The 72,089-nt window shown below is 36.1% G+C and overlaps 1 long non-coding RNA gene and 1 pseudogene across 2 annotated transcripts; one reads left to right on the top strand and one right to left on the bottom strand.

Annotated features, from left to right (window-relative positions):
- Positions 1-12,643: 12,643 nt before the first annotated feature.
- Positions 12,644-34,630, bottom strand: LOC144364901 (uncharacterized). 2 transcript variants are annotated; one of them, XR_013423014.1, is made up of 3 exons: positions 33,899-34,630; positions 32,642-32,809; positions 12,644-12,783 (listed from the first exon to the last, which is right to left on the bottom strand). It is a non-coding gene; the product is annotated as an uncharacterized LOC144364901 (long non-coding RNA). The 2 variants fall into 2 exon arrangements; XR_013423012.1 differs by lacking the exon at positions 12,644-12,783 and adding an exon at positions 24,244-25,625.
- A 357-nt stretch (positions 34,631-34,987) lies between these two features.
- On the top strand, positions 34,988-35,495 carry LOC144364900 (coiled-coil-helix-coiled-coil-helix domain-containing protein 2 pseudogene; annotated as a pseudogene).
- Positions 35,496-72,089: the final 36,594 nt, after the last annotated feature.

Here is a 72,089-nt window from a genome sequence, read left to right as displayed (position 1 = left end):
GCAGTCAGAGGGTTCCTGCTGGGGAATGGCTGATCACCAGGGCTCATCTGTTGAACCAAGCCCTTAGGCAGCCCTGGAATCCCCTCACACAGGCAGAATCTACACTTCCAGGCCTGGTCCTCACCTCTTCCACTCCCAGAGAGACACCTCAGGATATTTGTATGAAATACAAATTTGAAAAGTCACACCTGAGAAGTAAACATTCCTGCTTCCAAGGGAACCCTGAGGAGGCCTCCCTGTCACCACATTCCCCATGTATAGCCTTCAGCCCAGAAGCAGCCACCACCATTCCTGAGGGTTGGTTAGACACAATCCTGCAACCTTAGGCCTCACAGAGTATCTGAACCACAGTTTGCATTTGAACAAGATCCCCAGTGACTGGGTGCCCAGTGAGACCTGAGGGTATGTCCCTAGAAGCCCAGAATACTGTCCCCAAGACACCTGACCATGAAGAATATGCCTTCTGGATTTACCACCCTCACCTCCTGTAACATGACAAGTCTGTCTGTCCTGGTCATAAATGGTCACTGGAGAAGATATCTTTCTTACTGCTTATATATATATATATATATATATATATATATATATATATATATATATAGAGAGAGAGAGAGAGAGAGAGAGAGAGAGAGAAGTATGAAAAGAATCCAAGCATGCCACAATGGAAAGCAATGATCTAGAAATTAAATCATTAATCAAAATAGAAACAATAAGAAATATAGAAAACAACTTACAAAGTAGAAGTAAAATAAATTTTTCACTTCAAAATATTTATGATTATCAATGCATTATTGCAAAACACAAAACAAAAAAATTACTAACAGAATTGAATCTAAGAAAGAAACTGCCAAGTCAGTTCCAGCAGAGAGCATGGAAAGAAACCAAGCATAATCTGCTCCTAGAGGCCCTATTTGTTTGAAGATGGATAATTCCATTGCCTTTACATCTCATCATTTTGCACAATTTTTAATCAATAAGATACAGATTAAAATCATGAAATTTCTTATAATCCTTTTGGACAAGCTTTTGCTGATGTGAAAATTGTATCCAAATACTTGCCTTTTAAAACAGAAACAAAGATCTAGCCTCTCTCATATTAATATGCATTAAATATTGTTTTATTTAAAATTAATGTTCTCAATATACAACATAAAGTTAAATACTCAAAACTGGTCATCTGCATTGAATAGATATTTTATTCTCAAACAGCCATTACCAATAAAACAAGGTAATATATAAGATTCCACCTGACCCAGCATGACATGGTCCTATGCCTTTGATCACGTGGGGAAAAGCATAGACTGCTAAACTTATGCCACAATGTCCTATTTGGACTCTAGCTTGATGCATGAAATATAGCAATTATAATTGTACATCAGGGACTTCACAAGCTGATTTCTAAGTTTCATTTAAACCTGGTAGAGAAGAGTCCCTCCAAACAAGAGAATAATCATTCTCCTCAAAAGAGTAGAAACATTAAAGAGAAACCCAAGATACTATAATTTCAGTTACTTGGGGGGATATAAAAGCATTCACAGCCTCAGCTCAATAGGTGTTGGCTAAAATGAGGTTAGAATGTATTCTAGATATCTTTCTTACTGCTTTGATTGGTAAACTGACACAAAACTCTGTAAATGCTTTGGTCTTAATAACAACGTTGCTCCGTTTTTGTAACATCAGCTGTGGGAAATTCAGTACTGTCAGATCCTGGACTTCTACAATCCATTACAATATCTTGACTCACTTGGATGAAATTGTTACATACCTGCAAAAATTTCTCATGGTATTCATTTTTGTCTTAGGAGAATAACTGTATCCTTACCATCCACATAGTATTTAATAGGTCACTATCCTGTACAATTTATTCATTAAATGTTTATTCCTCTTGATAAAAACTGTGATGATTCAGTGAATCTTCTCTCTAAGGCAGAATTTGTTGCTTTGACATTCTCCTTAGTGGGTTTCCCTGGATAAGCTCTATGGGCTTACAAAACTACTATGAAATTCGCCTATGCTATCATAAAAAGTATTAGTCATGCCTCCATGGCTGTTAATATGCTTAATGAAAAACAAAAACATTGTCAAGCCATACTTGACAATCATGCTGCAATTGATTGCCTGTTATTGCAACATCATAAAAGATATGAGAGGTTTAATAACATGTGTTTCTTCAATTTAAGTGATAACAGTAATTTTATTTCAAAAGAATTAGATTAACTTAAAGATATCATTAATAAGGTCCAACAAGATGATGAATGTTTAGACTTGTTGGATTGACTAACTTCATGTTTACACAATTTCATCTGGATCAAAATATATTCATAGGTGGATGTTTACTGATGTTCATACTTGCTGTTGTTTATGCCTGCCCATTTTTTTTGCCCCCACCAGCATTAAGGAACTAAGTAATATTATTTATTCAAAGGGCCTTAAAAAAGGAGGGGGGTGCTATAGGTATTCTGACCTTGGAAACAGACAGAAAAGTGTGAGGGTGATGGTAACTGGCAATTAATAACCAAGCAACTCAAGTTCACATGCAGTGTTGATTTGTCACCTCAGTGTAGACTCAAAAAGCTCTAAGAATCATGTTAAAGGGTGGCTTTATGTGCACCAACAACTGATTAAAGATAGGGTTCATTGTCAAAAAGTACAGGTAGTATCTTGTTATACACTGTAGGAAAACTGTGGAGGCAACAATATTGTCCAATGAAACCAAGTTATGGTATCAGAGTTTTTGATATCAGGGGAATCAGCCACTATTATTTCATTTGACTAAGTGTTGAAGGCAGATTTGGGAGTGGGAAAGCTTTTAGAGGAAAAAATAAAATGGTCTCAAGTATTCCCTGGTTAGAGTTTGTTGGCAGGAGAAGCTGGAGGCAGGTTAAGAAATCTTGCTTTCAAAGAGGAGCAGATTTGTTTCCTTTGGTTTGTCCTAAGATGCCAGTGAGCAAAATTTGGGGAGAGGTGCATTAATTTACTTACTCCTATCAGCCTTAGGCTGAATACTGATTAGAGGCTCTTTGGTTTTCTGGACTGATTGTTGCAGAGTTGGAGAATGTTTGGTTTGCTTCTTAGGCTAGATCCTGAAAAGGCAATAGGTCAAGGTTCTATTGTCATAAGTGAGATAGCCATAATTTGTATATTCAAATATTTAATATTGCACTTTTTATTCAGAAGATGTATGATATATATAGAATATATAGAATATTATATCCTGATGCATATATATATATATATGACATATACACACATTTATTTAAGACATATTTTATTTCACTAGTGAGGGGTAGGTAGTGGGGATTGAACCCCTTCCACTAAGGTATATCCCATTCTTTTATTTATTCATTTACATTTATCTTGAAGTAGTATCACTAAATTGCTTAGATTGGCCTTGAACTTGAAATCCTCCTGCCTTAACTTCCCAAGTAGCTAGGATGGCAGTTGTGTCCTCTGGCCACATTTTCTATTTTCTCAGTTTTCCAACTTCATGCAAGAGATTAACATACATATAAACAAAAAGCAAAATATTATAAAATTAAATTGTATGAAATATATAAAAATAATTGCAGGGGAACTTTTTAAGATAAAATTTGAAGTAAGAATATGTGAATGCTGGAAAAGAGTAAATAAGACTTTGCTTAAAATTAAAAAAGAGAAGCAAAGAGTATATAATCTAGTTCAGGGAATGGATGGAGGGAGGAAGAATATTATTTCCTGATGCATAATCAAAGACCTTCAGAGGGTTAAACAAAATAGCTAGCAGGTAGAAGAAAAAGAAGGAAGAGGAGGAGGAGAAGAAATAATCAGTGAAATGTATTAAAAGGTATAGAGAAGTAAAATAATAAAAGGACAAGGAAGCAACAGCTACTCTCTGAATTATCTGGCTAAGGAACTTATGCTTTGATCTTCCTATGATAGAAAGCCAGCCACTGAGGATTTTATACAGAGCAATGACTTAATCTGAAATTTTATTAAGTAAATTGCTTGGGGTAATTTTGGAGGTGGATTTTACTGGGTGAAGTCTAAAATCAGGGAATTGAAAATTTTAAGTTACTATAATAATGCTCAAGTGATACATACATACTTTAAATATGACTGGGGAAGGTAATATACATAAGATCAGAAAGCACAATCAAGAATACATTAAGGAGTAAAAGCAAAAGATTTTTTGATTCATAGTGGAAAGGGAGAGGGAGGAGTGAAGTTATGCCTACTAGTCTGGAAGGACAAACCACTGACATGGATGGCTTATGCAGGATAGTGGGTTAACTAACAATGTTATTAAAACATTCAATATGTGGAGCTGGACTTTCCTGTGAGAAATACAGGAAAATGCTTCCAAAGCACATTTTGAGATAATCTCAAATTAAAAGAAGATGCAAAGGACAATGCTGTTAGTTTGCAGGAAGAAGTTGGCACCATTATAGGTAAAGGGAGCCAGGGAAAGTGGAAAACGGCAGTAGGTGTCCCTGCATATGTTTATGTGAAATTATTTCCTTCCTCCAGAGCACTTACCACAGCTCTACATTTTTAGAAGGTTATTTAGGTGTCTGGTTACTGTACTACTCTTGGCATTCTGATGGAAGAAAATGTAATATCATGTTCACCATTCTAATTTCCGTGCCTAGCATAGCACTAGATATTTAAATAGCTTAATATTTTTTTAAATAAATCAGTGTATAATGAAATGGATGAAAACAATCTTGAAGCAAGTACAAATTTAAAGTATATAAGGAGAAAGAAGGACACCCCTAAATGACCATGAAAGGATGGATGAGATAATGAAGAGAATCATGCAAGTGTAGTTATCAAGGAAGGTAATGGAAGAGGGTTTAAAGAGGTAAGTAATAAACTCTGAAGTTCAAATGGAACAGAAATGCTCAATAAGTGATGATGAAAATCAATTTCTTTGACAACAGGATCTTTGCAGATATTAGTTAGAAGCATTTTCATAAAGTCAAAAAAAGCAACTAGAGAATGCAGTGGGATAGGTTGGAGGGTAAATGAAAGAGAAAATTTCAGACAAAGATTACCAACAACTCTTTTTAAAATTTATTCTACTTAATTATGCATGATAGCAGAATGCTTCTAGATTCATTGTACACAAATGGAGCCAATTTTTCATTTCTCTGGTTGTACACGACAGACTACTCTTTTAAGAATATGAGTGGAGAAATGAGGGAATTATAAGATAGTTGTAGAATAAAATAAGATTAAATATTATTTTTGTGTTTTAATTCAAATTTTGAATCTGGAAAATTTAGACATGATTTTAGGGGAACGTAGAAGTGGAGAGAAAGGAATATTGAAGGTTCAGTATGCTATATCAAAAGGCTTCAGACTGAGTAATTAATAAGCAACATAAATTTATTGCTCACTGTTCTAGAGACTGGAAATTCCAAGATGAAGAACTAGTTCCAAGCTTGTTCCGTTTCAAAGATGGTAACTTTTTTCCTACATCTTCACATAGTAGGAGTGGCAGGAAGAATGTTAAATCTTCTTTCACAAAGACACTGATCCCATTCATGAGGGTGAAGCTATCATGATTAAATCACATTCCAACGACTCCCCCCGCTTACTACCAGCACATTGATTATGAGATTGCAATGTATGAATTTGGGAGGAAACATTTAGATTATAGCAACAAATATTAAGCAATTGGCCAGAATTAGAAAATAAGAAAATGCTTGTTTTTTCCATATATTATACATCTGTAACTGGTTATATATTCTATGATGGCCATAAAAATTGTCATTATCCCTCATGCTCTTGTTAAATAATACTTTTTGTTAAATGATACTTCTCCAGTTGAGAGGTAGGGTTTATATTTTTGCTCTTGTATCTTGGTGAAAAATGTGGCTACATTGTAATTATGTTCTGGAGTTTGGTCATCAAAAGTAACACAGCTTTTAATTTTAATCACATGGTTATAATGGGACACATTCTAGAAATCTAATTATCCCCATATGGTAAGAAAGTGCAGGCATTAAAAAGTTCATAGATAGATATTCTGGCCCACAATTCCAGCTGATCTTAAAACTCTGCCCTTGCTTCAATTTGTGAACCACATGAATAAGTCATCTTGGAATTAGATTCTCTAGTTCCAGTCAAGTTGATTCTACTGTTGCTATATGAATCAAAAGTGAACCGTCACCATAAGCCCTGCCTGCATCATTGATGCAAGAGCTGAATAAATTTTTTAAAGCAAGAATGAGGTATATTGATTTGCTGTGTAGTAATAGTTATGTAGAGGGATATTCTTTTCAATAACTTTATACAAACACAACAAGAAATGTCAAAGGTCTACAAAGGTGAAACCTATCTTCCTTTCAGAAAATAGTTAATTTTTATTTTCTGTCCTACAGTACATTAAATAAAGGTCTGTTTTAAGATGTTGATTTAGCTAACAATATCCCCCTGACAATTATTCTTCTTGAAATATTTTAACAAACATAAACCATTCTTCAGAAATGGCTTAGTGCATGTTAATAGTCAAATTGCACAATTGAAAAATCAATTAATTTGATTTAATGTTACATATACATAAAGAGGCATCTGTTAAGTTGTCTATGAATAATACAAAAGAAGTTTTCTCTGCTGTTTACTTTTCTTGTATAGACAACTTGGCAGATATCCCAAAGAAGCAACAATTAAATCATTCGAGTACTTGATAATGAATAAAAAAGCTCTTAAAATATTTTGTAGCTATGATAACAATGCGCATTTCTGGAAGAATGTCCATCCTTGACACCATCCTTGTTGCTTGAATATAAAGACTATGCACTCAACAATAAGACTTTGTCTATGAAAGTTGCTTGTGACTTCTTAAAATTAAAGCTACTTTCAGTACAATATTTTATGATCTCTTGATTAAAAGTTAAAGAAAAAATATTTGCATAAGGTAATTCAAGCTCAAAATTAATATAATGCTAATGATTTGGTAAAATCACTCTTAATAATAATTTTTTTTGATATGTGAAATTTTTTCTCCGAAAAGTTTTCTCTGTCTAGTGTTCCTTATTATACATAACATATTGAATGAAAACAGGATAAGAATGTGCTTTAATGATTAGTATAATGGCAAAATTTGTCTCTGATATCAGTGTTCATTGTCTTGGCTCAGAAATTAAAATGTATCAAGGATACTTCAAACTTTTGTACTAATAAGAACTAAGAAATATTTGAAAGCCAAAGAAATTAGTGGCTTTATCATGTATATTTAAAGAACCATTGACACTGAAAAGCATTATACAATGGTGTTTTTATGCTTATAGCTATTTGACTTGAGAAAATAACCATAGTCAAACATGAGATAAAAACTCATATAAAGAACAAAGAAAAGAAATGGGAAGAAGGTATGATTAATACTTCACAAGCTCATTGAACATTACATAGAGTTATAAGTGGAGGATGAAAGACAGAAAATAAAGAGACAAAGTTAGTAGGGTTAACAATCTGGCAAAACATCAAAGCATCCAAACTCTTAAGGAAGATATGTCTATTTAGAGTGAAACTATCACTCAGATACTGCTAAGGCCAATATTGTGGGTATTCTGAAATTAGATCCAATTGAACACATAAAATAAATACAGAACTACATGCAAAAATCTGTAGACTTGAGTTGAATGGAAATATGCAAATTGATATAGCAGGCTGTTAGTATATTTAATTAAAAGTATGTAAAATGTTTTTAATATACTCAAAAAAGTTCTTAAATTTACTTTCATCCTAAGATATACATTTTGTATATTATTTTTTATTCTAATTTCCTTTAGCTAATAGTGAATTTGTATAAACTACAAGAGAAAATATCTGTTAAATATATTTGATATCATATACAGGAATATAAAATGTGCCCAAAGTAAGAAAGGCATTTTACTGTATAATGTAAATTAATATAGATTTAAGTAATAATTCCAAGAACAAACTAATTTAATATATCAATAGAATTCAAACAGAAAATGGATAACATCAATACAAATCAACTTATTAATTTAATTAGTGTACAGTAAATAAATGAGAACATCTGCCATATATTTCAAAATTTATCAAAAGCTAACAGAATGTACATAAAGTAGATTTCTTGAACAAATTTCAGATAAAAATGTTTCATTTAAATAGTAAATAATTGTAATGGACTCAAAATAAAACATCATAGTGATTTATTTTACTTAGATTTATTTTATGGTATATTTTTAAAAGCATAGAAGTAAATAGTAAATTATTGTTCATAAGATGAAACAGAATTTCCATGTGATCCAGCAAATATACTGCTGCATATACACCCCAAAAAAATCAAAAGGAAGAATCTATCTTTGTTGGTTCAGGTACTATGAAAACTATGCTAGACTGGGTAGCTTATAAACTGCACATATTTATTTCTCATGTTCTGAATTTTCAGGAGGAATTTAAGAGTAAGTCCCAGGGAGATTTGGTGTCTAGTAAGGGTTTGTTTTCTGGATTATAGGTTGCTGTCTTCTCCTTGTGTCTTTTCATGGTGGAAGGGTGTTCTCTGGTGTAAAGGACAGTAATTTTATTCATAATGGTCCAGCTTTTATGAATTAATCAACTCCCCAAAACACCACCTCCAAACAATATCACATTGGAGATTATTTGTCAGTGTACAAATTTTGGGCAATAACATATTTAGCCCAGAGCAGAATTAAAAAGAATTTTTTTACAACTATGTTCATACCAGCATTATTCTCAATTGCCAAAAGTAGAATAACCCTATGTATCATTGATGGATGAATGGATAAATATGATATATACATACAAAATAATATTATTTAACTTTACAAAAGAAAAATTTGACACATGCTGCAACATGGATGAACCTTAAGGACATTAAGCTAAGGGTAGGAAAGCAGCCCAAAAAAAGAATAATGCTAGAGAAAGATAAGCATCCCTGTCCCACAAGGGGAACCCTGGGGATCTACTGGACAGTAGAGGTACATTGATTCCACACTGCCAAACAAGTCACCATGCAATAAAACAATTGGAACCTCACTAAACCTAAGGTGAGGCAAATGAGATCTTTACCTACTGTAAAGAGAATAAATAGGGGCACAGAGTCAAGATGCAAAGGCAGGAAAAATGGCAGAATGGCAGAGAGGCCAAGCTGCCAAGCTTTATTTATATCAATAGGTTACTTTAGGTCGTTGGCATCATTAGTATGTATTGTTCTTTGTATTACTAGGCAGGTTGCAGACTTAGCAAAGCAGCATTATGCAGCTTATTCCTCGGTTACACTCTACAGTTTCAATATGTAATGTTAGGAGCTTTGTGCATCTCTCAAGGAAGTCCATTTTCTGAAGTTACTGTTAAGTCGGCAGGTCTGGGAGCACCCCGAGCTTTATGAAACATTGTAATTATCTAGCAAACAAGTTCCTTTACTCCCAGGAGCTATGGGCCTGGGATCAAGGTCAAGGCTGATGAGGCTATAGCACAGAGGCCTCTTAAGCAGGGCATTGCCATACCAGCTAGACATTGCACATATATTTAGTTATTTTATTAGTTCCTAGGAGAGATTGCAGGGCATACTTAACAGTGGAAAACAGAGAACTTGTTACCCTACCCTGGGTGTTTGCTCACCAGAGGAACGCTTCCCTGTTCATTTCCATGATCAGAATCCCTACAACCTACCAGAATGTCAACTGTGATCATACCTTGGGATTGGAATAGATAGCACTTGCAACCCACCCTGCAACAATCTCCCAAGAAGGGAAGTTGAAAAGTTTATAATCCAAACTGACAACTGGGTGAGCAAAACAATATAAAGGAAAGACTCAACAGGTCACAACCCATTCTCCCATGGTCAACTCATACTTCCAGAAGAAACAAAAAGAAAATCAGTTGGGCACAGACAGTGAATACAAATGTTCACTGAATATTTTGTCCACCATACTGGAAATTATTTCTTTATTTTCTAACTTTAACCAAGATTTTTTTTTTGCTTTTTTGTTAGTCTGTTTTATTTGAATATGTACTGATTGTTCAAGGGCATGTATACATGTAAATATTTGTTCTCATTTCCAGTTTTTTTTTTTGAAGGTTGCTATGTTTCCATGCTGTTTTTTGAGGGTTAGGGTTTTTGATAAGCATATTTTGATGTGTTTTGTATTGACTATTCCACTAGTCTATTTCCTTTATCTCCCTCTTTCTTTGTTCTAGCTAACAACCAAATTCTCTTCTTTCTTCCACTCTTCCTTTAAATGTTTCTATTTTTTCTCACCCCTCCTTATTACCAAACATTGCACATTACCACTGCATTTTCCCTATTCACCCTTTGAAATTTCACTTTTCTATCTTCCTGTCTCTATTTTTTCTCTTATGAAGAACTATCCTTAACATCTCTTAACACTAATTGACTTATTTAATAATGCCTTGAAGAGCTCACTTTAGCAATCCTTGCAGGACTAGTGGTTTTGGGCTCCTTTTGCTTTTGTTTTCCTGGGAAATTTTGTTATTGTTGTTTTTTGGGGTACTGCTGATTGAACTCAGGAGTACACAGCCACTGAACCACATCCCCACCCCTATTTTGTATTTTATTTAGAGACATTGTCTCACTGTGTTGCTTAGTGCCTCACTTTTGTTGAGGCTGGCTTTGAACCTGAGATCTTCCTGTCTCAGCTTCTGGAAACACTGGGATTACAGGCATGTTGCAAAGTACCTGCTGGGAATATTTTTATGTCTTCCTCATTTGTGAATACTAGTCAATCTTATAAAAAGAAAGAACTTCTATCATTTGCAAAATCTGGATGGATTGAAAAACATTATGTGAAGTGAAATGACCCTAGTAGAAGGAAAAATATCATCTATTCTGACATGTGGACCCTAAAACAATAGAAGACATTGAAGGTTGGAATAGAATGTTGGTGAGCAGAGGATGATCAAAGAGTTTAAGGTTAGCTATTCATTGAACTTAAATTGTTGTTTTTAATCTTTTTCAATGTAGTAACTATAATGGCATAATAAAACTTCTATTGCAGTGCAGTAAATATAGGTATATAACACATAGTATATATATAGTATATAACACATTTCAAAGTTACTTAGCATACATTTCAAGTGTTCTCAGCAAAAACAGTTAAATATTTGAAGTGGTAGATATATTAATATATTGGATTAATTTAATTATTCAATATTCCTAAATCATAACATCACTTTATATAGCACAAATATAGGAATTAAGATTTGTCCCTTTAAAATGAAAATAAAAATAAATTTAAATAGTAAATTAACCTGACATTATCTAGAATTGAAAACAAATTCTTCTTTGTAATGAACTTTTGTTGCTATTGTTTAAAATCAAGAATATCTATATTCACATGTATTTTTACATTTTCAGTGAATAGGGTTAAAGTTTATTTTTATTTTTGCTTGCTTAAGCAAAATTTCTTCTTTGTTTGTTTGTTTTTAGGGTACTAGGCATTGAATCTAGTGGCCCTTGCTACTGACCTGCTTTCCCAACTCCTTTTTATTTAATGTTGAGACAGGAAATGAATCCTCTAAAAAAGTGAGGAAAGGACATCCATGGTTAAGCAACCTGTGGTAACACCCAGGTCAGGGTCCTGAGGTCTGAAGAAGTCTCTTTAAAGATTAGTCAAGCTGAGGGAAACATGAAGGATTTCCTAGTTACTAAAATGGAAGCAAAATTAGCTAGTGTATGCTTGTGTTTTTAAATTATTTTATTTTGGAAAATATCTCATATAATTAAACTTATACATATGCATACACTTTTTCAAAGTAAAATGAATTCTCAATGTTTAGTTTTCAAATTAAAATGACCGTGTTTGGATAGAAAGTTTCCCCCAAAGACTCATGTGTTAAAAGCTTGGTCCCCTATGCATCAATGTTCAAAAGTAAGGCTTTTGAGATGCTGTTGAATCATGAGAGATCTGACCTCATCTCATCAGTGGATTAATTGATTAAACTTCTGAGAAATGATAGAAACTGTAGAGAAGTGGAGCATGGTTGGATAAATTAGCTCTTAGGGGACCATTCTTGGGGTCTATATCTTGTCCCTGGTCCCTTGCCACACTTCCTGCTTCCTGGCTGTCATGAACTGAGAAATTGTCTTACAGCAGTCAGTCTACCTAACTTCTACAACCACTACTCTATAAAATTGAGACTCCAAGAAGCTATGTGATTCTCCCTAGGTTGGCTGGCTATTAAATGGCAGAGCTGGAATTCATAGCCAGATCTTCTGACTGAAACCACTACTTTTGCCATCATACCACAGCTGCTTCATAATTGCTTCTGTTGCTTTCAAGGGAGCAAAAAATCTGCTGAAACAAGCAATCATTTTATATGAGTGCATTTACAGTTCATTGATGCTGTCCTAATTAGGACCTTAATAAGATGGCTCTGGGGAAAAGAAACCTAATGCAGGGAGGTAATCAGGGCCAGATCCTGGACATCATATGAGACGAGATGCTACAAAGTCACCTTTGAGCAGCCTTAGCTAAGACTGAAAGCCCACAGAGGTTGGCAACAGGGGTAGAAAATGGCTACACTACTCATTAGAAAAATGTCGATCAAATGTGACCCCTGGAAGAAAGGCAACTGTGAAAACGTAAGGAAGAACCCATATTGTGTCAGCTTTCCTCACTATAACAAATAACTCTAGACAGTCAGCGTATAAAGAGAAAAGTATACTTTGGCTCACAGTTTTAGAAGTGGTAGTCCATAATCACTTGGTCCTGTTGCTTTGGGCCTGTGGTGAGACAGCACCATGGTGGGACCTCATGGCAAAGCAGAACTGCACAACTAAGTAGGAGCCTGGAAACAAAAGAGAAGAGGAGCTGGGGTCACACTATCCCCTTCAAGGGCACAACTCCAATGGCCTAAAGAACTCCTACAAGTCCCTATCCCTTAAATGTTCCATCATTTCCAATACCTTCACCCAGGGGAGCAAGCCATTCACACATGATCCTTTAGGGGTCATGTAAGATACAAACTACAGCACTTGGGAAATCATTATGCACAGGCAACATACCAACCCATGGTGACCCACTTTTCTATTTGAAAATTTTCAATTGTTTCCCAATTGCTGTAGCATTTAAAAACAACAATTAAAAACTCCTTAACTTGCACTCAAGCTCCTCCATAATCCCCACTGTTACCTATGCAGTTTCAACTCTCTTCTTTAAGAATGGCACAGAAGCTGGGGGAGAGCCATATTATGCTCCAGTAATCTGGACTATCTTCATTCTCAGGGCACACCAAGCTCCAGCTCTTTGAAAATGCTGTTTCCTCTGCATAGATCCCCATCCATAGTCCCAGCACCATATGGCTCAGGTCTGTTATCATCTCTGTTTCCTGTCTGGATTTGATGCTGTTCTCTATACCCCACAGTCCCTTCTACACTCCTACATTGCAGTGTTGATCAGAATGCATTGCATGGTTCATTCTTGCCTCCTACCAGTCTATGCAATGTGTGTATCTTACTTCCCAGAACCAATCATAGCACATGGAACACAGTAGCAGTTCAACAACTATTGTCTGGGTGCATGGAGACATGGTAGAATAAGCAGGATCCTAAAGAAAAGTCATTGATATTATGGTAGACAGAATAATAGGCTCTCCAAAAATGTCAACATTTGATTCCTGGAACTATGTTACATGCTGATCAACCGACCTTAAGACAGGGGGATGATCCTGGATTATCCAGACAAGCCCAATGTAATCACAAGGTACTAGAAGATGGAAGAGGGAGGCCAACACTCAATGTCAGGATAATGAAATGTGAGAACAATTTGTTGAGCCACTATCTGCATCAAATATGGAAGAGGGTCACATGGCCAGGAAACCAGGTAGCCTCTAAGAAGGTGTAAAAGGCAAAAAACGAAAAACAAAAAAAGATTCTCATGAAGAGCTTCCAGAAGGAAATATTGACCTACCAATACCTTGATTTTACCCCAGTGAGATCCATTTCAGACTTCTGACCTCCAAAACTGTAAGATGATATATTTAATAAATAAATATAACTGCAAGATGATGGGTTCATTTTAAGTCACTATTCAGGGTCATTTGTAACACATGCAGTCAAACTAATCTCGGCCCTTTTAAAGGTTCCAAAGGAGACAGCTGCTGTTCATTCGTTCACATTAACTGAACGTCTGTGTGCAAAGAGCTGTGTAAGGACCTGGATAGATTCAGGGCTGCATCAGAACAAATCCTGACCTTGAGGTCTGTCTTTCCAAGGAATTGGAGTGGAGGAGGTAGAGCAGTGTTGTCTATCATTAAAAGAGAGTAGAAAAAGAAGGAAGGAGCTGCATAGAAAGGAAAGAGAACTTGAACTTGTTGCTGGAAGGTCTCTCTTGACCAACAGAGGCATAGAGAAACAGTTAAGGAGGCTACTTGTCTCTCCAGTATAAGGTGACTTTGAAGGCAGTCCATTGTGGACTCTGGATCAGGCTGTCTGAGGAGCCCAGAGCATCTTACATATGGAAAAAAAGCTGTTCTACCAGTGACAAATCTGCAGAAGACAAGGAAATCAGGATTATGGAATTGCTAAAGTCAGAGTCACTCTTATCCAATCCCATTATTCTACAGATGAATTATCAAGCTAAGATAGAGGAATCTCACCCTCATTTCAAAGGCCATGTCCTTGATTCAATCTCTGTGGTGGCAGTCACCACCGGTGTCATACTTAGTGTGTTTGTGGCTGCCTAATCCCATTGGACTGTCCATTTATCAAAGGCAGAGGCTAAATCTGATCCATTCTTTTACTCCCTTTAGCAGTGACAGTAATCAAAACCTGAACATTTGTTGAATGAATGGATGTAAGATCCTAATAGGAAAAATCAGATAGACTTCCCAAATTGAGGAAAGAGAGAGAAATAGCATTTTTCCTTAGTAAATATTTATCACACAAAAGAAAGTTCAGTTTTAACAAGTTGATTCAAAGGCATGCTTTTTGTTTATTTCAAAAACCATATTTTCCTATTCTGCAACATTCCTGGAATCCCAAGTTGTGGTCCTCATCCAGTCCCTTATCAGTTGTGTGACCTTGTAGTGGTATGCTGATTGTTGAGAGCTTGCTTTCTTCATTGGGAAAGTGTGGATAATAGAACCTATCTTATCAGATTGTTTGGAGGATGGCAAATAATATTTGCACAGTCCCCCAATGCCTAGCACACAGTAGATGCCCAATAAATGATAAACCTTTAGAACATCCTCCTAGGTTGGGGTTCTACCCTTTGCGATCAGCTGGGAAGTGCTGACTCCATAAATATAGAGCTGCTCTAACCTGCCAGGTTCCCTCTGGTACATGCTGCAAAAGCAGAAATCTCCATCCACCCTCCTTCTGCTTGAAGCTGCAGCCACCTCTGCTGTCCTGACAAGCAGAAGGAGTGCCCTGATCCACTTAAAGCCTATGCCTGATAAAAGATTCACCCAGCCATTATCTGCAGAGATAACCTAAAGTGCAGGAAACTCCTGTCTCTCGGCAGATGACTCCCTTGCATCAATATGTAATTGAGTCACTAGTGAGGTTGGATTTTGACATAAAATGTTAAACTAAAAAGTCAAACCACTTGTTATCCCAGCAGCCAGAAGGCTGAGGCAGGAAGATCACAAGTTCCAAGCAAGCATTAGCAACTGTGAGGTGCTATGCAACTCAGTGAGATCCTGTTTCTAAATAAAAATACAACATAGGGCTGGGGATATGGCTCAATGGTTGAGTGCCCCTGAGTTCAATCCCTGGTACAAAAACAAAAAAAGAGCTACAACTGTATATAAAGTATGCTTCTAATCTTATAAAAATGTAAATATATCCAGGTACACAGGTTCAAAAGAGAAAAACAGGAAAGAAACAAATATGTGATTATTACCTCACTGTGGTAAAAGTATGCATTTTTTGTGTTCTTATAAATCATTTTTTAATTTTTTGGTTTTTTTTTACTTTAGTTTATTTATTGATTCTTTTATTTATATATTTATTTTATGTGGTGTTGAGAATCAAACCCAGTGCCTTTTATACATGCCAGGCAAGCGCTCTACCACTGAGCCACAAACCCAGCCCTATGCATGGTTTTTACTGGTTGATTTTGTGCTTATGTATTTTGGAAATGTTTAAAATTTGCATTTTGTTAAATTTACAAAGACAAATGTAAGGAGACTTGCTTGTCTGGCTATTCCTCAGAGAGAAGGCACCATGAAAAACAGTTCAGGCGGCTGCTTTGCTTACTTACAGGCCCAACATCAGTCTCTCCTGGGGCTCACTCTGATTTCTTGCTTGGCTTTTTTTCCATCCTGCCAAATTCACTTTGGCTGTCTTTGCTCCAATTCCACATATCTGTTCACTCATAGTCACCCCCTTAGAACAGTCTCAGGGCTCTTGAACAAGAAGCAGCCATTTCTCTTCATTCACTTCCTCTAATCCCCTCTTCCTCAGGGGACCTCCAAGGCCTGAGGCCTGAAATGGGAATTGTCTTCCACCCCCTGCCAACTCCATCCCTGATTCCCCCTCGTCCCACTTTTGTTTGCATATCATTCAACTGGATTCTGCCAAAAGTGAGATAAGAATAATGAAAATTAGGATGGAAAGTGGGAAGAGTAAAAAAAAAAAAAAAGGAGGAGAGGAAACCTGTAACATTCAAAAGAAGCAGGACTAAATTTGCATAACCTTGGTGTATCTAGGCCACTCTTCCAGCAACTCTAAACTCTCTGAAGGCAACACAAAGGAATTCAAGGGGTTCTCTTTTTTTTGGCCCCTGTAGTTGGAGGCAGAAGAGTGCACATCTGAGGGTAAATAGAGTCTTCAAAGAAAAACACTGTATCCTAAGGTCCTCTCTGACAGGACCCAGCCTCAAGGCAGGCAATGATTCCCCTTTCCTGTCCCCAGAGCCGCACCTGTGGTAAGCGTATTTGCCTTGGCCTTTCACATTCTCTGACTCATGGGTTTAATTAAACTTTCTGTCTATGTGTCTTTCTTATTAATAATACCAGCTGTGGCTTTAGAACTGACTTGCACACCACCCATATTAGAGGCCCATTTATAATCTGGAACATCAGGGGCATGATGACCGTGTTAAAGGCCTTACTTATTAAAACAACATTATAAGAGAATCCCTAATTCTGTACAAGGTTTTATTTTTCAGACCTGGGATATTTGTCTCTCTTCTTGTTGCTATTTTAGGGAAAAGAGCTGCCAAATGGAGTTTTTCCGTATTGGACTTAAAAGGGGGCAGGGGCTGAAGCTGATCCTTATTTTAACATCAGTGCCAACAGCTGGCCTGAAATAAGTGTTCACAGTCAGATTTTTTAATTCCAGTAACCAGGAGCCCATTATGAAATGACTCCTACAAATGTCTCTCCCTGAGGCCTCTGGCCAACTACAGTGGAAAGCTTTGAACTTGTCTGGAGCCAAAAAGATCTGAGATGGCATGGAGACAGACAGAGTGCTGGCCAAGAGCTCAGTGGGCTGAGCTGGTCCAAAGCGGGTCTCTCTCCACAGCTGAACTTGCCAGGGTGCTCCAGTCCAGGGCTGGGGCTGCGTTTCAGAACTTTTGCCTGTTGATTGGACCACACTGCATTTAGGGGGAGGTTGGCCAACTGGTCTACTTGCCTGAAGAGGCCCAGTCCAGACAGAGTCGCTCTCCCTTGGCTGTTCTCTTAAGAACCTCCCCTCCTGGACTTTTGGAAGCAACCCTGGATGTTTTTTTGCTTCACCCCAAACTCCTCTGTGAATAAACAGGATGCTTGGAAAAGCTCAAGATGGCCAGGGTTGGCTACGATGGCTATTGACTCTCACTTGGAAAACAGCAGTGGTATGTTCTCTGAAACTGCTTCCAGAGGCTCTGGATATTGCCCAGACATCTCAGATTGCTGGAGCCAATCACTCTTTCTTTGTATCTCTCTCTCTCTCTTTTTCTCTCTCTGAATTTGAACTGGCTACCGAAGTTCATATTGGTAGAGGTAAGACAGACAAGATGCAATTTGCTTTTTTAAAACCATACTACTTTTATTTCTTTTGAAATTAATTTTTATTATGCATTACGATTATAATAATAGTGGGATGGGATTCAGTGTGATGTGCTAATACGTGCACATACCATAATTGAGTCTGTTTTGTTCCTTCCTCCCTTCCCTTTGTCTCCTTCCACTCCTCTTCTGGTCTCTCTTCTATTTTCATGTGGATGTTTCTTATAAGATCTTAAGATCCCTATTCCCAAAGGGATCAGAGAGAAAGGTGAGTTCTGTAAGTGGGAAACTTACTCCCTTTACAGATCTCAAGGCTGCAGGAGGACACCAAAGAAGAATCCCCTGTTCATGACTGAATTTCCACTGGACAATGTGTTCATGTGTTCCCTATTGTTCCTGCTGAAAGATGCAAACAGTGGACTATCCTACTGATGAGTGCAGCAGTGCTCCCCTGGAGCTCCGTTAATCCTACACACAAAGGCCTTAACATCAGAGGAGAAGTAGGATAAGGGAAAGCTCAGGCACAGGGAGACAGCCACCAGAGCTCTCCTGCAGGGAGGGGAATAAAGGTAGTGACTGCCCCAGATAGAGGCCTCCTCCCATGGCTCTTTCACAGCTCGCCTGCCTGGCTAATGCCCAGGCTTAGCTCTGGCTATTTTCACACAAACCCGTTCTTTGCTGCTGCCAGAGCTCCTTGAGGGTGATCTAGGGCCACAGGATCCATCCCTCCCCTTCGGTCACCCTCAGAATCTGCTACTTGTTCTAGGGCTTGCAGGTACTTTTGCTGGCCCTGCTGGTCCCCACACAGCTGCACCTCCAATCACACCCAGTCTTCAGTGTCCTACAGCACCCACGCTGGCTTTGCATGGCCCACTCTGTAGTCCCCAAGCCAGTGCTTCTCAGTCCTCTCTGTCAACCTCCTCTATAGCCCAAGCCATGCTGTGGAACTCAGGAGTAAAACATTCCAGTTCAGAAGAGCAAACAAGACCTGGCAGTGACCACTGCTAGGGCAGCAGCACTATCCAAGGCCAGCCACCCCCCCCTTTCTTGTGCACCTGATGCAGTGTAAACAAAAGAGTCCCCATGATAGTGACAGAGTCCAAATTTAGAAAGCAGAGCATCTGTGCCTACAGTGGCTGCACCTTGGAATCAGTGGCATTTGAGGCAGACAGATTCAAACACACATTGATAACATGGCAATTACTGTGCCTAAGGATGACCAACTGATGAGCTTATGACTGCTTTTCTCTTTGTATTCCTGTCCTGGTTTCTGAAAATAGTGACCTTAATCTTAAAATGCACCTGTGTCCTAATCTTGTGTTCAATTTGACATCAATGGATTCCTTCAAACTGGTAACATCTCTATGTCACTTGCAAAGCTTTAAATCTCAGAAGATTATAAAGCTTTTTTCTGTTCTCCCAAATCTTCACAAAAAGGAATTTTGTACACATACTGGGAAGGCATTTTTATAGGGAAAGACTAGACAAGATGTGCTATAGGCCCATGGCAAGGCCCCACGACTCTGGAGGAGAGATAAGGAGATTATAAGGAATAGTGGGACTGGGGGACAAGGCCCCTGTGTGAACAGGACAGTCTCATCTCCTCCACCCAGGTTTGACTAGAAAATGTATTTGAAGCAGAGCCACCAGCTCAGTTCATGAAGAACTTTTAAAGAACAAAAGAAGATCAACAAGTTATTTTTCAAAGGACAAGTCCTGACCTAGCCAGTATAATCTGTTAGAAAAGGAAAACATTTGAGAATATTGGCATAACTGCTTTCACCAATTAAAGTTAAACTATACATATTTCTTGTCATAAATTTGACCCTTCTGCCTGGGATTTTCGTTGTTGTTTTAGGTATTTGTTTTCTACAGAGGACAATAGCTCTATGGTTATATTGAGCAATTTGGTTTTTTTTTGCTTAAGGATGATAGACTTGCAAATTGCAGTCTTTTGGTGGGGTGGGTGGTAATGGGGATTGAACCCAGAGATCTCTGCATCCTCTGCCCTTCTTATTTTTAGATAGTCTCACTAAATTGCCAAGGATTGCCTCAAACTTGCATTTCTCCTGCCTCAGCCGCCCAAGCTGCTGGGATTACAGGCGTTTACTAATGTACCTGGCTAGCCTTTTAATCCTGAAATAAATTCACTCCTTGAAATTATATTTGTTAAAATGTTTAGAGGAGAAAAAAACTATGATTTTGAAATTATAACATAGTCATGAGTTGATTTTACCCACAAATTCAGGTGATAATTAACTCACTATGGTATTATCCACCTATTTTAGATAATCTCTATAAAAGGACTTTACAGATTTTCTTAAATTTAGGAAATTAGCTAAAGCACATTTTCCATTGTGGAAATGTATTATAAGTACAATAAAGGGACTCTGTAAGAGATTAAATCTGCTAGAATCTCCATTTGTTACAATTCGGCCCTCAGCCCTTCCTCCTTTAGGTCTCACGTGGATCAGAAGTTGTGCACCCTGAGGTTGGGATACGTAAGCCTGATGCAAATGATGCAAAGGATCTGAAGAAGGACAATCAGGCACATGATGGCAGTGACCCAGTCTCTAGGCCCCCTTTGGAAAAGTGACAGAATCCTGGGGTGATAGCTGCTGTAATAAAGAGAATGGCAGATCCAAATTGCTTCCCTGGGGTTCCTGCTTGAAGTTGGGTTGGGAAAGAACAAAAACAGTCACATTGTCACATTGGTTTGGGACAGGTGGAATGAAAAAAGGAGCCACGCCTCTCACTTTGGGGTCAAAAAGAGAGAGCCATATTGTAAAGTGAACGGTGGCTCCCCAAGACCTCCAGGCATAGTGTCCCCCTGCGGCCTATGAGGGAAACATAAGACACAGGCTTCAGAAAAGCCAGAGGTAAAAGAGGATGGAGAGAAAAATGAGCATTGCAACACACTCCAGGGATTACCACTGTCTGGGTCAGAGGGAGGGAATGGGCAGGACCATGGTTCCAGAAATCCAACTCCTAGTAACAAACACAGAAGGACTTCTCTGTGGGGATTTGGTGACCTTTGAAGTTCCAGCATCATCAACAAGTTTAACACCTGTCAACGTTTAGATAGCGCTAACTTATGTAGAGCTCCATCATTCTCAAAAATGAAAGGGGGTGGGGGAGAACAATTAGTGAATCAGTGAATAGGGACGATAGACTTGCAAATTGCAATCTTTTGGTGGTTACCAAGGGAACAGTTTCCTGACTGGGCTAAAGTCCATCACAGAGACAACCTTCACAAGTCCTGACCAATGAGGACTGGAGGTAGCAGGTGACCAGAGGAACAAGTGATGGTCAGACTTTTGAATGAAGGAAGCTATCCCACACCCTCCTCCTCATAGCTGGCCTGCTGGACCAGAGCCTCTGGAAAGTGGGGGCCTCAGGTCTGTCAGACCATCTAACTACATATGTGAGAGAATTACAGATTTCCCCTTAAGAACAAAAGACACCAACGTTGGATTAAGCTGCTATTTCTTAGATTTAAGCTGCAGTTAGTGGGAAGGGATATTTAATGTACAGGAGTCCTTCCTGATCCAAGGGGGATACATTCTAAAACTCTCAAGAGATACCTGGAACCGTATTAGACATTTTATTCCCTATATATTCCTATGGTAAAGGTTCTTCCTTACAATAGAATGCCAATTTAATAATTGTTAAAGGGATTGTCAAATTAGGAAATCACAACTCGGCACGCACACATTTAAAATTGTTTAAAACTAGTGGGTGATGAGAAATGGGAAAAGCATATCTAGACATTTTTCCCTATATATTCCTATACTAAAGTTTAATTTTAAAACTAGGCACATGAGAAATTAGCAATAATAACTCATAACAAAATAGAAGAAGTATAATGATACAATGTAATAAAAGTTATTTGAAACTTATGAATTTTTATTTCCAGAATATTCCATTCAATACTTTTGGATCCCCATTGACCTCAGATAATTGAAACTGTAGAAAGCAAAACCGTGGATGGAGTTTTGCTTTCAACAGTTTATCTAGGTAGGCAATTTTTTGTTTGAGTTTGTTTTAAATTTAAATGTGTTCTATTTTAAAATAATGTCAGACTTACAGAAAAGTTGTGAGTACCCAGTACAAAGAATTCCTGCATACCCTCTACTATGTTCAGCCAGTTTCACTTACCTACATTTGTTTTACCATACCCTGCTTGACCTTTCATCCACATATGTAAAATCTGATCATGTCCTACCCCCCAATCCATTCAGTGATTGTTTCATAAAATTAAGGACATTTTCTTATATAGCCAGTGTACAATGAAATAACATAGATACAGTACTATTATCTCATCAACCAACCCGATTCCAATTTCAGCAATTATCTTACTGCTGTTCCTTATAAATGAAAGAGGAGAGAAATCCCCTCAGGTCCAGAACCACACATCACATTCAGCTGCTGTGTCTCTTTCATCTCCTTTAGTCTGAAAGCCTCTCAATACTTCTTCATCTTTCATGACTTTAACATTTTTGAAACATACAGACTATTTTTTTTGAAGAATGTCTCTTGATTTGGGTTTAATTGAAGTTTCACAAAGATTATAAGTTCAGGCTCTGCATTTTGGGCAGGAATAGCCTAGAAGTGATGCTATGTTCTTGGCACATCATATCAAGAGGTACAAGCTGTCCATTTGTCCAGCTACTGGTGTTTATGTTGACTGCTCAAGTAACATGGCATATGCCAGGTTTCTCACCCATAAAATTACTATCTTTCCACTGCTGTAATGGATAAATATCTTCTGGGAAGTTACTTTAATTATATATTTTTGTGTACATACATTTGTGGTGTATATTTTTCCCATTTCTCATCACCCACTAGTTTTAACATCCATTGGTGAGTCTTGCCTGAAACAATTTTAACTGTGTGCGTGCCAAGTTGTGATTTCCTAATTTCATAATCCCTTTAACAATTATTAAATTGGCATTTTATTGTAAGGAAGAACTTTCCCTACTCCTCATTCATTCTTTTATTTATTTGAAAGAACTCATGTATTCTTATCTTATTCTTTGGCTATTGTGATCAACATTAATTTTAATGTTCAAATTGTCCCAGATTTAGCCAGTGGAACCCCTTTCAACTTGGTTACTGTGGGTTGTAACATATCCTACCATTCTTTGAGAAGTTCCTTTCTTTCAACACAGGAAGATATTAGAGCCAGAACCTTAGAATTAGCTATTTCCCTAAGGAGTCCTAATTCTAAATATTTAGAAATGAAGGACTGAATGTTGAATGCTAGGTATGCTCGGTGTATGTGTGTAAGTGCAGAGAATTGTTCATCTAAAGTAGAGATATATGGCTAGATTTGCTTACTTTGTTTATAATCCATTTTTGGTTTCTATATTTGATTTTTATGTATTTTTATTTTGAACATATGAAACATGATTCTAAATGTCAAATCCACAGGGAAAAAAGTCTACTTATGAGAATGCCACTCCCCCCGCATCTCTTCTATCCTGTTCCCCAGTCCTTGGCACCCTGTTCCCAACCACCACCATCCACTGTAACAATCTCAATAGTTTCTGGTTTATCCTTCTCAGGTTTTATTTTGCAGAAAAGAAAAGACACATGTATATTTTCTCCTTATTTTCTACCTAAAAGATACATACTTATACATGCTAGTTTTCTTTTTTCACTGAGCAAAATATACACTAAATCACTCCATATCAGTTCAGAGAGATGCTCCTGGTCCTTTTTACAGCCACCTAATACCCCACTGTGTGGATTTATTTAGCACTCTCTGAAGTTTGGGTACACAGTTTATCTCCAAACACCCAGTTCTGCAAAGAATTAGATATTGCCAAATATCAACTGAGATTGTGCCATTTTACGTCCTCCCATCAACACGAGACTGCCAGTCTCCACATTCCTCCCATGGAATGTGCTGTTGTGTTTTCTGTTTTGTTTTCTTTTTTTTTTTACTTTTGCCAATTTAAATGAAAAATTATCTCAGTTCACTTTTAATCTTCATTTCTCTGTGAATGAGGTCAAATGTTTTTTTATATATGTAAACCTAGTGTGTCTTTTGCCTGCTTTTCTATTGCGTACATGCTTTTTTTTGAGAGAGAGAGAATTTTTTAATATTTATATTTTAGTTTTCAGTAGACACAACATCTTCATTTCATTTTTATGTGGTGCTAAGGATCAAACCCTGCGCCCTGCACATGCCAGGTGAGCGCACTACTGCTTGAGCCATATCCCCAGCCCACGTACATGCTTTTTAAAACCTTTGCTCTCAATTTTATTTTCCCTTCAGTTTGCCAGGAAGAAACCAGAAGTAATACATTTGCTTAACATTTAATTTATAACACAATAGGATCTTATTCACAATAATTCTTACTTGTCGTTTGTTCACTGTGAAGTTTTGATCAAGCTGCATACTTATGATACACTTCTAAAAGTCTTAGCCAATTTAATTCTGTGCCAGATTACCAGTGTCTTTCCTGCCTAATACCTAAAGGAAACCTCATGATTCCCAGGGACCCCTGACATGGGACTAAGGAAAAAGCAGCCTCTTAGGAAGGTAACCCAGGAGCCCATACTTCCTGGGTAAGCCCACAACACAGCACACACCTGGGTCCCCAAGATCTCACCCAAAATTGGTAGCCCTGGATAACTACAGGGAAGGATTTACCCAATGAACAGACATAAGAATCCTGGTTTAAAGTTTTTGCCTGCAAATCCCTTCTTTGTGCCCCAATAGGTGATGGCTATCTGTTGTAATCCTCATTTTCTCCATAATTTTCGGGGGGCAATAGAAAGAAATAGGTGAGATCTAATCATCAGACATTATGAACAGATTCACAAGGAATTGGATTTTTCTACCATTTTCTGTGAACTAGCCCTTGAAAAGCTATGATTGGGTGAGGTTCTTTCCCTCCTCTCCTCAGCCTCTGCAATCTCTTTTTCATGGGAGAGACTGGTAATTCCAATAAAGCTGCCATGGGATAGGGGGCACACAAATGGAGGAATCTGTTAAAGTGACTGGTCTACTTGTTGTATCTTTCAGAACAGTCCAGAAAGGAGAGGGAGGTCATGCCACCTGGATGGTGATCACACTGCCACTGGCATGAGGAGGACCCAGCCTCTCACGTGGAACAGTCTGGGGAGTCTCTAAGCAGCTGAGTCGGGGAGGAGGTGTGGGACAGGTGGCGATAGTAGCTGTTGGAATGACGGCTAAACAGCGTTGGTGGAAGTCAGAGATAAACTTCCATCTTCCTCCTCCACTTTCCACAGAACAAGCAGATGAGACAGGCTATTTCAAGGAGTTTCCAAGAATGGCATTTGATAGACATCACAATCTTCCAAGGGAAGCTGGGCACAAGGCATCAGTTTCTGCTCCGGTCCTCAGCCATTGTGCCCTGACACGTGCACAGGATTCCATGTCCTGGGTCTTGCACACTGAGATCACAGTAAACACACACACATTTCCTTTCCTTCACCCTCTCCCACATTGCACAGCATTGGGGGTATATGCCATTCCAGTTGTGAGAATTGGTGTCCCAAATTCAGACTCTGCAAGCTCACTGGACATCGGTCTGATCCCAGTTTCTGATGACGTACTGAATTTGCATGGTACACTTCTGCAGCACAAGCATGTAGGCACCAAAAGAGTGCTTCCTGATCTCCAGACACTGTTTGGTGTCCCTGTTTATGATGGCTCTTCCCTGGGTGGGAGGAGGGAGAGTCAAGGTGATAGCAATAGCACAGCATCCCACTGGGCCTACTCTCTGTGTTGTGGTCTGCCAGGGTCCCTGGATCCTTTGCAAGTTCCCCAGCGAGAATGAGAAGCAATGTGTGGAATTCAACCCCCCAGTGCTTTCTGCACCAGCCTGGCAGCCAGCTAAGCCCACAGTACTGAGTTCATAAGCACCATGGGCCTCCCTGGAGACTGAAGCAGCAGGCCAACGCTGACAGGCGTAACACCATGACATCTTGTTTTCAAATTTGTCCGTCTTTTCTGTCTCTCCAGACCTGAGCCCATGGAACCCCTCAGGCTCGCCCTTCCCTTGCCTTCCTCTCCCTCCTCAGCAGGGCTCTGTCAAGGACCTGGGGCAGAAGCCACTTGGGAGGAACTCAATTTACCTTCTCCACCATTCTGGGTGGCAACTTCCTGCCTCCTGTCATGGGGCTTCAACAAAGTTCACTACTGGGAACACCATGGGCATCAGTGCTCAACAGTCAGGATTGATTCCCTCATATACAAACCAGGTCGCCTTGGGCACCTAACCTCCCCAAGTCTCCATTTCCTCATCTGTAAAATAGGTTTTGAGTAAATTTTAAAGTTTAAAATTTGTGTTAATATTAATTGAGCATCTGGTGCTTGATACATGAAAGATGCACGATGAATCTGAGACCATCTTGGCCCTATCCCTTCTCGTAGGGAAAAAGGAAGAAGGGTCCTCCTCCTTGTTCCTATGTTCTCCCTCTGACCCCCACCCCTCGCCCCACCTCTTTCTGAACTCCACATCTCAGCACTTGGCAAACTTGCCATCTGTCCAAGCTGAGCCTGCATCTGCTCCTAACCCTCTCACCCCCATGCCCCTCTCACCCCCACACCCCTCTCACTCCCATGCCCCTCTCCAATCTTTGCTAGAATCACTCCCTAATCTGTGTTAGTTCCTGGGTCAGGGGCTTCTTCCTTTATTCACAACCTTCTGCTACCATCGTCAGAGTTCATGCATTCGATGAGAGGTCCGGTGAGTCACCTGATCTCACTGTCCCTCAGATACACGGTCACCAGGGCTTTTAACAGTAAGGGCTGCAGCTCTAAGATCTCCAAACCTCTGCCTCCCTGCTTCTCACCTCTCACAATCACAAACTGCCCCCAACAACCCCTGGTCTCCCAAACCATCTGATCTATACTCCCTGGGTGTCCCACCCCATCCTCCACCCCCCAGTCTCAGGGCATTCATCCAGTGTCGGCCACGCAGGGTTCCTCTACAGGTTCTGGAACTTCTCCACCACCCGCCACTCCCTGCTTTCAGCCCCTAACCACAGAGGGCTCCTGTACAGAGTCCACCAACCCGGCTCAACAAGGCATCTACAGCAGCCTGGCCTCAGGCTTCGCTTGCCCCTCTGTGTCACTCTTCTAGGCCTCTACAGCACGTTCTGTCCCTGGATCCCCACCCCAACACTTTCAGCAAATGTCAAGAAGATCACACTCCATTTATATCTTCACCTGAAAACCACCAGTGGTCCACAGGATGCTGCCTCATGGATCATCTCAAAGGAGCTGCCTGTCCCTGTCTCGCCAGTCAGTAGCCTGTTTGTGCTCTGAATCAGCCATCCTTTATGCTAGCCAACATTCTTCCAGTCTAACACCCTTATTTTATTTCTCCCTCTCTGCACATTTGTTTTCTACTAGCTTTAAAGATGTCATAATGTTAGAAGAAGGGGAGGACCACAAACCCAAAGCTCTCCTGCTTAACTAATATTTAGTGGTTTTGCCCCTTTAAAAAAATAAAAGTCATCAGACTAGAGTGAGACATGCATACCTATGTTTATAGCAGCACAATTCACAATAGCCAAACTATAGAACCAGTGGAGGTATCTACCAATGGATAAAGAAAATGTGGTATATACACACAATGGAGATTTATTCAGCCATTAAGAAGAATGAAATTCTGTCATTTGCAAGAAAGTGGATAGAACTTGAGAACACCATGTTAAGCTAAATAAATGAAACTCAGAAAGCCAAGGGCCATATATTGTCTCTCATATGTGGAAGCTAGAGAGGAAAAAGGAACAAAAAACATTGGGTGGGGGAGTCTCATGAAAAAGAGAGATCAGGAGTAGAGGAAAGGGACCACAGGGAGGGAAAGGGGAACTTCTAGGGAGTGATACTGGCCAAATTCCATTGTTATATTGTGTGCATGTAGGAATACATAACAACAAGTCCCACCATTTCATACAACCATAATGCACCAATAAAAAACATGAAAAAAAGGAGAATCAAATACCTAAGCAACCAGGAAGTAACACACAGTGGTAAGATTCTCTGCTTCAGTGCTGCACAATTACTATGCTGTGTAATCTTGGGGAAACGGTTTGACTTCTCTGGGCCATAGTTTCTTCATGGTTCAGACAGAGCTAACAGTAACACTTCTCTTATAAAAGACCTTTGTCTTACAAGGACTAAATTAGATAATGTTTAACCCAATGCCTGGCTTATAACATACACTCAATAAGTCTTGGCTATTATACTGTGATGTTTTAAATAAACTCAGTGGCCTATTTTCTATTTTCTCTCAACTTCCATGTGACTTGGGCTCTGACAGCACTCCCTACAGCACCTGGCTTCTTTTAATTGTGTTCATCTGGATCTTATGCACTTTCTCTCTTGTGTTTATTTAGGAACAGTGCGGCCAGAATTTTTAACGGATTTCTGTTTTTGTTTCATTTTCACTTTTACAAAAGGAATATATGCTTATTTTAATGTAAAAATGATATTTTTAAAAATTAGAACCACTCATGATGGTATAACACTGTACTTATGGTTTTTATATATGGTTTTTACTTCTTTTAAATTAATATTATGTATATTTTCTCCTTTCATCATTTTTAAATAACTTTTAGAATATCATTTGAATAGCTATATGATATTCACTTAAGCAACAAGCAAAAATCCCTACCACTACTGGGTATTTCATTTTTCCTAACATTTTGCTTTGAAAATATCAGGATATAGTCTACATTAATCATGGACTTCAGTCTATATTATTTCTTAAGATATTATCCTGAAAACTAATCAGTTCCTTTAAAAGGGTCATAGTTAGTTGTTGGTGTCAGAGCTCTTCCTATTGTGTTAGTCAACTTTCCAACACTATTGATAAAATACCCAAGGTAAACAACTCAACAGAATTTGGGTTCATGGTTTCAGAGACTTCAGTTTGTGATTGCTTGACTCTGTTGTTTCTGGGCCTGGGATGAGGAAGAAGATCACAGCAGGGAGCACATGGTGGAGGAAAGCTGCTCACCTTACAGTGGTCAGAAGGCCAAGAGAGAGGAAAGTCCAGGGATAAGATATAGTCCCCAAGGTCATGCCTCAAGGACCCACTCCTTTCAACTAGGTTCCATATTCTAAATTTCCATAATCTCCCAATAGTCCATCAAAGTATAACTTCATCAATGGCTTAATCCACTAATATAATCAGAGCCCTCATGATCTAATAACTTCCCAAAAGCCCTACCTCTGAACATTGTTGCATTGAAAACCAAGACTTCGACATAAGCCTGGGGGGGTGCCTTTCAGATTCAATTATAACACCTGTGTGCAGGCAAATTGCTATTGGAACCTTTTTGGTTCACTCACCCACCAGCAAGGTGTGAGCACCCACAGGGCTCTCTTTCTTAGTGGTTTTTGGAACCTTTAGGATGGGTGTTCTCCTCCTCCTCACTACCAACTCTAGAAATCCTCTTTGTGTCATGGGCTGTCACTCTGTCTTGACCTTCACCCAAATACCCACTGTTTCAACTGCATCACTACCGCCAATGCTAGGCTCCTCCTATCAAAGTCCATGTGGCTGTAAACACCCCATCTCTGAATTAGGTCCCTTCTCAGTCACTCGATTTGGCTCCCTTGTGCTTCACAGAGAGTGTAACCTCCTCTGGTTGATTTAAAACACAGAATCATGACATTGGGAGAAAATAGAGGGATTATCTAGTCTGATCACCCTCTCAATTCCAGAAAATATTTTTAGTGATTTTTTTTTTCATGCTCAGGATTTATTTTCAAGATTCCCATTCATAAACAATAAATAATACAGAGATTCTGCTTATCCTTTACTTTGGTAACTTTTTAGTAGAATGAATGTGTAAGTTGTGCTACAAAGTAAATAGAGCACAAGAGAGCCCCAACATTCAGCCAAATATTGTTTTTGATTCAGATATAAAATGGATAGGAAGGACTAGATAGGAATTGACTCAAGATGAACCAAAAGTTTGATAATATACCAGGAACCACCTGATCACCTCCCTCTTAACTTTTGAATTTCTTGGAATAATGGTCATAAAAAGGGTCCCAGCCTGGACATCAGAGCATCAGGCAGCCCATCCCTGGATGTGCTACAGAGCAGACCTTACACTCAGCCCAAATTTCCATTCTATCATCGGCCTCAGTCAGCTGAGAAGGCAACCTTCCAAATTTCTCTTAGGAAGACAACTTTTCAAATATTTGGGATGCATAATTATCTCTTTTGGATAAATAGTGAGGCTGATCTGGCTACGACACATCTGTCACCACAGTGACTTAACTGATCTTGCTGGATAAGCAGATGTCCCCTTCCTCCTCTTTTCCATGCCTAGTGCATTCCTCCTAGAGCTGCATGCTCTGTTGAAGAGGACACCCTTCCCCAATAGAGGAGGACTGCTCTTTGGTCAAGGATATATGAGTAGCTGCACTCCCCTGCTAGAACCTCCAAAAGAGCTCTTAGGAATAAATGGTATTTTTAATTCCTAGGATATTTGGGATAAAGTATAGATACTAAGGGAAGAAACAGGTAATATTGGCTAAATATTCTATGTGTTTTTGCTATTTTTAAGTACTGTTATATTTATGGAAAATTAGCATCTTACAAATTAACCTTTTGATAGCAATTTTAAAATGTGTAACAAATTAAATTTCTGATTGCATGTTGAGATTTCACTGACTTTATAAGCACTTTGGAAAACATTTAAGAGATTCAGGTTCACTAAATATAAAGTCAGATAATCAAAGTCCTTAAGAAAGTAAATTTAATGTTTTAAATTAATTTTATCAATTTAATGTATTATGTATTTTATGTAATTTAAATTTATAAAATATACTCTACAACAGTTAAATAAATTTATTAAATTGTTTTAAAAAATGCCCTATTAAAATTATTAAAACTTGCTAGGCTTGAAGTACTAAGATCATTAAAGACATCAAAAATTCACATTTAGCACACTAGGCTCACCAGATACTCTGATGTGCTGTGCTTGGTGACTACTATTGACAGAGAACTCAGCACTGTGTGAGGCAGCTGCTGGGCCATCAAGAAGTCCCCCCTTGGCCATCAAGAAGTCCAGTTTGGGACTATTGGGAGAAGGTAGAATCTTTAAGAGAATGAGTCTAGCAGAAAGTCTTTAGGTGATTGAGGATGTGCCTTCAAGGGGGACTGCAAGACCCCAGTCTCTTCCTCTTTCTCTTTTGCTTCTTGACTTATGATATAAGTGAGGTCTACTCTACCACATGCTCCCACCCTGATGCAATACCTCACTACAGACCCAAATCAACTGGACCAATCAATCATGGACTGGAATCTTCAAAACTGTGACTCAGACTAAACCTCTCTTTATATGTTGGTTACCTCAGGTACTTGATGTAAATGACAGAAAATTGACTAGCATGCTCCTTTTCCTTAGGAAAACAGCATCCTCTTTTCTCCAAGCTCAGCTCTCGTAAGTGCCAATCTTTCACTTGTTCCACAACCACTTATTGAGTGCCTGAAATGTTCCAGATGTTATAACAGATGATAGAGAGAAAACAACAAGCAAAATCCAGACCCTGCCCTCCAGTTCTCAGATGAGTGGTGAAAAGAAACAGGATAGCAGGCAGGTCGAAGAGATAATGAGACAAGGGGAGCCTGAGAGCACAGAAGAACCCAGCCTATTCCTGCAGGGTCATGGAAGCTTCCCAGAGAGAGGCCCTGTCTGAAGCCAGGGATGCACTTTGAGGTTGTTCTGGTGAAGAGGTTGGAGGAGAGGGAATGACAACTGAAATGGGCCTAAGGTAGGGGGAGCATGCCAGTTCCATGTCATTGTAGCTTAGATGGAGGTGACAGAGACTGGGAAGGCATTACCTCTCCTTCTCCCTCTAATTGATATTGCAGGGAGACTGGAACGAAAAACCTCTCTGAAATCATAAGGAAATTTTTGCACATAGGTGCCTATACATTTAAACTGCATAGCTAGCAGAAAATCGTCACAGAGGTTATTGGCCTTAAAAAAATAGGACTTGCCGAAATAGATTGTCCGTGATTTTTAAAATGCAGCACTTGAAGTTTATGCAGTACCAATCACAAACCATAACCTCCTTCCAACAGGACATCACAGACTAATGAAATTGGCCAAAGAACACAAAAATTTTTGAAGCAGCCCCAACATGGGGCAGGTTCACACGTAGACTGTGATCAGCCAAGTCCTTCATGTCATTGACACATGGATTCTGCTAGATTCCCGCTATCCTGTTCTTGGCCATTTAATATTGAAGTGAAAGCCAGGACTTTTGCAGTAGTCCCTGTTGGATTTCACCCTAGTCCTCTATACTTTGACAATCATTAAAAATCATGTGCCAGGCACCATGCCAAATGCTTCACAATCTTCTCTCATTTAATCCTCCCGATAGGCCCACAAAGTAAATACTATTATCTTGGTTTTATAGACGAGGAAACTGAGCATCAGAGATAGTCAGAAACTTGCTAAAGATGACTAAGCCAGGATTTGAGCCCAAACTCTATGAAGCTATGGCAGCTCCAGGACTTCTCCCTCCTCATCCACCCCTGCCTTAGTCAAGAGACTCTGTGGTTCACACCTGATTCCCAGCTTCCAGTCTTTCCCTTACCTGCTGCCACAAAAATTAATCTAAAAATGTTATCAAATCAAGTCAAACCTCTCAAACTATATTAGTAAGTACCTCCCCTTTAAAAGGCATGTGACTCACCTGTTTAAAATCCCAATGTATGTGTAGTCCACTTTGGGCTGCCGTAGAACATGGCTCTAAAGTAGGATTTTCCCCATGGCCAGGATCTGTGAGGCAGCGGTCATCAGAGTTTGCCTCTGCAATCAGATTTCCCATGTAGAATTCCCCAGTTTGGTGGTAATAGATGTTCTGGAAAATAGCAAGGGACCTGCCATGGGCACACTCAGCCGTGTAGAGGCCCAAGGATGGCTCTCGTGCCCTGGATCATGAATTTCCTGGCCACATAAAGTAATTGCACCCTTCCTCCCCTATGACAGTAGATTCCAGGGAGAAGGCCAGGCCTAGGGATGGGCACTTGGCCCACCCTCTTTCCTACAATGTCTCCAAAAGAATCATGGTGTGTGTGGATGAGGGAGCTGATCTTTGAAGAAAGCTTCTCCCAAAGCTTCTCAAGCTGAACTTGAGAAGCTGTCACTATAAATCCCAGTATGAGCCTGTTGTCAAGAAGCCTTTCAAATTTCCCATCTGATAGTGCCTTGCTCAGTGAGCTTGGACAAATAGGTTGTTTTCACGCCTCAGGTTTTTCATCTCCTAAGAGGGAATGATATCTACCAGGAATACCTCAAAACCTTCCTGTAATGGCAACATGCAAAGTAAGATGGCAGATTTGAATATTTTCCATTTAATAAAAAGTCCCCTGGCTGCACCCTGAACTTAGTGCCAGCCCACTTCTATGCCACAGAGGAACTTCCATTCCACCTCTGTTTTCTTTAGCCCTCTGCTTCCTTCTTTGCAAGAGAAGAACAGGTGGCTTAACCCGTCAAATTTCTGGGATGCACAGGAGAAGGGAAGATGGTGGGACAGTGGGAAGAGAGGAAAAAAAAGGATTAGAGACAATTACCAATGAAAATCTCCCCTGGAGAATGACCACAACAGAGCAAAGCCTTCTACATGTCCCTGAAACTGAGCTGTCTTGCTGTGACCTTTAGAATGAACCAGAATGTGCTTACTTAAAGACTAGAGATATAATTCAGTGGTACAATGATTGCCTAGCATGCAGGAGGCCTTGGGTTCCATCCCCAACAACAACAACAACAACAACAACAACAACAAACCCTACTTAAAAGTGTAGGTTTGGGTTTCACCCTTACCTGTGTCCCAGAATACTCTGCTCTTGCGTCCCCATCGTCTAACACCAAGTTTAAATCTGACAGAGGTTACCAGGAGCTGAGCCAAAATAGACTCACCCTGTCAGGCAGGGAAGACGATGGAAGTTACCTGTGGACTGAATTCATGGCAGGGATGCATGATGGGGGTATTGCCTGGCACAGGTCCTTGATCCAGGCAGATACTCTTATCCAATGAGTTTTTCATCTGAAGGGAAAAAAACATGAATGCAGTTTTGGAAAGACAATCCCAAAGCCTCCCCAGGACCTGCATTTTCCTTAAAACACCAAGAAGCCAACAGCCAAAAGAAGCAGAAACCAGGATCCTGGCAGCCACGTGCTGAGCACTGGGAAACAAACCAGAGCTTAGGTGAGGTGCAGCTGTGCTGCCCACGTTTTGGGAACATTGTCCCCTGCAGACCCTCACAGAGAACACCGAAGAACCCATCCTGCTACAGACATGAGTTGGCTAAGGAACCAACAGTGTCAGGCAAGAGCTGCAGTTTTCAAAAGGACTAGAGGCAGCAAAAGGAAAAGAAACAGGGATTGGGGAACAAGAGGAAAGGAAGTCTCTCAAGAGCAGAGCACTGAGGAAGGCATGGGGCAGGAAGGGGACACTAGGCAGGAAAACCCTTGGCCAGGTAAATATATGGTTTGGGTTTCACTGTCTTCCACAAACAAGCATTCAAATTCTAAATCCATTTCACAGCACGTACTCTTCCATAGCCCACAATGTTGAGGGTCGGCTTCAAGAGTGGATAAACATTTTTCAGGTACCAGTCAAAAGTTTTACATTTCAATTTCTTCCGGAGTGCAATTCTGGAAGAAATGTCTCCATAATCAATTCCAGAGTTCTGAGATAAAACACCAAGATTTCTATGCTTTGGTTCATGAGACCTTCCTGACTCCACTAATAAGTATGACCTTGCATGAATGGATTGAGAATTTTCCTGGCAGCCTAGAGGTAACCTTGATATTTTATTTTCCAGGGAATGTAGAAAAGCAACCTTGGGGACCTCTACTGGTTTTCAAAGACATTTGCAAACCCGGCATGGAGCAGGCAGGGTCACCACAGTACATTTCTCATTATAGCAAGCCGAAGCAGACTGCTCCTGTTTGAGATGATATTCACATCAATAAGGTATAAAATATTCCTCACCATGGCAGAAAAGGCTTTTTAAAAGTTCTGACACCGCTGGACGCCGAGCCGTCGGGAACTTACCATGTCGCGTGGAAGCCGGAGCCGCACTTCGCGCATGGCGCCCCCAGCCAGCCGGGCCCCTCAGATGAGGGCTGTGCCCAGGCCAGCACCAGAAGCTGAGCCACCAGCTGCAGCCCCACCATCTACAGTCGGGTCTCCTGCTGTAGCACCCCGGCAGCCAGGTCTGATGGCCCAGATGTCAACCACTGCAGCTGGTGTGGCAGTGGGCTCTGCTGTTGGGCACACACTGGGCCATGCCATCACTGGAGGCTTCAGTGGAGGAGAGCCCGCAAAGCCTGATATCACTTACCAGGAGCCTCAGGGAACCCAGCCAGCACAACAGCAGCAGCTTAGTGACCCTTGCTTTTATGAGATAAAACAATTTTTGGAGTGTGCCCAGAACCAAGCTGATGTTAAGCTCTGTGAGGGTTTCAATGAGGTGTTGAAGCAGTGCAGAATTGCTAATGGATTAGTCTAATCAAGAAGTTCAAATTGAAGAATTGGAAAATCAGCTCTGATGACCAAGTTACTTTAACATAAAAAGGTAACTGATAGTGAAAGTATGAATATAAAACTGCAATGTAAAGCCTCATTTAATAGCTTCAGTTTTTGTGAATGGCAGCAAATAAGTATTCTAACTGTATGGAAGTTCACAGAGTTGGGACTGGCAAATACGTGGCCTCCTGAAGTCAGCTGTTCTGATGTTCTTTGAGTATTAGAATAAAATGATTTTTCTCCTGAAAAAAAAAAAGTTCTGACACCAAGATTTGAAGACTTTCTAAAAATGAATATTAACTAGAGAAAAAGGCAGAAATGCAGAACTCATATGGGGTATCTGCCTTTTTTCCAGAATGTTCCTATGTGGTTCATTTCAAATCACCTTTGCAGAAGTTCATTTGTTTAGGGACAGTTTTCTTTATAGCTTGGCACAGTCACAATAGAGATAAAAGAGCTAAGGATATCCTGGAGGGTACCTATTTTCCCATCATACCTTGGCATACAGGGGCACCAGAAGAAATTTGTATGAACAATGAGCTAACTGCAGACTACTGGCACCTTGAGTTGTTAAAGGAATGATTTTCATGACTTTGAATCCTAAAGAAGGCTCGGGCTTCTCTGCCTATTTTTACATTCTCCAGAAATAGTGCTCCCATAGTTTAACCTGACCCCCGACTCCACCTTGTCTTCAGACTTTTCCTCCTAGATCTGTTCCACAGTTTCCCAACCATCCTGACCCTCTGATTTCTGGAGGTTACTTTAGGATCCACTGTGATGGAAAGAGAGTCTTCCTCTTCTCTCTGTGCCAAACACAGCTAACCATGCTTAAACTCAAAGCCAGCGCTTAGGGACAGAAGACAGCATATCACACCAACCTCAGGTGGCCAGGTCAAAAGATGCAGGCTCAGCCAAGGTTAGTTTTTTTTATTGTTCTTTTATATTTATTTATTTGTTTATTTGTTTGTTTATTGGTCCTGGGAATTGAACCCAAGGGCACTTAACCACTGAACTGCATCCCTATCCATTTTTTTATATTATATTTAGAGACAGGGTCTTACTGAGTTGCATAGGGCCTTGCTAAATTGCTGAGGTTGGCTTTGAACTCACAATCCTCCTGCCTCAACCTCCTGAGCTCCTGGGATTACAGGCCTATCCCACTGTGCCCAGTGTTACTTGTATTCTTATTAATGCCATTATGACTGGAGGGAGATGCAATATCAGTGTAGTTTCAATGTGCATTTCTTTAATAACTGGAGATATGAAACATGTTTTTCTATATTTTTTGTCCAATTATATTTCCTGTTGGAGAAGTGTAAGTTCAGTTCCTTTTGGCCATTTATTGATATATTTTGGGGGGGTGGGTGTAAACTTTTTTGAGCCTCTGTATATTCTGGATTACTACTCTATCTGAAGTGTGCAAGGCAAATATTTTTCCCATTCTGTAGACTTTCTGTTCATGTTCTTCAGTTTTTCCTTTGCCGTGAAGAAGCTTTCTAGTTTGATACCATTCCATTTATTGATTTATGATTTGTGTGTGTATGTGTGTGTGTGTGTGTGTGCGCGCGCACACATGCGCATGCGTGTACACGTGCACTTGCACGCTTTAGGAGTCTTGTTAAGGAAGTCAGTTCCTGAGTTGATATGTTGGAGTGTTGGGCCTTCATTTTCTTCTAGTAGGTGTAGTGTTTCTGGTCTAATTCTAAGGTCTGTAAACCACTGTACAGAGTTATACTAACAAAAACAGCATGGTATTAACACCAAAACAGGCATAAAGATCAATATAGTAGAAGACACAGAAAAAATCCCACATAAATATACTTATCTTATATAGACAAAGGCTCCATAAATATATATTGGAGAAAAGATAGACTCTTCAATAAATGATGCTGGAAAAACTAGAAATCCATATGTAATAGAATGAAATTTCACCCCTATCTCTCACCCTGCACAAAACTCGACTCAAAGTAGATGCAATTAAAATTGAAAAAAAAGAAGAGAGAAAAAAAGAAAGAAAGAAGGAAAGAAAGAAAAAGATTTAGCCAGAGGCTACCAACATAAAAAGTAAATATTATATTTCTATTTGCAGTCCCAAGGAACAAAACTTAGGTGACTAAATATATTAAAGTGTTTAAAGTGTTTTTAACTTTTATATGTAATTATCAACATATTTTATGTGTGTGCCAATATCTCAGGAATATAAGTCATGAAAAAAAATTGCTTTCAACTAAAATATTTTTCACTTAATTCCAGGTTGATCTATCATGTAACTTTCCATAATTATTTGCTTTAGTGATTTAATATAGACATTGTTTACTATATATCAGACATTTGCATAGGTAGTAATTATGCATGGCAGGTAAAATTAATAAATTGTCATGATTATTTACAGAATTGCTTTGTATTTCTATTGATTTACAGTATTCTAATTTTATGTTATTATACTTAACAAGATCTACTCTATTTTTTCCTATATGTCATACCTATGGTAAAGTTTAATTCATAAATTAGGCACAGTAAGAGGTTAACAACATTAGTTAATAATACAATGAGTTTTGCAGTATATACTGTAATAAAATGTCTTATGAATATAACATCTATTTTCTTTTTGTAATATCTAATTCAAATACATTCACCCTCAGCATTTTTTTTTCTTGTAATGATGTGAGATGATTCAATGCTACATGAAGAAATGAACTGAGGTAAATGAAATAGGCACTGTAACAAGCACTTCCTTATTATAACAATCAACCCAAAAGGGTTATTAAGAGAATAACAAGCAGGTGACCTTTACAGCATGGATATGCTGAATAGAGATGGTTCATGTCCAGGGAAGTATGCTGTGATAATTCATTCTGCTACTAAGAACTGCATAAAACTTAAACTTTATAATTTGTTTATTTCTAGAAATTTCTATTTAATATTGTTTTTGGGGTGTGGGCATGGGGATGGATACTGGGGATTGAATTCAGGAGCACATGACCAGTGGGGATGGATACTGGGGATTGAATTCAGGGGCACATGACCACTGACCCACATCCCCAGCCTTATTTTGAATTTTATTTAGAGACAGGGTCTCACTGAGTTGCTTAGTGGCTTGCTTTTGCTGAGGCTGGCTTTGTACTAGAGATCCTCCTGCCTGAGCCTCCTGAGCTGCTGAGATTACAGGACTGTGCCACCATGCCCAGCTCTATTTAATGTTGTGAGACCACGCTAGAATACTGGTAACTAAAATTAAAACCATGGCCAAAAGAGTGAGTATGTCATCGCATATGTACACACATTACAGCTGCCACAAAGGAAGGCAGATTCTAGCTCTTCTCCACTGTTGAACTAGGTGGTAAATAAATGTCTTTAAAAGGAGAACTCTTTACTGGCTTTGTTGATCCACATGATTTCCTCCATTCTCAAGAACATTATTAAAAACTGTTCCTAAAATAGGAAACAGTGCCTGGGATGCAAGATATATAATATGAAAATGATAATGCACTTTTCTTTAGGAATTGAGAAATTTTATTACTTCTACAAATTCAGTATTTACCAGCATGTGTTGCTAATTTACCTTATAATATTCTGCCTATTTGATCAATGTATTTAAAAATGGTTGTCTTGAAAACTCTTGAGTTTGCCCATAATTAATGTGACTCATGAGGTCTGGGCAGAATGATCACAAGTTCAAAGCCTGCCTGAACAACTTAATGAGTTCTTGTATCAAATTTAAAAGAATAAATTTTTAAAAATGATACATAAGAAGAATTGAAGGTGTGGCTCAGTGAAAGAGCACTGGGTTCAATCCTCAGTAAAGAAAAAAAATGCTATCATGAAACTTCACTTCTGGTCATAATGATATAATGAGGAATGAACTCACATTCCACTGTAAGCAATTATAGTTCTGGGATATGAAACAATCTTGATAAGTTGAAAAGCATGTAATGCAACATTGTGAGGCCTGATGAAGAAACAGCAGGAGATTTTCATAGTCTCTTTCACTCTTTTCTCAGACAGAACTTCTAGACCAAAAATGCAGAGAAAGGAAATAAAATGTAGAAAAAATACTCAAATATTTTTACAAAAAGAAATAATTAAGAATAGCACTCATCAACAGATAAAAGAAGAAAAAAATCATTAATCTCAAAGTTAGTTAAAAAAAACTAATAACATTGTGTTACCATTAGCTAATCTAATCATGATGAGAGGAGAGATGTCACAAATAAGCAGTATCAATACAGAGAAAGAAAATTCCATAATAGACCTATCTATTTTTAAAGGGATCAAATATTTCAATAAATTTGAGAAAAATTAAATGAAAAGGATTTTCAAAAGACAAATAACTGTAATAATAGAGGTAGGATTAGTAATCAAAAATCTCTTAACAAAGAACCTTCAAAGTCCAATAGCTACATCAGTTAATTTTATTCAAAATTCGAGGAAGCAATAAAATCAGTCGCAAATTCATACAGAAAAATAAAGGATATAAGAAAACATTTTCTAGTTAATTTTATGAAGCTCACATTGTCATCATAAACCAAATAAAGACACTCTACAAAGAAAAACTATGAAAATAGATGCAAATTGCTAAGCAAGTATTATTACATATAATCTAATAGTATTTTAAAAGGACATTAAGTCAATGTTGATTTTTTTATTGGTTGTTCACAACATTACAAAGCTCTTGACATATCATATTTCATACATTAGATTGAAGTGGGTTATGACCTCCCAATTTTACCCCAAATGCAGATTGCAGAATCACGTCATTTTACATAATGCCCTATTAGTAATTGTTGTATTCTGCTACCTTTCCTATCCCCTACTATCCCCCCTCCCCTTCCCTCACATCTTCTCTCTCTAAGTCAATGTTGATTTGACCCTTGAAAATTTATCAATATATTCTACAATAACCATAGGATAAAGTAAAGTCACATGAGCTTTTCATTAGATTTAGGCATAAGATTTAAAAATAAAATATAACACATTTTTTAATAAAAATATTTTGAAAACTCCCTGGAAATCACGAACAAAAAGGAATGTCCTCAAAAATATCAAGGTCATAAATAAAAATCTTATAATTTACACACCTATTGGCAAAACACAATGTGGTTTCTACCTTAGATCAAAAGCAAGATATCTACTTCCATACCTTTTGTTAGAAGTCTTAGCCATTTTAATTAGGCCATAAAAAGCAACCAAAATATAAAATACAAAAGGAAGGAGGAAGCTGTCTTCATTTGTAAATGACATCAATGTGTATATAGTGTATCCTCAGGAACCTAAAAAATAAAATCCTTATTGTCAAGATCTTGAATTTGGAGTTAATATCCAAAAATTCATTTATTTTCTAATTCAAACCATTATCAAGTTGACATTGAAATTTAAAATTAGCATTTAAAATAGCATCAACATCATTAAATACTGAGGAATACATTAGGAGTATATGCATGTGTGAAATCCTTACAACGAAAACTCAAAACAATTCTGAGAGGAGGTAATGAAGTCTAAAAAATTGCATAGATTTACAGTTTTCATAGGTGAACTAGCCAGGAGAGGCATGATATCAAACTAGGAACAGTTTTATATAAACAAATTTATTTCACTTATATATATTTTCTTAAAATTATAGCAACTTGATTTCAAAACTGTATAAAAAAGTAAACACACACTAAATATGTTTCAGGAAGACAAGGATAGTTTAACATATAAATTATTACAATGAAATTTATATATCAAAAAAATTAGGGAAGAAAAAATTCACATGACAATTTTAATAAAAAGAAGACATTTGAAAAATCTTAATATAAATTTATAATGATAAAATATTCTAAGTAATAATAAAATAACAAATGTTGGTTATTTGGAAATTAAAGTGCTATCATGTGAAAAATAATACTGATTTACATTATAAAACTAAAATTATTGTAATTGGAAAATTTAAATTTAATATGATTTATATACAAATGCCAATTTCAATTCTATTACTCTAAAATAAAATAATTGAAAAGTACTACTTACAATACACTAAAGAATATACATATGTTTAAAAGTACATAAAATGCATTACAATTCATATTACACATATAGAGCACATTTTTTCATATCTCTGGTTGTATATAGAAATATTCACACCAATTTGTGTCTTCATGCATGAACTTTGGATAATACGTTCTGCTGTCATATATAAGAAAAATCAATTTTAAAAAGTTGTAAAACACTAAAAAGTTATATAACAAGCCATTCTCGATATAGCAGTTTACATAACTTTTGAGAGGAAATATAAGCAATATAAATAATGAGAAATTTCATGTATGAATAGGGAAAAATGTATATTGCAAAGATATCAATATTTTTCTTAATACTTTTCTATTGATTTAATAAAATTTATGTAAAAATGCTAACAGTTTTTATGACACTTTTTACATATTTCAAAAATTTTTGTGAAAGAAAAATAATACAGGAAGCCAAGATACTTTTGAAGAAGAGTAAGGCAAGAGAACATGTACTAAGAATATCAATACAATACTTTAAAAACTACAATAATTAACATATTATTAATTATAACATGAAGTAAGTGGAACAGTGTTGAATAATTTTACCTATATAATGCAATATTGAGAAAAAGACTATAAATAGTTTTATGGCCCTTTGCAATATGATGAAGTTACCTTGAAAAATCAATAAGGAAAACAGAATTTTTAATAAATACAGCAGGTACATGATTATTCATATGAAATAAATCTAATTGGATTCCTTTCTTACATCATTAACCATAGTTAAATCCACACGAAATAAGATAAATATCAAAAGTATTACTTTTTAAAGATTTGTACCACATTCAATTGTTCTATTTCTGAGCTTGGGGTAGTGAAGCGTTTCTTAAATAAGACAAAAATTGCCATTCATAAAACAAAATATTGATAAATGGGATCACATTAAAATGTAAAAACCTCTATATCAAAAGTACTTTATAGAATTGAAAATACAAGTTGCAAACTAAAGAGTAATATTTGCAACACACATAACCAATAAAGAAATATAAAAAACTCCTATGGATCAGTATGAAAATGACAAACAACCCAATATAAAAAGTAAAAAATACATAAGAAAGCACTTTAAAAGAAGCAATGCATACAATCAGTGTAGATATGAAGAGATATTCAATCATGTTTATGATCAGATAAATTCAAATTGGAAACAGAATGACATTCAATTTTATACATTTTCAACACAAAATCAGGAAGTATGAGGATTCCACATGCTTGAAAGAATGTGGTTCATCACAAGCTCTTATAAGCTGTTTTTGAGACTTTGCAGATACTGTATATGACAAGCTTATACAAATATTGAAAAATACTATTACATACCCTGTAATTTTTAGCATTCATACCTTACTATTCATGTATTTTGCTTCTGAATAATATGAAATAAACACAATATAAAGTTATTCGAAAATAATATTCAAAATGGTTTAAATATAACACTATTGAGAATAGCAAAAACATCTTTCAATAGGTTTGTGGTCAAACAAATCTATTGAAACAAAAAATATTTTAAAGTACTTAGAGTAAAGTGACTCTACCAATTATAATATAATAGATGAGTCCTATGAATATATTTAGTTTATGTTCAAAACTCTAGAAAAATTAGGGATAACCGGAACATACCTCAACATTGTAAAAGCAATCTATGATAAGCCACAGGCTAGCATCATTCTGAATGGAGAAAAATTGAAGGCATTCCCTCTAAGATCTGGTACAAGACAGGGATGCCCTCTCTCACCACTTCTATTCAACATAGTCCTTGAAACACTGGCCAGAGCAATTAGACAGACGAAAGAAATTAAAGGCATAAAAATAGGAAAAGAAGAACTTAAATTATCACTATTTGCATATGATATGATCCTATACCTAGCATACCCAAAAGGGTCTACAAAGAAGCTATTAGAGCTAATAAATGAATTCAGCAAAGTGGCAGGATATAAGATCAACACGCATAAGTCAAAGGCATTCCTGTATATCAGCGACAAATCCTCTGAAACGGAAATGAGGACAACTACTCCATTCACAATATCCCCCCAAAAAATAAAATACTTGGGAATCAACCTAACAAAAGTGGTGAAAGATTTATATAATGAAAATTACAGAACCCTAAAGAAAGATATAGAAGAAGACCTTAGAAGATGGAGAAATATACCCCGCTCATGGATAGGCAGAACTAACATCATCAAACTGGCGATATTACCAAAAGTTCTCTATAAGTTCAATGCAATACCAATCAAAATCCCAACAGCATTTCTTGTAGAAATAGATAAAAGAATCATGAAATTCATATGGAATAATAAAAGACCCAGAATAGCAAAAACAATGCTAAGCAGGAAGTGTGAATCAGGCGGTATAGCGATACCAGACTTCAAACTATACTACAGAGCAATAGTAACAAAAACAGCATGGTACTGGTACCAAAACAGGCGGGTGGACCAATGGTACAGAATAGAGGACACAGTAACCAATCCACAAAACTACAACTACCTTATATTTGATAAAGGGGCTAAAAGCATGCAATGGAGGAAGGATAGCATCTTCAACAAATGGTGCTGGGAAAACTGGAAATCCATTTGCATCAAAATGAATCTGAATCCCTGTCTCTCGCCATGCACAAAAGTTAACTCAAAATGGATCAAGGAGCTTGATATTAAATCAGAGACATGGCATCTGATAGAAGAAAAAGTTGGCTACGATCTACATACTGTGGGATCGGGCCCCAAATTCCTCAATAGGATACCCATAGCGCAAGAGTTAACAACTAGAATCAACAAATGGGACTTACTCAAACTAAAAAGTTTTTTTCTCAGCAAAAGAAACAATAAGAGAGATAAACAGGGAGCCTACATCCTGGGAACAAATCTTTAACCCACACACTTCAGATAGAGCCCTAATAACCAGAATATACAAAGAACTCAAAAAATTAGACAATAAGATAACAAATAACCCAATCAATAAATGGGCCAAGGACCTGAACAGACACTTCTCAGAGGAGGACATACAATCAATCAATGAGTACATGAAGAAATGCTCACCATCGCTAGCAGTCAGAGAAATGCAAATCAAAACTACCCTAAGATACCATCTCACTCCAGTAAGATTGGCAGCCATTAGGAAGTCAAACAACAATAAGTGCTGGAGAGGATGCAGGGAAAAGGGCACTCTTGTTCATTGCTGGTGGGACTGCAAATTGGTGCAGCCAATTTGGAAAGCAGTATGGAGATTTCTTGGAATGCTGGGAATGGAACCACCATTTGACCCAGCTATTCCCCTTCTCGGTCTATTCCCTAAAGACTTAAAAAGAGCATGCTACAGGGACACTGCTGCATCGATGTTCATAGCAGCACAATTCACGATAGCAAGATTGTGGAACCAACCTAGATGCCCTTCAATAGATGAATGGATAAAAATATGTGGCATCTATACACAATGGAGTATTACTCTGCATTAAGAAACAACAAAATCATAGAATTTGGAGGGAAATGGATGGCATTAGAGCAGATTATGCTAAGTGAAGCTAGTCAATCCTTAAAAAACAAATACCAAATGACCCCTTTGATATAAGGGGAGTAAACAAGGACAGGGTAGGGACAAGGAGCTTGAGAAGAAGATTTACATTAAATAGGGATGAGAGGTGGGAGGGAAAGGGAGTGAGAAGGGAAATCGCATGGAAATGGAAGGCGATCCTCAGGGTTATACAAAATTATATATAAGAGGAAAGGAGGGGTAAGACAAGATAATACAAATGGAAGAAATGATTTACAGTAGAAGGGGTAGAGAGAGAAAAGGGGAGGGGAGAAGAGGGGAGGGGGGATAGTAGAGAATAGGACTGGCAGCAGAATACATCAGACACTAGAAAAGCAATATGTCAATCAATGGAAGGGTAACTGATGTTATACAGCAATCTGTATACGGGGTAAAGTTGGGAGTTCATAACCCGCTTGAATCAAACTGTGAAATATGATGTATTAAGAACTGTGTAATGTTTTGAACGACCAACAACAACAACAAAAAAATCTAAAGAAATTATATAAAGCATGATTCTATTTTTATAAAGAAAAAATGCCTTATATAAAATGATATACTTCATAGGAATCCCTGGAAACAACCAAATTCAACTTTTAATAAAAACAATGAAGAGGGAATTAAGCTGGAGGCAGTCAGAGAGCTACTTGAAGCATTATGCTTGGTCACAGACTGCATTGTTGTTGGCCTTGCTTGCTTAGGCCATGCTGGACAAAGGAGCATTGGCCCCACTCAGTGAAGAAGCTGCTCAGTTACCATTTCCTCTGCCTCAGATTCTCACCTGGCCCTGGTGCTTTTCTGTGCAGTTACTGAGTCACCCTTTGGTGTTCTACCTGGAGGCATGGCTGGTGGATGTGATCTTTAAACCAAACAGAGCAATAATCCTAGAAATGCAGTGCATGACCCAGGCCTTGCTGAGGTTGAACACAGTGGACTGTAGGAACCTAGTCATAAGCACTGTATTTGGGCAGCTCCATGTACAGAACCCAGTTACGTGCATTCTCCTGATCCCTGGTACTGAGAATTTGGTCACAATGACCTAAGAAGATGAAACACCTTGAGGAAATTTTGAAGGCCCGTGCATCATTGCCTGACATTCTCCAGCATCAATTTCTTAAGGTAGCATAATTACAACAGGAGTAGTTAGACCACTGGGGATGGGTATGATTTTGCTACTAAAAGTGAAGAGAAGATATTATTATAAAATCTATTCATTACTTTTTTCTATGCCTTTATGGATAGTAGTATACTTTGCTGCAAATGTATTTATACAACTATTTTAATAAAAAATTTAATCTGGTTTGGGGGGCTGAAATAAAGTATCTGCTCACTTGAAATAAAACAAATTTACAAAAAAAAAAAAAAGAAATTAAGATATTGGCTATCTTGGGTGGGGGAGGTAGGGAATGCAATATTGTAGAATCACATAGTAAGAAATGAATTAGTGTCAGAATTTAAATTTTCATGTGGAATGAATGATATATTGATATTTATATTCTTAAAATAATATATTTACATATTCATATTTTGTGCGAGTGAGGCATGCGATGACCAATGATAATGTCATGAATTAGATGATAAATGATCCAGTGCTCTTCCTCTGATGCCTAAAAATGAAAAACTAAAAAACCAGGGCATATACACAGCTACCCATTCACCACCTACAACTTCTCAACACACACACACACACACGCACTCTCTCTCTCTCTCTCTCTCTCTCTCTCTCTCTCTCTCTCTCACACACACACACACACACACACACACACACAAACACACACACACACACACACAAACACACACACACACACAAATTAGGATAACTTGGAAACCTCTTTTTACACTGCTGTCCTATGCAGCTTTAATTTTTGCCATTCTGTGCCTGATCATACATTTTCTACCACTTATACCAAGCCACTTATATTTTTCCTAGAATTGAGTTCTTCACCTCCATGTCCTTTTTTTTGTGCCTATGCATGAATACCTCTTTCATAATTTAACTCATTGATTTCATTCTTTATAATTCATTTCAGTTTCTATTTATAATAATATTTTCTGTTTCTTCTGTTGCTCACACAAGATATCCAAATTCGTGCTTCCATATTCCACTTATCTGTTAATATGTGGAGGCCCATTTTCTTTACTAGATTATGAGCAATTTAAAATCTGAAAATTCATTTCTTCAATCTATATATTCCAAAACTACACACTGTACCTGCTAGGATATGACTACATTCAATAAATATCGAATTAACTCAGCAGTAAGTATCACAATGAACCTGCTAATTGAAAACTGTTGGACTATGTCCATTCTAACTCCAGCTCATTATAAAGGCTACCATCTCAAATGAACTCAAAGCTGTTCAACAATTTAATAGACTAGAGACTCAGAAATTTAACATAACCAGCATAACCCCACAACCAGTGGAAACAGAAAAAAAAATCTAAGCACTACATAACACTGCAAAATATATGATTCTTTTACATTTTTCATTTAATTTAATTAGTTATATGTTACAGCAGAATGCATTTATGCACTTTGATATATTATACATAGATGGGGTATAATTTTTCATTTTTCTGATTGTACATGTTGTAGAATCACATCAGTCATTCAGTCATATATGTACATAAGGTAATAATGCCTGTTTTATTCTACTGTTCTTCCTATCTCCATGCCCCTCCCCTCCTTTTATGCTCCTCTGCCTAATTTAAAGTAAATCTATTTTTCCTTAGTGCCTGCTCCCCCTTATTGTGAATTAGCATCTACATATTTTTGGTTTTTGGATGTTGACTTGTTTTGCTTAGCATGATATTCTCCATTTACCAACAAATGCCATAATTTCATTCTTCTTTAAAGCTGAGTAATATTCCATATGTGATTGATATAAATATATCACATTTTCTTTATCCATTCATCTATTGAAGGGCACCTAGATTGGCCCATAGCTTAGCTATTGTGAATTGAGCTGCTATAAACCTTGAAGTAGTCACATTACTGTAATATGCTGATGTTAAATCCTTTAGATATGAAAAAAAAGAGGTGGGATAGCTGGATCAAATGATTTTTCCATTTCAAGTTTTCTGAGGAATCTCCATACTGCTTTCCATAGTGGTTGCACCAATTTGCATTCCCTCCAAGTACTTTTTTCCTCACAGCCTCACCAAAGATTCTTAACGCATTTTTCTGGATCTCTCTTTTCTTATGATCATTCCTCGACTACCTATTTACTGTGTTTTCTTCCACTAATTACTAACTTTCTGGTTAAACTATCTATACCATTTGCATGTATGCTCTCTTAGGTTTAGAGGGAAAAAATAGAATTTGCTCCATAAAAATTGAAAAAAATAAATAATATGAGTACATAGTAACTATTATTGAATCCTCGGGACAACTTTCAGACTGATTCATATGACAAAAGAAAATAATAATTGGTTTTTAGATAAAGGTCTAATGTTAAACCACTTTCAGATAATTTCTCTGAAAATTTGAGTAGTCAGTTTATTGTAAGTTCAAATGTATGTGTATTTCCTTCTTTGCTCTCAAAACAATTTAGTATTTCTGAATGCAATTCAAAATTTTAGTCTCATAAGACACAACCAAAACAATAATTGAATTGTAATCATTCATCAAAACATAAACATTTTTCATAGTACCCTTATTTTTCCTTCTTTCCCCTTGTGTTAAATACAAACTCAGAAGTTTTTCAGAAAACCTTCTTTTGTTTTGTCTGTTCTTTTTTCTTCCTATTTTTTTTCTCAATTTTGTCATTTATGAAAATGAACAAGAATCTCTTTCCCCACATAATTTCCTTACAGAGCACTACTACTCTCTTCAATTCTTCATTTTCTCTTGTTGCATTAATATTTTTCTCTTATGTTTCACACCCCTGAAGAATTAAATCTCTTTTAAATCTGTTTTCTGTGTGGAAAATATGATTTTTCAATAAAAAATCTGAAGTTGACTATGATCTAAGTATCCAGGATCTTCTTTTCCTGAAAGTGGGGAAAATGTGGGAGAAGATACTGTGAAGACAGAAGTTCCATTCCATTCATTCAAATCTCAGTATTCTATTTTTCATTCTTTATTCTAATGACAGCTTTCTAAATTACTTACTAATGTACTCCCAACACTATATATCCTCTATTACAGTGATAGAATTCTCACATTTATCTTTACTCATGACCAGAGATAGCTGTGTAATTGCAGATTTTCTTGTGGGTATGTGGATATATAGTAAAGTTCTGGCCAATGAAATAAACAGAGATTTCCTGAGACAGACTAGGAACTCCCTTAAAAGACTAATGATGTCTGCTAATTAACCAAATTTTCTTGCATTATGTCTTCCTTACTTCTATATTACTCGTCAAAATTGGAAAACTAAGTTTCATTATATAAACACAACAATAATTTTCTTTGGCATACCTAGATTACCACATTTAATAACATCAAATTTTATTTTATTAACATCACACAATATAGTGGCAACAGAGTTCACCAAACTCTGTTTTCTGCTGTTCCTTGTTCCAAAGTCAACTAATATTGACACAAAGCATATGGCATGTTACCTTTAATCTCTAAATATGTGAAATAACACTCCACCTATTTAAATTTATTTTTCATGGCATAAAAATCTTTTGAAGGAACCTGATAAATTTTCCTAATTAATATTCTTCATTATATATTCACCTGACTTTCTGTTCTTTAAGCTCTAGGCAATTTCAATATTCATTTGAATCTGAAATTTAGAAACAAGGTGTTTCAAGAAATTTTAATCTCACTCTCAAATTAAAACAATGTCCCCTAGTAATATGATTTTGTAAACGTGCATACACACACACACTCACACACAAATATATATTATGCTTAGATGTGTGTACATAAATATATACATATGTATACACACATGGATTACTTTTGAAGGTGTTTATTACTTAGAAGTATGTGTTTCTTCTTTCTGTATCTCTACTATAGTCAAAAGTGAAAGTAGTCATTTTAATGATTTTAAGATTTTGAGATTCAAACTTCACATATTTTGAATTTTTCCCATGAATTCCATTTCCTTTTTCCTGCAAATAACTTAATACCTATGTGAAGTGGTGTTATACTCTTAATTCATTGATGGCAATGAAATACCAATTTCTCTCTTAGAACTTCAATTAGTATATTGGACACAAATGATAATTTTTCCTTATTTTCTAAATCACAGAATTGTGTTATATTACGTTATTATGTCAATAGCAAATTTCTCCACTTATATTTCTTCTGTTGCTCTGTTCTAAAAATCATCTGTATTGATCTGGTGAAGCAGCATGTTACAAGACTGAAACACTTAAAAAATCATAATATTGTATATTATTTGGAGTATGGTTTTTATTGTAATATACACCAAATTTTACAACTGTTTCACTTTGACCCTGTCCCCTATTATTCCAAAAAGAAAGTTCTTGACAGATGTAGAATTATCATTGCTGGACTGCCAACAAATAGGATTCTTTTTTGGCAGCATTATTCAGAATATTTCCTTAGCTTCAAAAGTTACTTTAAAATCGACTTAAATTTGTGAATATAACTTTATCTACAAAGTAAGTACATACATGTGAAACGCTTTAAGTCAACTATTGCCAATGCATAACATGTTTAAGTCAGGGACTGCCAAATAAAATCCAAACATAAATATAGCCACTTTTGTAAGTGTGTGTGTGATGATCATGAAATTTCTCAGCAGAGCTGAGTTAATAGTTACAGTCCCTGCTCATTCAGTCAACCCCTATCTGTGTGTTGCACTGAAGGTATATTGTCAACATGCAGAAAATCCAGCTGATTTTAAGTGGGACTAAATAATATGGGCTTGACTATCATGGATTGAAAGAACTTCATTTAATTAATTTAAAGTCCTTAAAAACAGAGCTGAAGTTTTCATGGGAAAAAAGTGCAAAACATACAGTTATATACAGCAGCTTTGGCCCAAGATTTCAACCTGATCTTCCTAAAAGCATGCCCTGTGAATCTTCCACAGTCTCACCATCTCATATGTCAAATTATTGTAATAAACCTGTTTAAATATATCCCACACTGGATCTTTCCTGGTTGACCTCTGACTCATCCAGATTTAAGCAGTAGAAGTGATTTCCTAGAACAGAATCTTAAGAATATGTTTTCTAAATTGGCTGTGGGGTTTTGTTGTTTTTTAAATGTGATCAGACTTAAAGGCATTAATAATTCTTCCCAGTGATAAAGAGGCACTACTTGTGTATCTATGTGAAGTTACATCATGATGTGATAATAGAGCTACATATCTTTGGATATTTCTAAGATATATATATATATATATATATATATATATATATATATATATATATATATATATATATATAAGTTGAGATTTGGGTGTCCATATGTTTGCAGGCTTAGAAGATTTTAGTTATATTTAAGACATGTAATTGTATTTTCTGTTTGCTCCTGAGCTGAGAAAGTGTTGAAAAGAAAGACTAACCTCAGATATTGAAATTCCCTGCTCAAGCTTTTAGTGAATGACCATAAAGTATCTATAGCTTTCCAAGAAAATCTCTTATCACCTGTAGCTGCAGGAACAGGTTTTGTGAAAACCAAATCCAGAGTCTAATCTTGCCAATGGTGAATCATAAAGCAAACTGAAACCCCAACTGCATAGCTTGTGATCTGTTAAAGAGAGAGCATTGATTTAGAATGGATGGGATACTGAAAATTGGGATGGGAACCCAACATATGGGGCTTAACATTCCTATATTATGTTGAGTTTTTGCCACTAGAAGCCACCCTTCTGTTTCTGTCTAGGGTGTTAGCCTTCCCTGACTAGAGGTCCCTTGAGAGCCTTGCAAAGTGCTGCTGATTCTCCTAGAAACCTACTCCAGATACAAGTCCTCAGCAGGCCTTAAAGGGGAAATACACAGTGTGACCTGAGAGCAGGTCCCTATCTTTAGGACTGCAGGAGCTTTCTAATTAAGAGAAATATGGAGAATACGTTTGAGACCTCATTTTAAAGGTGTAACATCATGCTGGAAAGATTAAAATTGTATCACTCTTTTTTTTTCTTTCAATTAGTAGTAGCTTTGAAAGAAACACCTCAACTTGATGTGTTTTAGTTTGTGTATTTGTTTGTTGATATTTTAGAGTAATTCTGAAAAATAAAGAGCTGGTGATGTAGCTGAATACAGTTATTAATTTTGAATATAGCAATATTGTGTCATTCCTTTTTTGTTTTTTTCTTAATGCTGAGGTAAGACTTATACTTTCTTATTTAAGCTATACATAATACAATTTATGAGTTTTTTTATATATGTAGGATTTGTGTGTTTTGAAATCTTTCACAAAGACAAAACTGAAAATTTATTTGGTTTTTATTTTTATTTTTCCCCAAAATATACCTTTTTAAGTACAATTCAACTGACATTTTTAAAACTGCACTCAAGCAACTTTAGGAACATATTCTTTTTCAAATATCCAGGTCTATTCCTACCACGACCTTTAAGTTGTGTAGGTATCTAGAAGGAAGTCCAAGAGTACAACTTTAGTTAAACTCACATATATTATTACAGCAAATGATTCAGAGTAAAAAATAAAATAAAAGTACACATTGCACAAGGCAGAAAAGGCAGGTGCCAAGTCCTGACAGAGTCAGTCTATGCACATCACATAAGATGCTGCATTTTATGGATAGGTCACAAACTCCTGAAATTTCAACCATTGATTCTTTAATACTTATCCCTTTTTTCTCCTAAAGATTTTTCATACCTAAGCTCTCTGTATCAATTTTTTGGAGAGTCCCACTCTATACAACTTATATTATACAACTTCATTCTTCTCTAAGTTTTATGTGTCTGGATCTCTCTCTCTCCCTCTCTCTCTCTCCCTCCCTCCCTTTCCCTTTCTCTCTCTCTCCCTTCCTCTCTTCCCCCCTCTCTCTTCCTCCCTTCTTTCCTTCCTTTCATCCTTCTTTCCTTCCTTCCTTTATTTCTACCTTCTTTCCTTGGTATTGATTTAATTTTACAAAATATAAAAAAATCATAATTGCATGTATTAATAGTGAGCAGTGTTATGGTTTTGAATACAATTGTGAAATGATGAAATAAAGCCATCATCTTCATCACCTCAAATTTTATTGTGATAACATTAGAAATTTATTCTTTTTGATATTGAAACTTATCATAACCAATTATTAGCTGCATTCAGCATATTGAATGAAAACATATGAAAAAAAAACAATTTTTCTTCATGAGACTATGAACTTCTTGGCTATCATATTTCCATTCTCTTCAAGTACCACCTCCAAGTTAGCACACTTCTACTCTACTTGTATGACTTCAATTGAATTAAATTCCACGTATAAACAAGAATATGTGGTATATGTCTTTTTGTGTTTGGTTTATTTAAATTATCATAGTAATGTCTGATTTCACCAATGTTATTCCAATGACAAAATATCTTCCTTTTTAAGTTTTACATTTCTTATACTGGATAGTATTCCATTATGTGCATGCATATATATTGAAGAAAATATAGGTCACATATTCTCTACCCATTTATCAAATTCTGCATCTGTATCTATTTTGTATTGTCATGATGCTTAAGTTCACTTTATAGACTCAAACTCACTTTGTTCTTTGATGCATGCCCTCTCCTAGAACTGATAGAATGTAATATGCTACAAATCTCAGGTGCTATGTTAGGTAGTTAATGAGTATTACCATATCTTGAAATTTATATCTCAGCAACTTTGTGCTGATTTCTAAAGTTAAATAGATTTTAATTTACTGGACTCTCATTATAGTTTTCCATGCACCTTGGATATCTTCCTCTAAATTTTAACTAAGTCTTTACTCTCAGCCTTAGGCTTTTGAGTTTTTGTTCTTCACTTAGCCATTATAAAAGTAGTTCTACTGGTGAATGCAATAGTTTCAGTTCTTTTTGGCATGCAAGCATTCTCATGTTAAGAAAAAATAAACATATGACATATTTATTCAAACTAGGTAATGTCCTATATGTCTTTTAAATAGTTATTTTCATTTTGTGAATGAGTATCTTTTATTTCTACAAAATATCTTCTTCTATTTTATCACTTAAAACATGTAAGGCATTATAACTTCAGTTTACTGACATACTAAATCAAGTATTCTATGCATGCCTCTTTCTAAAAAAGAAAAAGAGCAAAGAAAAATAGATCTCAAATGTTTGTCCATATTTTTCCATCACTTCTTTTTTTAAAATTCAAATATATCAAATGAACATGTGCAAAATAGCGATGATTAAAAAGAAAATGCTATTGTGAATGGAGTACTTTTTCTAATTTCTCTTTCAGTGGATTCTTTGCTGATTTATGGTAAAGTGTTTGAATTGTGGGTATTGATTTTATATCCTGATATTTTGCTTAATTCATTTATTAGTTCTAGAAGTTTTCTGGTGAAATTTTTTTGATCTTCTAGATATAGAATCTTGTCATCAGCAAATAGTGATAGTTTGAGTTTTTCTTTGCCTATTTGTATCCCTTTAATCTCTTTTTCTGTCTAATTGCTCTGGCTAGAGTTTCAAAGATGATGTTGAATATAAGTAGAGAAAGAGCACATCTTGTCTTTTTCCAATTTTTTGTGAGAACACTTTCAATTTTTCTCCATTTACAATGATGCTGGCCTTGGGTTTAGTATATATAGTTTTTACAATGTTGAGGTATGTTTCTACTATCCATAGTTTTTCTAATTTTTGAACATGAAGTTGTGTTGTATTTTGTCAAATTCCTTTTCTGCATCTATTGAGATTGTTGATTTTTCTTTGAAAAATTATGGTAGAACAACTAGCCTTTGATTACCTAGTAAAAACATGGGAGACTTATTCCTCTATTCCATTAATATTATTTGAGATTTATTAAATTTTTAGTACCTAAACTGACACTTTCATGAAAGGCAAAATAGTGGCTAAAGTGATGGGTATAAAATCAGGAAATAAGGGACCTCAAATTAGATGAGATAAATTCCTAAAAATGTACAAAGTGATGTATAGCTCAGTTAGTAGACCACTTACTTAGGATGCATGAGACTAGGTTCAATTCACAACACCCCCTCAAAAAATAATACATACATACATGCACACATAAAATGGTATGCCTTGGGGAAAATGATGTGAGAAAAAGACAATAAAATTATGTAATTACTAGGTATACTTCTAGAAACCACAGATCTCAGGCCTGTCTACAGAACGTGGTAACCCTCCTTAGTCATTTAATTGCTGATTCTTGAACTGAGTTCTTGATGGAGGAATTAGAGGTTTTGCCAGAATTTGAAGTGCAATCACAGATAAAATAAAAGACTGTTAAGCAAGTAGTTTATATGTATTTATCTTTTAGGAACAGGGAACCCTTTAAAGAACACTGGAAAATTAGAAAAAAACAAAGTTTAGACACCAAAGTGTGTTCCTGACATTTGTCATTTGTCTTATTCTTTGAAACTGTAGCATGGCTATTAAGTTCTGCAAAGCCACCACATCATTACATGTGAAAAATAGAGCAAAATGGTATTGTGATTGGCCAGAAAAAAAGATCCTAAGAAGTTCACTCAAATCAAGCCTTTACTTTCTGGCTCTCTTGCCAACCAGAGGCCATGGTGAACATGTATAAAGTATTTGAAATTTAACTCATCACGAAAAGTAAGGAGATTTCAGAAGAGAGGTTGGTTATACAGCATGCACTTAAGTCTGGTAGATTAATTTGTTTTGAAAATGTTGGTGAGTGTAAGACCAAACCAAATGCAAACATACACACACAAAAAAAAAAGAATTCAAATATAATGTAATGACCACAACCAAAAAAGAATTGTTGAGTGAGAGTGAAAAACAAATGATCAGAAAAGTGCTACTATAAGGAAAAGAATATTTTCTATTTTCTCTTCTACAATAGATATTTTGCATACAAGAAGAGAAACAATTCTATTCTAAATTGTACCTATAAATGGTCTCCCATCTGGGAAATGTATATTTTACTTAGATTGATGAATTAAAAAAAAATTCTCAGGAAAATGTTGATTACTGTACAGAAATTTCTTGACAACTAACAGGAGTTCCAAATCCTATAATCTATGCTGTACAGTAATAGGATCAGAGTTATAAATCCAGAAATTATAGTGGCTAAATTCAATGTAGACATAAGGAAGACATTGATCATTTTAAGATTATAGTGGATGAGAGCATCAGAAATTAAGCATTTCATCATAAGAGCACTAAGTTGGATTTATGAAATCCACAGCTTGGTCCTTGAAATTTTAAAAGGGTGAGTCTTTCTCAAATCCACTCTTCTAGGAGAATTCTTAATGTGAACATTACCTCAGACCTCTGCTTGTCATGAGAGACTGGAAGGATAGGGCACTTCTTAGTATGTCAAAAGATAGGAAAAAAATTGTACATGAAACACAATACATTGGGTTTGATTTTCCTTCTGAGTTTTTGTTTTTGATTGTTTTTTAAATTTTTGAATCTCTGATTTGCTATTTTATATAGTGTCTATTTCACATGATAATATTTTGGGAGCTAATTTTAATTAATACAATTCAGTGTGTATTACATACCTTCTACTGAAGAACTGTTACCACTTCCTATCTTCTTCCTCTCAACAGGGAAGACAGATTTTTTTTTTTTTGTGGTATGGTCAAATGTCAGATGTAGGGGAAATATTGGCCTATATTACTTGTAAGCCACATACAATGACCAGACAGGCTGGCACTCTCTTGTGAGAGGAAACAGCCATCATTGTTTCCCTCTGGACCCCTTTTCATTTAGCAGTTTGGAAAAAAAATTACATACATATATATGAATATATATGTATATTACAAACAAGGAAAAGTACTGACTCAGAAAATTCTTAATGCATCTCATGTTTCTGTCCAGTCTAATTTAATGTCTTCCACCCAGTTGAAATGAGAAACCTTGAAACCTGTAGTCAGAGACAAGTTCTCCAGGCAGGCCTGCTTTTTTTGTTGCATTAGACAATGTTCTTCATATACCTTACTAGACCTATTCAGGAGTTATATTAAAATTTAAAAACAAAGACCTAAAATTTACTTGATGGGGTTATTCACTTAACATAAGTATTTCCTTAAATTTTCTGGTGCTTATGTAAATACAATATCACTTCCTACTGAAAATCTCTGCACTTCCTACTGAAAATCCATACGTACCCCCCATTTCATACCATTGATATATATAAAATCTTATGAAAGGAAATTTGAACTCAGCTATCAAGAGTTGCATATTATTTGTATCTTTAAATAATACAGAAAGTACTACACAAATTCTGGTAGTTTAGTAAGAATTGAAAGAACCATTTATTTCATTTTCCTAGAATCTGTCTCTGTGTGAATATTTTCTGCTTTGACTGGCTCTGTGAATTTTTGTCTCCTTTCTTCTCAGAAGAACTTTTAAAACTATCTTCTCATAAATGTAAAGTACAGAAAGCCTGATTTTGATAACCATCAAATATACAAGACGAATAAATTATTCTAATCTTAACAATATTTGTTTCTCTTCTACCTCCCTCCATGACCAAGCAAATATTCAGAGATTTGTTCAAGTCATGATTTGGAAATAATTATGGAAGGGAAGGCAAAGCTTAAACTGAATGAAAAAAATATGCTTCAACTTCCTGATTTTTATGACTGATATGTATCTATTACACAAAATTTCATGAAAATACAAGAAACTGACTCAATAATCGGTTAAAATTGCATCCAATGCGCTGTGTATCTTGCTGAGTTATTCCAATATTATTGCACTTGCAGTTTTCCAAACCATTTTTTACCCTGTTGGACTAAAAATATTGCTCTAGTCTGCTTTATTCCTCTGAAGTGACACCTTGAAAATGATGCCTTGTGTGTTATAGAAGATGGACTAAAAGCAGATTCAATAAACTGTCTAATTTATACCACACACAACATCTTCTGGGGACAGTGTGCAATAAGGCAAAAAGGGAAGAGATAAATAGTACTTTTGGCATTTTGGAGAGTGTGCAAGGTTTTGAAGCCTGAGTGACTGTATTTTTTTAGTTGTTTGTACCTCCTTCTTAAAAACTTGTTGGATTTTAAGTCTCCCCTCTCTCCTACAATTTGCACTACATCACTAAGTCATCTGGAAAATATTTACTATCAAATTTTAGTTACCTTTATCTCCAATGTTTTAGAAGTGGAACAATCATTAGATATAATTGGAGTTTGTAAAAGAAAATAAATTTCTTATTTTAACATAAGCATTGTCCTTTTAAAACCATCTTTTTTTTCTAAGAAAATATTATCCTCTTATTAAACCCAACTCTCTTGCTCCAAATATGTACTTAATTCCAAACCAAAAAAAAAAAAAAAAAGCAGACATGAGTGAAGGTCTATTATAACTTTATATGTTAAAATAAGCTCTGTGTCTTTAAGATAATGCCTGTGTAAAACTTATTGGAGAACAACTATACATGACTGATCAATTAAAATGAAAATGTGGTAATCCACTATCTTATCCAAGTTTGTAATTCTCAAAATATATGATAATACATTGTCTCTATTCTTAGGTACTTAAAATATAATTATATTTTATATCACAGTGAAATTTTATTTCAATGCAGAAAATAATTCCAAAATCACTTTTGAAAAGTCACTTTTATAAAAAAGTCACTTTTATAACAAATGGAGTGCTAAATGATTGCTATCTTGATTGCTATATTGCATATTCAAGAATAATTTAAGGAAATAATACAAATAAATACTTTATTTAAAATTTTAATTATTTGTAACTTTGAACAATGATTAATTATTACAATATTCATAGTAAAATAAATAAAAATTAGAATAAAATGTTTTTAAAAACTACTCAAATGCTATTAATTATATGTATTCTTTTCGATATCAGTTGACATACTTAGAAATATAACCACATAAATGATTTTGATTTTTGCTGTAGTTTTACTTTGGATTTAGGTTAAAAAACAGGCTGCTTGTAAGGAATATATTTCCTGATATTTTCATTTGATTGAGGATTTACATTGGATCATAAATTTGACCTTTCTTTTTGGGTGGAAAATGCTTTATGATTCTTATATTCACCTTCTGACACCTAAGCTGTAAGTATAAAGTGGAATAGAACCATTGCCCTATTCTAAATGTCAAATCAGTGACCACATTTTCAGAATGCAATAAAGAAACAACAAAGGAACAATACAAAAAGTTAAGGATACACTTATTTATATCAGCTGAAGTAATAGTTTAATAGAGTATGTTTTGGTAATTGAGATAGATGCTAAAGATAATGAGCCCCAATCCTAATTTAGGCATTGTATATTTAAAATATTTTAAATGTTCATCACATTGTTTAAAGAAAGAGAAGGATTTTTTAAACATTCTCCAAGTGAAATTCATTTGTGAATTATCCTCCATATATATTCATTTCCTTTTCAAAATTAGCAAGTGTTTAGATTGAAAGTTAAAACTCATTACCTTTCTCAAATGATAATATAACTGCAAATATTTTTTAAACAACTAGGTGTTAAAGAAATATTGATTTCTAAAACTATTGTTATTATTGATGACTAAATGTAAACTCATTTGTAAAAAAAAGTTGAGCAAGTTCTTAACCAATGGATGTCATAGCAATCAGTTTGAATAGATGATATGATGTGCTCCCACCCTAGTCAAACTTGACCAGGATTCCTGGTGTTTACTGGCAAATCTAGAAGCTAGGAATGCCAATCTAAAGGGATTGATTATTAGCTGTAACCAGTGCAGAAAGCTTTTTGCTCTTCATGGTTACTTTTTTTCTGTTTTTTAAGGTTCTCTCTCTCTCACCACCTCTATCAATAAAGCCCAGCTCTTCTGGTTCCAACACCTTCCAAATTTTTGCTCAACTTCCTTTTCAGTGAATTGTAACCCAGAACTATAGGAAGAAAAATGAATTCTGGGAAACATGGTTGCAGAAAAACCAAAGTGAAGTAGAATCTGGCACAGATGTGCTGCAACTGGTTGTTATAGACATTTATGATTATGAAACTCACAATTTAACCTCCTTCCATCCTCAATGCCTTTGATGACAAGTTCCCTCTTCATGAGGCAGACCAAGTCTTCCAGCACAGAACCCCTGGACTCTGTCCAAGATTTTCTTTTACTCAGAACCTAGTAACATTGTGTTAGTAGCTTTTCATCAGTATAACATAATACCTGAAACTATCAACTTATAAAGCTAAAATGTTTATCTTGACCACATTTTGAAAGTTTCTGTCTACGTTTGATTGAACCCATAGCTTTGCACCAATGGTGTGTGAGAGGGCAAACTAGGCAAAGAAGCAAAAGAAAATAAGTAGTAAGGGGAGACAGACCCAATCTCCTATGGGGAACCACTCCTACTGATCTAAGAACCTCTCTATCTCCTATATGTTCCACCACCTACCCAAAATACCACCCTGGGGACTAATCCTTTAACACATAGGCCTTTGGAGCAGATTTAAACCATGGTAAACATAAAGGAATAAAGGCTCTGTAAATTCTTTTTTGGGTGCAGGATAACTGAGTGATTCATTGGTAACTGCATCAAGCTTCAAGACAAAGCAATAGAAACAATTACAATAACAACATTTTTGTGAAGAGTTGCATATTTTTGGCAGGAGAAATACAATTTGTTGCATTGTATCAAACTCCAACAGATTTTTATGTAACCCTGTATTCACTGAAAAATTTTTAAAATGCATTCTATTGACTTCATGCAGATATTGAGTGCTACACAGTACCTTTTCTCCTGATTATTTGTAATTTATTCAAATTTTTAAAGCCCTTTAAATTCTAAATGCTGATATCATCTTTGAGTTTTTTATTGAGGTATATAATGCATACAGATCACTTTTTATCTATCAAGAACTTAACTTTTTCCCTTATTTGTAAACAGTACACAGATCAAGAATAACATTACAAAAGAACATATCCACATTGTGCCCTCTTTAGCATTAACTGCTAAAGGATAATATCTATCCTGCTTCTAATAGCTGATATCAATTTTAACAGTTTTAGGTTTTTATGTCAATGAAATTATACACTGTATGTGCTTCATATCTGCATTCATTTACTCAAAAACTTATTTATAAATTATCCAAATTATTAAGTGGCTATAATCAGTTTATACATTTTACAGAGTAATAATCAATTAGGTAGGTATATATTACAATAGCTTACCCACTTATCTACTCTCGTGAGCACTAGATATTTTTAAGGATTTTCTCTTATAAGCTTATAAAATTTCTAGTGTATGCCTTGGTGAAAAAAAAATGTACATATTCTGTAGAACATTTTTCTGAGTGGGTTAACTAAGTTATAGGATACTAATACCCAGAGCTGTAGTTTATTCTGGAGAGCATTTTTCTGGGTGAGTTAACTAAGTTATAGGGTGCTTATACCCAGAGCTATAGTTATTACTGCCAAATCATTTTTGAAATTGATTTGGCTGGTGTTGCACAAATGCAAGTTAGGTAAATTTGGTCAATTGCATTCTGCAAATGACTCTATCCTTACTGATACATTGTCCTCTTGTTCTACTAGCTACTAAGAAAAGTAGGTAGCTGTTCACTGCTGTCTTTTGTTTTATGGGATTCTGCTTTACATAGAATATGCTTAAAGATATAGAATAGAGATTGCGTCACAAAAAAGATTGATTCTTTTATCATTATGATATTCACTCATTATTTCTAAAATGCCTCTTTCTTTTATGTACACTGTCAGAAGCTCAGCTGACAAGAAGCCAAAATGAAAGTAACAGGCAAGCCTTTAATCTTGGGCTGTGCTATTAGCAAGCGGCTAAATTAGAGAAAACACTGAACTATGCTTCCCCATGCACTCCATTCTATCCCCTATGTACCCAAAGAGATATAAGGTGTGTTCACTTCCCCTGAGTCCCAAGCAAAAGGCTTCTTCAGAATTGTAGAACTGGAGACTGCAAGAAAAGGAAAAAAAATAGTTTAAGTGGGAAAGTACTGAGTCAGAGTGCAAAAGTGTCTTCAAGTCTTCCCCATGCTTCTTGATATTCTTTGAATGCACCATAACTTACTGATGCTTTTTCTCCTAAGGAGGTCTCAGCAGAGGAATCTGAGGAAGTCTTTAGCCAAAAGCTAAGTAGAGACATCTCCAAAGGAAGACATCTGGTTTAGAGATGTAACTAAAGGTAAGAGCTTGGCCTGCCAAGGAGGGCTTGAGTCCTCACTACAACTCCCTTCAGAAATAGCAAATGCTTTGACTGTGCTCCAAATCTACCATTAGGAGACTAGCTTTCCCCATAAGATCTGCAAGATAAAGCCTTTAGCCAGGCCCCAAACATCACATGTAGGTTTAGATATAGGACCCAGCCTCCTTGTGCACCATTTCATTTAATATAGCTCAACAATATTTATTTGCTTTGTTTTTGAGACATAATATCTTTTTTTCCTTTCATTCACTTCCAAGCTTTCTATATCTCTATTTTGAATATCTCCCTTTCACAATTTAACTTTGTACTGCTAATATGAAATTCTTACTTTTTTACCTGTAGCATCTTACTAAATTTTATCTAATTTAATTATATGTGTGTATGTGTATGTATAAAATTTGACTATGACCTTATAGTTAATTTTTTATTTATTATTTTTCCTTCATTCTTTTCCCCAACTTTTGGTTAATCTGTAATTACCTTGATGTTACCTTGATGAATTGTAGTTTATACAATGTGTTCAATCTTTCTTTTGAAAAAATACACATCCCTGACATATTACAATCAAATGAAAAAAAATGGATTTGTCTTCCTTTCTGCTTTTATTATCTGTTCATTTTGTTTTGGTATTCAGCAATCTTACTATTTTGTGTCTAGAAATATTATTTCTGCATTTATTCAGCTGGGTATTTGGCAAATTTGTTTAATCTGTCTATATTGGATTCATTTTTAAAAATTCTTGGTCATTGTTGTTTTAAATATAATTTCTGCATTTTTCATACTTTCTTCTTTTATGTGAGATCAGATTAAAGAATATTTGATCTCTTTACCTCTTCACTTTTTTTTTCTCTCTCTCTCTGTTTAGTTTGTGTCACTGTCCTCTTTCTCACATACCTTTAGTGCTTCACATTATATTTTCTTTGACTTCTTTCCAGTTCAAGAGAATATCTTCTGTTGTGTGTAATATGTGATTAACCTGTATTAATAGGATTTTGATTTCAGCTATTATAATTCTAATTGCTAGAGTTTCTGTTAATGATTATTTAGATCTAATTTTCTGATGTGTTAATTTTCCATCACTGAGAAAAAATATTAGATAGTACCCTCAAAAATAGGAAAGGTTTATTATGGTTTATATTTTTAGAGGTTTCTGTTTCAAGTCATTTGGCCATGTTGTATTGGACCTCTGGCCACACAGAACATCCTGGTGAGAGCATTTATTCAAGGCAGCCTCTCTACCTCCTGGCAACCAGAAATGAAAGAAAGCTGGGAAGGCTCCAGGGTCCCAATACTCCTCTTCTAGGGTATCCCATGCATAGCCACACCTTGTTCCACTAGACCCCACAGCCAAATGTTTCCACTATGTCCCACCAATCCCATAGGTTGTCAACAAGCTTCTAACACATGGATTTAGGGGAAATGTTTAAGATAAAACTGTACCATCTGGTTACTTTCTTTAATTTTTCATCTAGTTCCTGTATCCTGTTCTGTATATTTTGAACATGTTACTCACAGTTCTCTCGAAGTTCAAATTTGCTAACATGTAGGACTGGATTTCTTATAAATTGATTCATACTAGTTGACTATACTCCTAATATTTAAAATCATATTGCACTGCCTTTTGGCGTATGTGGTGATTTTATTACATTATAAATACAATGATTTTAGAAATCAATGTGTATAAAATATAGATGCTATATATATGCTATATATAAAATATATATGCTCATATGATGGCATATTCTACACTGTTGGAAGAAAGGCCTTAGACTAGGGAGACGGAGCAGATTCTGGATATCTTTATAAAATCAGAGAATTTCCTAAACTAATTTAGGCTGAATTCTTTAGCAGGATTCAGCAAAACAATTGTCCTGAGAGAATAACTACTCAAAACCTTAAAGCTTTCTCAATTTTGATTTTTGTTTAATCTGCATATTTGATCTGCTTATTAATCTGCTGATCTCTGATTCCCTCCCTTCATGGTCCATACATATTTAGTTTTTTATCTAAACCTTCAGCCATCTTTCCAGACCCAAATAAAGAATGTGCCAGTTGTGAAATGGCTGCAATATGAGATTAATTCTCCACTCTGGTTTTATAACATCTATAAGCCCCAATGACTTGCATAGAACTTACAAATAACTTTAAGCTAGTATATTCTCTATTTTATTCAGCATTCCTTGTTCTTGTTGACTAGAATATTAGAATGCTTCTAACTATTCCAAAATACCTGAAAATTGAATATGTCCTCTGGATGAACTGATCATATCAAATTTTGAAACCTATTATGGCTTAGATATGAGTTGTCCCCCAAAAAAACTCATGTATAAGACAATGCAAGGAAGCTCAGAAGTGAAATGATTGGGTTATGAGAGCCTTAATCTAACCAGTGCAGTAATCCTCTGAAAGTGATTTATTCTACCTAACATCCTAGTTAGGTACAGTGTGGCTGGGGGAGATGGGTCCCTGGGAACATACCTTTGGAATACATATTTTGTCTTGGTTGAACTGAGCAGAGCACACACACTCTTTCTCTCTTTGCTTCCTGGTACCATGTTTTCAGCTTCTTTCCTCCACTACACTCTTCTGCCATGATACCTCCAGACTGAAGGAATGAAGCTAGCTTTTTATGGAGACCTCGGAAACCAAAAGCCCCAAAATAAACTTTTCCTCCTCTAATAGTTCCTATCAGGCCTTTTTTAATGGAAAATTTATTTTTTTTTTATTTTTCTTTTTTTTATTGGTTGTTCAAAACATTACATAGCTCTTGACATATCATATTTCATACATTAGATTCAAGTGGGTTATGAACTCCCATTATCAGGCCTTTTGATCACAGTAGTAAAAAAGCTGACTAAAATAGAGTCCAATTTGCCCTCCTACCTCAACTAAAACATTCTTTTTGGAGAAAGACACAAATTACTACATTTTAAAACAATCTCTGACTTGTATCACAGTATTGTTCATAGACCACATTCTGACAACCACTAAAATCTACTTTGAGGTCGAAGCCATTAGGTTTAGGGATTCTAAATACATTTTGCAACAGCAAATTAAATGAGATAAAGTAAAATATAATTTCAAATCCTTGTGCCCCATTCTGCCTTCCAGATCACAAGAAGTAAAAATTATGACTAAACAGTCCAAAATTCAACAAAATTTTTTACTCTTTAAAAGGCAATAGAAGATAAAGGTTAATCTCATTATATGTTATTTTCAAGCAGCAGAATGACTTTTAGTAGTAACTTCTGGGAAATAATCAGAATATGAAAGGGCCTTCCTTTCTTAAGCATTTTGCTATTTTTATTTTACTTTCTTTCTTCAACTTCATGGTATATTTACTGCCTTTTTTCATATACTTATAGTAAAATAAATTTTTATGATTTTATGTTTCAGTCTGAAAATTAGGAACCCAAACTATATTGTTTTAATAATAATAAAATATGATGTTTATCTTCAACAATAGATACAATAAAATCTTAATTTTAGGCCTTCCTGAGCTATTTATTAAAATATTAGTGATTTAGGAATATCCCATAATTCTTGTCTCTGAGCCAAGGAACAAATCTAAGAATTTGTTCCTATATATTTTCAACTCAAATTAGGAGATTCTTGAAAACTATAATGCAAAACCAAAGTGGTATTCCCCACCAACTTTGTAGTATAAAATATGTCCTTGAGTTTTTCTCCAAAATTAAAATATGACTGATTCCCAACCACTTGGAATTGATATTAGTATTCTTACTAGCTTCATAGTGTGAAATCTCTCTCCCTCTGTCTCTCTCTTTCTCTCTCTCTCTCTCTTTTCCATATCTCCATCTCTCTCACTCTCTCCCCCTCTCTTTTCCTTCCCAAAATATTAAACATCAGAAAACTTAACCTGCCCTGCAAAGTTTGACTTTTAAAAATTTATTGATTGTATGTTATGTCAACAAAAGGGCATGGTAAGAAAACCCAGACCATCCATCTTCCATGGAGACACAAAGTCAACAATAAGACATGGATCAAAACCATTTGTGAGAATTCCAGAAATGAAGCAAGAGGCTTCTGTGCCTCAGAAGAGTAGAATCTACTTTATCAAAGCTGGTAGGAAATTTGCATAACATTTGCTTACCTCTGCCTTTTATCCTGGCTCATAACTGACCTCAGGAAGAAAAAACAACTCCTAGCTAAAGCACATGTCCAACATTCCCACTTCTTACGGGATACTCCCCAAATTACCTTCTGACTTGCCTGCCTCAGAGCACTGACAGGATCCGATGTACTCTGGATGCTTGTGGACCACCAAAAACAAAATGAAACAAACAGGCCTACACAACTTGCTGTGACTCCATAAAAATGACCACATAGCAGACAGAGACTGTTAGAACTTAGCAGCTTAAGAGGAGAGAAGAATGGAGCGAGTGTTCCTCAAGAATCCCAACTTTTTAGGACCTCTGTGAGGAATTGATTTTTATGTCACTTTTAAAGAGTATTGATGGGACTTAGAATGATCTAAATGCCTGGAAAGATGGTGAAATGAAATGATCATCATACACATATGCCTGCACATATGGTACAACTCTACATCATGTACAACCAGAGAAATGAAAAGTTGTGCTGCATTTATGTACAATGAATCAAAATTGTACTCTGCTGTCATGTATAACTAATTAGAACAAATACAAAATAAAATAAAATGTTAAAATGAAAAAAAAAGGTGAGTTAAGAGACATGTATGTGTCAGGTCCAGAGAACCTATAATAGCACAGACAACAGAGGAAGCAAGGAATATGAACATTAAAATAATTAAATAAATAGTTAAAAAAAAATAAAGGAAAGAGAAGGAGGCAAAACCTCTGTGATTGGGATTTTACAAATACAAGCCTGGAGAAAATGTATTGACAGAAAACGCTTGAGAGGTTAATTGAATCTTTAGCCAGGCTGGTTGGTGAAGATATTTCTTTGTGTGAAGTAAGTACACAAACAACAGGAAAGGTGCAAATTCATTTGTTTGTTTGTTTGTTTTTATGTATGGACCACAGTGTACAAACAAAATAGACATCTTGAAGAAACAGGAGGAGAGATATCAAACAAAGTTGTAAAATACTTCACACCACAAAATTGAGGTATATAAATCATTTTACCAAAAACAAAACAAAATAATAACCATCCTAAAGATGTCCAATGACCTCAGAAAAAACATGAGAACATCATCTCAGAGGTATAAAATATTAAAAATAGACAAAGAGAAATTTTTCAGTTGAATGATGCAATAATTTAATTTAAAAATGTACAAGAGTAGTTAAATAGAGACTTGATCAAGAAGAAACAATCAATAAAACCAAAGGAAAGTCATTTCAAAATATACACCCAGAGAAGGAAAAAAAATTAAGTAGATTGAAGAATGGATAATCTAAAGACTTACAGGACACCATGGAGAGGTTGCATTGTAGGAGTTTGAGAAGTAGAAAGAAGAAAAAAAGAGGTAGAACGACTATGGAAATTAAAGGCCCCAAACTTCACTAATGTGGAGAAAAATACATATATGGATTCAAGAATTCCAGCAATCACAAATAGGTTGAACACAGAGAAGGCAACACTGAGACATGCTATCATCAAACTGTCATAAGTCAAACACAAAGAGATTTCTGAAAGCAGCAAGGAAAATAGCACTTCATCCCATACCAGGTAGCTTTCATAAGATTATTAGCAGATTTATTCATTGAAACCTCACGGAAAAAAATGAAAGTGGGATGATATATTTAATATGATGAAATAAATTTGTCAAAAAAATCTGCCTGATAAAGTTATCTTTGAAGGAGAAGTACTTTCAAATGTAAACAAAAGTTGAGAGAACCCATTACTACTAAATGTGCCTTAAAGGAAATGCTTAAAAGAGCCCTCAAGTTGTAACTAAGGGGTTCTACAGAGCAACATGAAAGCATATGATCATGTAAAGCTCACTGGTAAAGGTAAACACATAGATAAATACATACAAATACCATGCTGTGATGGGGACATACAAATTGCTTAAGTCTAACATAGAGTTATATGATAATAGTATAAGAAAAAAATATAGTCAAATAAATGTTAATGAATACACAATTTAAAAATGTTTTTGTGACACCAATAATATACTGGGAAGTAAAGAAGAAGTAGAGTTTATATATGTGATTTAAGTTGTAATTGGCTTAAAATAGATTACTATAAATATATATTATTCATGTCCCATGGAAACCACAGAGGAAATGCCTCTACATGATACAGGGGTGCGGGGGGGGGGGGGGTGTGTGTGAAAGAAGCCAAGATATCATGCCATCACAAACCCAATGAGATACAAGGGAGATAAGAGGTAAAGGGGGCTGTTAAACCATGATGTAAAGAAAATACCACCAACTCCAAATTTAAATCAAATTAAAACAGGCTTGTAATTCTGGCCAGGACTGTCTCTCCTGAAAATGCTGGGCTAGAGAACAGTACCCCAGCTCTCTAGAAACAGTTTTATAGCACAAAAAGTTGCAAAGGGAGGTGTCTTGAGAACTTACAGATAACAGAATTTTGACCATCATAATACAAAGGCAGATAGTAGGTTAATGATCTATATAGCTTAACATTTCAAGCTAGGGAATAAATTTATATCCCAGCATCAGAATTTATGAGGCACCACTGAGGTTTCAGAGAGGGCTGTTATTGAGAAACTGATGTAACTCCATTTTTGAAAACCCAGTTTCTACCTCAAGGCCTGTCCAAAGGAAGGGTGTGTAATCCTTTTCTTTGGAAAAACCCACAGAGAACTTCTAGGCACAAAGCCACCCTGCTGAGTTGTTTGTCTGTAAATAACTGGAGAGATCTGAGGCTCCAGGTATCACTGACTCAATTATGCTAGGTGAGGACCCATAGCAACACCCTAGCAACTAACAATCAGCATAAGACAGGGAAAATACCTGGGATGCCAGATGACCCCCCACCCCTAGTAGTCTTGGTGATTGATAACATGTTAGGAAAACATGTAGTTTAGCAGGTACACCCCTCACGGATTAAACCAATCAGTTCAAATGAATCCTCCTCTAGTACTAACCAATCACCCTTACCTAACTTGTTCCTACCAGTGAATGTCTTAATCAATGTTAAGAGTTGTTGTTTGACTTTTCCCTGTAGTATGCCCTATAGTATGAAATGATTTGCTGTGTGATGTTGTGACACATAGAGTATCCCCCCAAACCTACAAAATCTCACTGAACAAAGGACCTGGGCTCACTCCCTGGGACCACTGTGTCAGAAATGGTTGTGAGTCCAGGCTCCAGCTTGCAATAAAGACTCTTGTGTGATTGCATTGGATTAAACTCCTGGAGATCTACTGGGGTCCCACAAATCTGGCATTATAATATCTGATTAGGGGGAGCCAGAATTTATGAGGAACTAATTTAAAAATTCAACAAATTTGTAAGACACAAGGTCACTATATAAAATCAGTTACAATATTGTACTCAAAAACTCTGAAAAAGAGGACTGAGGTTGTGGCTCAGTGGCAGTGTACCCTGCCTCTCACATGTGAGGCACTGGGTTCTATCCTCAGCATCACATAAAAATAAATAAACAAAAATAAAGATATATGCCCATGTATAACTAAAAAATATTTAAATAAAAAATTCTGAAAAAGAAATTTAATAAAGTCATCCCATTTATAAAGTATATAAAATAATAAAGTATTAAGAAATAAACTTAATCAAAGAGACTAAAATTATGCACATTAAAATCTACAAATTATTAGTGAAAAGAATTAAAGAAAAAGACACAATAACAGGAAATACACCCTGGAAAATTTTTAATTGTTTGTTTAAATCTTTAATTGTTTAAATGTTAACCAAAATGATCTACAGATTCAATGTAATCCCTACTGTAATCTCAAAGCAATTTTAGCAGAAATAGAAAGAAGGATCCTAAATGCATGTGGAGCTGAAAAGACTTGAACAATCAAAATAGTCATTGCAAAAAATCAAGTCAGAGGTGAATTTTCTAACTCCAAAATTCACATCTGCGTGTCTCATTTTATCTCTAAGCAATTTCAATGGCAAAGCTTGAGATGAAAAAGGAAGGGCATTTGTTTTCCCCACTTTGGAAAGGGTCAGTAAATAACTGGGAACAATAATGCTAATCAATTGTATCACTGTCCTATTCAAGGCCACTTGGATTATTTCCATCTTTGACTCATTTAGGTAGTGATTCTCTGTAAAATTGTAAATTATTTTAGTTATTTATTTTACATTTACATCTCTTTTGTATTCAAATTTTACTTTCTAATTGGTAATGCCAAGCAGATTTACAATTTTAATAATTCATGTGCTTGTGAAGCCAGAATTAAAAAACAGGTAGTCAGCACAGATAGATAAATTGGGCTAGATTGAAAAAAACAGACCACTCAGTTTGAGTTCGAAGGTCAGAAACTGTGCCTGTGGGATATTGAAATGTTAATGTTCCCAAAGCCAAGCCTAAACTGCCCATCTTAAAGATCTGCTAATGAAGCAACTCCTGAAAAGAGAACTGAAAGTTTGAAGTTTCTGACTTTCCAGACCCAAATTAGCCTCAGTTTTCTGGATCCCACCCTTGCCTATCTGTACTGACTGCCTATCTATTTTTGGCTTCACTTTGATTCTAACATTTTGCAATAATGTATCCTAAAAAAATATATCAAGCAAACAAATCAACCTAACATTTTCATAGGTATAATTGTAGTACCAGAAAATAGGAAAGTGTTCCAAAATCAAAAGAATGGGTACATGTAAAATGTATAAACACATCAGTTGGAAAGAATTCCCACTGGCCAAAGCCAGAATAGTATAAGTATAAAATTAGATATATTTGGAAAGTAACCCCAAAGTAGAAAATATTAGAAAAATACTCATATGTGTATAACTCCACTCATATGTGTCTAATTCCATGGGGAAAAGTACATTTCAATTAAATAAGAGAAAAAAGTATTTCTTACAGTAAAATTCCAAAAATATATGTAAAGAGAGGGCATTTGATTCCTGCATCACTCCTTGAAGGAGGTATACCTGTACTTACTTTCATTCTAAGAATATATTATGGTGAAAAAGAAAAAAAAAAGACTCTTGCAATTTTAGAATGCAGACATCTGGCAAATTATATCTTAACCGAGACTTAATGTTTAATATTGCAAGTGATAATGGGCATTAATTATGTGCCCTGGAATATACTAAGAAAGTGGTATATTACTATTTTTTTAACTTCCTAATCTCAGCCTAATATGAGAATACCAACAGAAAACTCAGATTGAGGCCATTTTTTAAAATTTATTTTTTAGTTTTAGGTGGACACAATATCTTTATTTTATTTTTTACGTGGCTCAAGTGAGGCTATTCTTAAGACTTTTGTCCAGTGCCCTCAAGCATGTAAAGGTCTGTAAGAGAAAGAGGACCTTAATAACAAAATAATAAAAAATAAATGTCTTTCAAATCCAAATAAGCTATTATGTACCAATATAAGTTCCTTAATTTGTCAAATGTGACATAAACACCATTATGGAATTGACTTTTGTAGGGAGGCAATTTTATAAGTTTTAATCATGTAATTTGAAGCTCCATTATTATATACACAATTATTTATGATTTCTTATCTAAAAATTATGCCCCAAAAGCTGAAGGAAGAGGCAAGTTCTCATTACGCTAATGTTTTTTATTACACACCCCAAGGATGGACTATTATTTAAGTAAATGCTTGGCATTAAAAATTTATGTTAAAATATTCAATCAATAAGCTCAACAGGTAATTGTGTATTAAAAATTAAATATGCTTTCAAATGGTTCCAGAAGAATGAATTAATGACTTT

This window comes from Ictidomys tridecemlineatus, chromosome 1 (genome assembly GCF_052094955.1).
Source record: "Ictidomys tridecemlineatus isolate mIctTri1 chromosome 1, mIctTri1.hap1, whole genome shotgun sequence".
Taxonomy (NCBI): domain Eukaryota; kingdom Metazoa; phylum Chordata; class Mammalia; order Rodentia; family Sciuridae; genus Ictidomys; species Ictidomys tridecemlineatus.
The sequence above is the reverse complement of the archived record's forward strand: the minus strand, read 5'-3'. Positions and strand labels throughout refer to the sequence as shown.